The following is a 72089-nucleotide window of genomic DNA, read 5'->3' as shown; positions in this document are numbered from 1 at the left end:
CCCCAAATTAACACCATGGCTTTCCCTAACAACCCTTGTTATGGATCTGAAGTTAGTTTAGTTCGAACCAGCTTTGAACTTCTCGAATCTTCTTTTGAAGATTCGGACCAAACAAGAACAAACTCAGATCCATTTTAAATTAACACCAAATGACCCCTAGGCTACCCTCACCCTTGTATCATGTTTGGTTCCCTTCGAATCTGCCCTGAAATGTTCAGATTTAAGATCCGAGAACCTGAAACCCTAAAAAATACCAAACTTTTGGATTCCGTGCATATTAAATGAAGATTGAGGTTTAATCGACCTTAGTCGAAGTATTTTCAGTGGAAAATACTTCGACTAAGGTCAGTTTGATTTCAAACAAAGTCCAAATCCAAGTTGAGTTCGAGTCGGAATAAAATGGAAGATTCAAAGGTATTTTTTCTGTTTATTTTGTGTATTATACGTGTATTTTTGTGTTTGTTTTAGTCTGTGTAACTTTCCCATCTTTTATTGTCATACTGTCTCCTACCCGTCTATTTGATTTGAAATGAGAATTGTTTCTGTTGGTTGTGATTGTTTACAATGTGTGTAATCGACTCGATTAAGTTCGTCGATTAGTTATATTACGAATTTTCATTTCTAAAAATGTTGACTGAAACAGTCTGCTTCTATTGTTCAGACTAATTATTGACAAATGTTGTAAATAGTCAATTGATTAGTACTCGTCAATTAAATCAATGTTTGTTTGTGAATCAATGAATTCAAATGTATGCTGTATTGTTGTTTTCTAAACAGGACATTGTCAGTATATTGACAATGCTCCTGTATTGGTTTGCTTTTAATTCAGTTTTGAATTCCAGTTGAAATAATCCTGCATGTTCTGTATAATGTTAAGGTTGTTTTTACTCAGTATTCAGTTGAGAATTCCCTGTTTAAATTCAGTTTTTGTCAATCAGTTATTAGAAATGTAATATACTGTCTCAAAATCATAGGATTGGTTATAGCTGTAAATCAGAAGGATAGTTAAGTCTATACAGATTGTAGAATCTGTTTTACAGTGGGTTCTGATTTTTCAAGTAATAACAGTAGGTCAGGGGCATTTCTGGGAATGAAACATGTAAAAACAGGGTGTTAGTGCTAGTGTATTATAATGTAATGTTAATGGCTATATTTAAGTAATAAAGGGGGAACAAGGGATAATGGGGCTGCTGAAAATCATGTTAGGATCACATAAAGTATTAAAAAGAAGTTTCAATGGAAACTTTCTGGTTGTTAAAGGGATAAAGGGTCCCTCCAATACTAATTAGTATAGAACCAGCCCTGTATAAATACAGGAGCTGGACAGACCTTAAGGGGGCAGTCTTTCTGAGTTTGGACAGACATAGAGAGAATTTTTAAGAGAGACTTTAAGAGAATTTTAGAGAAAAAAAAAATCTGGAAAGGCAGATTGAGAAAGAAAAACAGAAATCTGAGAAAGATAGAAAGAAAGGAAACAGAAAATAGAGCAATCACATACACACTCACACATAGATACAGTAGCAGAAACAGAAAATCAAAAAAAAAAATAGGAATTTGAAACTGAAAAGAAATTGAAATCTAAAATGTTGTTCTTTTGTTGAATCTGCTCAACTTTATGTGATTCCACTGTTCAGTTAAAAACTGAAGTGTCTTTTAAAAAAAAAACTGTATTGTGCATCTGACTTCCTCGGGTCGTATTATCGCTCAAATCTGTGGAAATACTGCTATTCTGTTGAATTTGTTACGACTGCAACTGCTGAAACTTACTTCTTCTACCTCCATTTCCAGGTACATATCCTCTTAAATTCTATGTTGGAAAGATTTTCAGCATGATAAATCAATGAAGCTTGAATTGCATTTCTATTTTTCCATTTATCTAAGTTTGTTATTATAAATTTCAGTTTTTTTTGTTTCATGTTGTTTCATATAGAAGTATGCTTGACATGTTAATTGTCAGCTGATTATTCTCTTTTGAAAATTATATAAGTGTTGTAATAATATTACTTATTCTAGAATTTCATTATAGTTAAGATTGAATTGTTAAGATAGAGAACATGGCATAAAGTTGGCTATTAGTTAAATCATATGACGTTGTTAGTCAGGTATAGAGTATTCTAAAAATGCATGGTTAATGTATTTCGATTGTTTGGTTATGGATTAAGGTTAAATATTGTTAGTTGAATAAAGAGTAAAAACCATGTTGCTAGTTTATTCTAATATCTAATTTAGTTATGGATTGAATGATGTGAGTTGTACGTTCATATATGGCATGACAATAGGTATATATAGGATCATTAATGGATGATGAGTTGATGTATCTCATTATGATGTTAAAATGCTAGAAATGTTTCAGACATACAACTATGTTGCATGAAAGGCGATATTGTTAATCGATTTATAATTCCCTTTCTTATCAATTTGATACCTATTTACCGTCGTAAATAAATTAATCTAATTTCGCCTATTAAATTAAAACAAGTGTAAGAGAATGAGATGAGAGGTATAAGCATGAATCGCAACATTTTATATTAAGGGTGAGTAGAAATAGAATTTTCATTAAATAAACAATGAAAAATTCTTTAAAAATATCCCTTCCATTTATAAAACATTTTTTTTTGTGTAGTTGCTCATGTAATTCATTCTTGGGGTATATACATATATATATATATATGTCATATTTATGAGAAAGTGGTATTTTTTCACACTTCGTTATTTTGCTCCTAAAATTTGAATAGTCTTGAATGATCATGTTATATGCGGAAATTATAATCAACGAGCAACATTCAATAAATTGTGAATTCTTTTTCAAGAATTAAAGGATATCTTAAAGGAAGATTTCTCATAATATGATAAACATTTTGTGGAAATTCCATAATATCATTACAGTATTTTGCGCAATTAGGGATACGTTCGCGTACCCTGATTATATTTAAAAGCTAAATTCGGATTATGCGTACGCGCAATTTCGAACGAATATTTAATAAAAGGATTTTTCCAAAGGCGTTAAATCAATTTCATAAAAAACCGAGATGTACGGTTCACTATTCAAAAAAAAAAAACAAGTACTCTTGATTCGACACAATTTCGAAAAATGATTGCTCAATAAATATATTATCAAAAGTTATTGTGTACACGTACGCGTGACACAATTCCGCAATTTTTTTAATAACACGAATATACGTACGCGTAATTCGATTCAAAGAAGGGTTCTTAACCACAATAAGTAAAAGCGGTAGAAAAATCATGTAACAAAAAGTATTTAATAAAAATCAAGATAATTAAGCCAATAATAAAAACAGTTAAGCGACCGTGCTAGAACCACGGAATTCGGAAATGCCTAACACCTTCTTCCGAATTAACAGAATTCCTTACTCAGGATTTCTGGTTCGCAGAATAATAAACAGAGTCATATTCTCCTCGATTCAGGGATTAAAATTGGTGACTTGGGACGCCTTAAAATTCCCAGGTGTCGACTCTTAAATAATTAAATAAATCCCGTTTCGACTGTCCTTCAATTGGAGAAAACTCCCCACGCGCCCCGCGGGCGCGGCGAAAAGGAGGTGCGACAAAAGGCGTTTTAAAAAGTTGTTGAAATCTTGCCAACCTAAAGAAAGGAATGGCGATGTATGGTTTGAAGTCAGGAGCCCGCCTGAAGAGAGGAATGGCGATTATTTTCTAAGTTGTTGTTGAAATCAGGAGTCCGCCTGGAGAACAGAGACATACTTTTCAAGTTTGACGTCAGGAGCTCGCCTGAAGAGAGGAAAGGCAGTTTATTTTCAAAGTTGTTGTTGAAGTTAGGAGTCCGCCTGGAGAATAGAGACATTCAATTTTAAATTTAGCAATCAGGAGTCCGCCTGGAGAATAGAGACATTCAATTTTAAATTTAGCAATCAGGAGTCCGCCTGGAGAACAGAGACATACTTTTCAAGTTTGACGTCAGGAGCCCGCCCATATAGTTTAAATTTCAAAAATCAGGAGTTCGCCTGGAGAATTGAGACATTCAATTTTAAATTTAGCAATCAGGAGTCCGCCTGGAGAACAGAGACATACTTTTCAAGTTTGACGTCAGGAGCCCGCCCATACAGTTTAAATTTCAAAAGTCAGGAGTCCGCCTGGAGAATAGAGACATTCAATTTTAAATTTAGCAATCAGGAGTCCGCCTGGAGAACAGAGACATACTTTTCAAGTCTGATGTCAGGAGTCCGCCTGAAGAACGGAGACACACAGTTCAAGTATTGGTTGAAGTCAGGAGCCCCCCTGAATAACAGAATGGTGATTTATTGGTTGAAGTCAGGAGCCCGCCTGAAGAGAGGAAAGGCGTTTTTAAAAGTTGTTGAAATCTTGCCAACCTAAAGAAAGGAATGGCGATGTATTGGTTGAAGTCAGGAGCCCGCCTGAAGAGAGGAATGGCGATTTATTTTCAAAGTTGTTGTTGAAGTCAGGAGCTCGCCTGAAGAGAGGAAAGGCGTTTATTTTAAAAGTTGTGTATTTGAAGTCAGGAGCCCGCCTGAAGAGAGGAATGACGCTTATTTTTAAAAGTTGTTGTTGATGTGGGGAGCCCGCCCATAGAACAGAGGCATACATTTCAGTCTTTACATTTCAAGAGTTGAAGTTGGGAGCCCGCCCAGATAACAGAGGCATACATTCAGTCTTTAATTTCAAGTATTGAAGTTGGGAGCCCGCCCATAGAACAAGAGGCATACATTTCAAGATCAAGTCAGAGGACAATAAAACAGAGGGTTACAATAGGAATCCCCAGCAGGAGACAATAAAATTCCCCGACACTGGGAAACAGAAGGTTGCAACAAGAGGTCACAGTACAAACTCAAGTACATGTGTCAAAGGAAGAAAAGCACCGGAAGAAATGCAAGCAGACAAGGAAGCAAGACAACAAAAACAAATTGTACTCTAGCCTAGCTTCTTGTTTTCTTTTAAGCATGGTGTAACAAGGAGATCGGTAAGCAGTGGTAATAGCATGCAACAACAGTAACAATGCAGTCCCACGGTAGTCCCAGCTACCAAAATTTCCCGAACTACATTGACCTGATTCCTGTTTAGCCCAGGATATGTAGGAAACCTTTGAAGCAAAGGTTCGGTCAAATCTTTTTCAAAAAAATGCTTCAACGGAGTACTCGGATGGGCAAAAATCGCTCGCTTTATCTTTGCACGAAAACCCTTCGTGTCTCCGGGCAAAGAGGGGCAGCTGTAAGCACGTGATTTTTGCCCAATATGAGAATTACTCCCAAAAAATCCAAAAATAAAATGATTTTTCTTTGGTGTGCAATTTTGTGATATTTTGAATAATTATTTGTATTTGTCTGTGCGTGTTTATTTGCTAAATTAATAAAAAATACAAAAATATGTCGCATTTTGCATGTAGGATTTAATTCTAAAATTGTTAGTAATTAAATTTGTTTTACAAAAATTAAAAATTACAAAAATAGGCATCGTTTGCATTTTTAGCATTTAATGTCCAAATATACAATTTTATGCTTAATTATTACTTAATTGTGCGTTAATTGTTATTGGGAGTTAATTTGCGCTTTTATAACTTAATTTAATTCTTAATAATAGTTTAAGTATTTTTATAAATTAGTTTTAGAAGAAAATACACAGACAGATAATAAGAACGAGAGAGAAACGAATCTGAAAATAAGAGAGAAAAAAAAGGGCTGAACATTTAAGAGAGAAAATTCCGAAAAATATTTAAACTTTCAAAAAACAAAAAAACTAAAAAAATATTCTGCTTTCTTTCATTGTTTGAAATCAGAATTAATTGTTGTTTCATCAAAGCTTGAAGCTTTTGTTTTTGGGATTACTGCTCTACTGGTTTGCAAACTCTTTTCCTGGGTTGGTACTGTTGCTGGGTTGTTGCTGCTGTGCTATACTGTTATTACTGTTGCTGATTCTCATCTTCATTTTTTTTTGCTTCCAATATCAGGTACACAACTGAAAAGCTGGTTATTGTAATCCGAAATATGAAGCATGAATACATATGAAGAATGAAATTCTGAAGTTTTAATTTCGTTTTTCTTTGTTTCCTTTTGTTGATTATATTTAAGTTATTCCATGTATTACTAAATAATAACTGGAATAAAAAAAAAACTTAAGTTAGTCTTTAATGAATCAGTTCGGCAAAACATGTTAATTCACTAGTTATGAAGGTTTCAAGATTATCAACAGTAGGTTAATCATGAATAATTAGCTAAATTTAGCTAAGACATGAATTTAAATTAAAACTTCGTAAATTAGGCATTAAGGCATGACTTGAGTTCAAGCAAGACTAGAAGAACATTTAAGTCTAACAAACTTTCTAATAAGCTTTAGTAATTATGGTTAAATCAAGTTTCAAATGGTTGTGAATAATTAATCTCAATAATTTTTTTTTAACAATGCTGAGTTTTAATCTAGCTATATTTGATTCTTTTGGATATTAGTTGTTGAGCTTTTATTTTATTTATAATTTCGAAATTAAGAATAAAATTCCTTTTTCATCAATATTTGTATTAATCAAGCAATTAGCATGTCATGTTTTCTTAATAATAATAATAAATAAATAAAAAACGTAATTAATTAGGATTTTCTTTATTCATTTTAGAGACTAATTTTAAATAGCAAAATGTAGTCGCTTTAAGATTTGTCCATTTAAAATAAATGAGACGAGCCTCGCTAAATAAAACACACAAATTGCGGGGGCCTCGATAAAAATTCAATTGATTACTTAAACTTCGGGATGGGCCATTTAGCAAATTTCACGGCCTTCCCCAAAGTAATAAAGCCCTAATCGCTTTAGGCGCGATATAATAATAATACATTCTTAAACACGGGTACACATTTATGCGACCCAAATCCAAATCCCAAAACATTGAATAAAAATATGTTCCGGATCGTGGATGCATTTTATGTAACGCAATCCAAAGACATGTTTTTAAACGATGTTCACACTCTTTAAAATATAATAATAACAATAAAAGCGGTTAAAAGTTAAAATTGCACTATAGTTTTTTTGAACATGTATTAAAATCAGATATTTTAGCCATTACAACAGTTGAGCGACCGTGCTAGAACCACGGAACTCGGGAATGCCTAACACCTTCTCCCGGATTAACAGAATTCCTTATCCGGATTTCTGGTGCGCAGACTGTAATACAGAGTCATTCTTTTCCTCGATCGGGATTAAAATTGGTGACTTGGGACACCCTAAATCTCCCAAGTGGTGACTCTGAAATAAATAAATAAATCCCGTTTCGATTGTCCTTTAATCGGAAAAAACTCCCTTGTACCCTCGCGGGGGCGGAAAAAGGAGGTGTGACACTACTGACAAGGTGGACTCCCAAGAAATGATATCCGCCTCTCAAATTCTATAAACTATTGTAGAAATAGTGGAAGGGGATGAAGGAATTGAGGTATCCAATCAGCGCATCGTTTTAGAGGACGTGAGTGTGAATGAGGAGTTGGGTTCCCGTCTCTTGAGGGGTTGCATGTGTCAGAAGCTTCTAGGTTCAAAGTTCTAAAGAGTTGTATCTGATTCAGGTAATCTTCAGTCTTCTCCTTTTGATTCCGAAGCCTTGGGTACTGAGATGACAGGGATCAGAGTAATATACTTAAACTAGGCTCTACATTTTTTGAAAAAGAGCTTGCTTGTTACAACACATATTCATGTACGTTAAATCACGTCGTAAGTTAGTTGATGTAAATATGAGAAGATATTATCATTAAGATTATAGGAAGTTAATCTAATTGGTATTAAATGAAATAAGGGTGTATAAGAGTGGTTAACAAGTATTAAAAGTTAAAAGTAAAACGAATCAAGGATGTCGTGATCCATATTTTCGGGTAAAAATAGAGATTCTTAATATGATAAAGAGGTCATGTTTTAAGGTATTTGAATCATATAATATCTGTATCATAAGGCTTGAAGTCAAGCGAGGTATGAAACAAAAGTCGACAAAAGTTGTCGCAACTTACATTCATAATTTCACTTAAACTTTAGGTCTAATTTACTAAGATTTTCTCTCAATATACTTGGAATTATGGGGTGATCCACCCACTAAATTTATTATCTACGAGTCTAGTTTCCAACACATTAAACCGTTCATTGATACAACATCGGAGTAGAGAGATATTTGCATTTTTGTGAGACTGCGTATGTAGCTCTCTATGGGAACCACATAGGAGGTTGAGATATATTGATATATATGAGACGCCTAAAGCCCATTTTAACTCAATATGTTTCACTCATCAAGTTTGTTTCTAAGCCAAGACCCAAACAAAGGGAAAATAACACAAATCAAGTGTTGGGAATCCCGTGGCGCTAGTGAGTATCCTGTTCTTCTTGTTGTTGTTACTTTTTGTGTGGTTCTAGCTCATATGGGAGGTTTTTTTAAGTGGTTTAAGTTCTGTAAAATACTCTCCCAAGTTTTTAATATCAACCTTAGGTGGTTTCAAGTCTTCGAATGTGATTCTAGTGTCGAAAAACTCGAATAGATTGCTAGTTTCGCTTCCTTGATCTTGTGCATTGGAAGAATATTTCGTGGTGAAGTAAGGTCAAACTGGAGTTTTTATATTTGTTTAAAGTTAAGTAACCTCTTACTCTACATGTATTTAAATTTATCCAAGTTGCTTCTAAGTCGTTGAAGCTAGGACATGTGAGATATCTATTGGAAAGCTTGTTAGTAATGTTGTTGATTGGTGGAATGTTTGGAAGGCTTAATATGATTATTATTGATGTTGTTTGGGATGTTTGGTGATTGTTTTAACTTGTTTTAAGTCATATAAATAGAGGAAATATTTTCCATTTCATCGTAAGATAGGTTGCGGTTGATATATACTAGTTATGACGTTTAAACAATAACGATAGTAAAATTTCTCTTATTATAGACAAAGGAGTCATGAGATTTGCATAGTTTGAGGTTGGGAATTATATACAAGGTATGTGAGGTTATCCCTTTCCTTCTTCTGCACGACTCCAATTGTACATAATGTAATGAACGAGCTTCCAAAGATACTCCATTCTTAGAAGCTAACAGTACTTACATTGTTTCCCTTCTTATGGAATGATTTATGTTGATGTTGCTTCTCTTATTCTTATGTTATCAATGGTTTTGGTACTTCCTAATTCTTATAAGATTCATGATGAAGATTTAATCCTAATAACATGTATGGAGGTTACCAACCTTACGTCACTCTGAAAGGTTCAGAATTTGATTCCAATGAGTCCAACTTAAATTATATATGTACCTATTTTCCTCTACCGAGTCGCGCTATAATCGGCCGAGAATGGCACATATTATGCAACCACTGATCATTTGGGTTTTACCGAGCTCTACGTGGCCGGGTATGATTTTACCGAGCCTTATGATGGCGGGGTACATTTTTACTAAGCCTATTACGAGCGAGTACGAAATGATAAAGATGATGATGCCACAGAGGCATATGTTTTTAAAAGTATACACATACACATAGTGATGTAAACAGGGATAGAGAATATACAACCTATAACATCTGAGTGTTTTTGAGGGCGACATAAAATGCATGATAGACACACACACACACTATATATATAGAGTGTATGTTTGTGTGTGTATCATGCATTTTATGTCAGTCGCCCTCAAAGACACTCAGATGTTACAGGTTGTATATTCTCTATCCTTATTTACATAACTATTCTTATTTATGCTTTCCTGCCTTACATACTCAGTACTTTATTCGTACTAGCATCCCTTTTATTTGTGGACACTGCATGTTGTGCTGCAGGTCTTGATCATTAGGTAGACAAAGCTCCCCCACCATAGTAGGCTGCCCAGTTCAGCGGTTATTGGCGAGATCCCTTCTTCGGAATTGCCATGGTCTTATTATGCATTTTAGTTATAGATATTATGGGTATGTCGAGGCCCTATTTCGACAATATTGCAGTACTTATGTTCCATTAGAGGCTCATAGACAAGTGTCGTCTCATGTATAGTTTGGATAGCCCTGTTGGTTGATTTTATTTGTATAGTCTCTCATGGCAGCTACCTTATATATAGATTCATGATAGCCTTGTTGTCCTAGTTATATATGTTCATGCCATTATCTATTATTGTTAGTTATTTATGATTCATGTCTACCATTTATGTTGATCTCGTCGGCCCTTATAGATAATAAGAAAGTTTAGATAAAATGTACGTTGGTGCTCGGTAGGTATGGCCCGGGTGCCAGTCATGGCCCTCTAGTTTGGTTCGTGATAAAATTGGTACAGAGTAAGTCTGTCCTAGGGGTTGTCCGTGCTAGTAGAGTCTTGATTATAGATGTGTAGTGCACCACATTTATAGTCAGGAGGCTATATGACATCTAGGGTTGTTACCTTCCTTCTGAATCTAGATCATGCATAGAGTTGAGTCGTAAGTGTTCATCTCAAATATTCACCTTGTTTTCTTTTAGCGATGCCTTTGACTAGGAAGCAAGCGATTAGTAGACCGCTTGATACAGCTGCGAGAAATGGTACTAGTCAGGTGCCTCCATCCAGAGCAGGCCAAATTGAGGCTCAAAGCGAGATGTCGTCTCATACCTCATCTACTCAGTCTCCTCCAGAGCATATTATGAGGGACCCAACACCTCTAGTTCCTCCATCTGGCATTACAGACCAGGATATGCGCAGTGTAGTGTAGTTGTTAACTACATTGGTAGCTGAGCAGACTTAGAGACAGAATACCAGTGTTGCTGACAAATCGGTTAGTGCGAGAGTTTGTGATATTATTAATTTAGAACCTCCAGTGTTTATCGGATTAGACCCTAAGGAAGACCCGCAAATTTTAATTGATTAGGTTCATTAGACACTGGGGGTTATACACGCCAGTGATACTGAGGTAGTAGAGTTGACTTCTTATTGGTTACGAGAGTTAGTAGTTTTCTGGTATGACAATTTAGAGAGATCTATGGATCCGAACGCTCCTCCAACTATGTGGAAGGAATTGTTTGAGGCCTTTGTCCATCATTACTTTCTAGTTGAGATACAATGAGCTAGAGTTGATAAGTTTTTGAAATATCGACAAGGTAATATGAGTGTGCGAGAGTATAGTATGCAGTTTGATTCTTTAGCGAGGTATGCTCCCCATATGGTGGTCGAGATAGAACGATTTGGGATCACATCTGATAAATGAGTGCACGTAGCCTCCTTGGTGGAGGGCATGGATATTTCTCGTATTCAGGCTTATGCCCAGACATTAGAGGATTGTTAGTGCCAGCAAAGGGCAGATAGAGAGCAAGATATGGGTCAGCATAAGAGGCAAGATTCGCAGGGTATTCTGGTGACTTCAGGGGTAGTTTTAGGCCCCAGTCTTCAGGGAGTTTGGCGCCACCTGTAGCTAGTGCTCCTCCATAGTTTTAGAGGCCTCGTTATGATTAATCTATCTATTCTCGTACAGGTCAGAGTTTGCGGACATCAGGCTTGCAATATCATAGAAATACTAGTTACACGAGACCCCCAGCACCCCATTGTGATCAGTGAGGCAAGTCCCACTTTAGACTATGCCGTCGAGTTTCCGATGCATGCTATTTTTTGGACAGCCTGGGTATGTGATGCGAGATTATCCTAACAAAGGAGGTGGTGGTATGGCTCAGCCGATTAGATCTATGTCTGCTTCTTCCTCATCAGTTTGACCTCCAGTATGGGATTTTAGTAGTCGACATGTCGTGGTAGAGGTAGAGTTGCATGAGTTCGAGCGATACTTGAAATCGAACCTATGATCTAGCAAGTCGACACGATCTTGAGTCGTCTTCGGATGTTGTTACAGGTATATTGTCTATGTTTTCTTATGATGTATATGCACTGATTGATTTCGGATCTACATTATTATATGTTACACCCTTTGTTGCTAATAGGTTTGGCGTTGGACCTAAATTGATAAGTAAACCACTTGCGGTATCCACTCTGATAGGAGATTTTGTGATTGCTAGAAGGGTATATAGAGGTTACAAAGTGATGATTTGTAGTCATCAAACCTCAGCAAATCTATTTGAGTTAGAAAATGGTTAATTTTGATGTGATAATAGTATTGGACTGGTTGGCATCATGTTATGCAAACCTTGATTGTCGTACCAAGATGGTTTGGTTTCAGTTTCCTAGTGAACCCATAATTGAATGGAAGGGGAACATTGCTACACCAAATGGTAGGTTTATTTCCTAAGTCAAGGAAGATAATCTCGAAATGTTACATTTATCATCTCATGTGTTAGAGATATGGAGGCAAAGTCGCATACTCTACAATCAGCTCCCATGTCAATGAATTCCTAGATATTTTCCCTGATGAACTCCCATGCCTTCCTCCTTAAAGAGAGATTGAGTTTAGCATTGATGTGTATTGAGTTTAGCATTGATGTGTTTCCTAACATTCAGCCAATCTCTATCCCTCCGTATAGGGTGGCCCCGACAGAGTTGCGAGAGTCAAAAGCGCAGTTGAAGGACTTGCTGGATAAGGGCTTCATTAGGTCTAGCACTTCACCTTGGGGTGTGTCAGTTTTGTTCATGCCAAAGAAACATGGGTCGTTAAGGATGTGTATCGATTATCGACAGTTGAATAAGGTTACTATAAAGAACAAGTATCCACTTCCAAGGATTGATAACCTATTTGACCAACTCCAGGGTGCCAAATGTTTCTCCAAGATTGACTTACATTTAGGGTATCATCAAGTGAGGGTTAAGGAGAAGGATATTTCGAAGACGACCTTCCGAATAAAATATAGGCACTTTGAGTTCTTGGTGATGTCGTTCGGGCTAACAAATTCCCCAACAACTTTTATGGATCTCATGAATAGTGTATTCAGACTTTATCTTGATGTGTTCGTGATCATATTAATTGATGACATCCTACTGTATTCTCGTTCGAAGGTGGAACATGCAGGCCACTTTCGAATAGTATTACAGACCCTTTAGGATCGTAAGTTATATGGTACACTCTCCAAATGTGAATTCTGACTGAACTCAATAGCATTTCTTGTCTATGTATATCTGATGAGGGTATTAATGTCGACACTCAGAAGATCGATGCAGTGAAGAATTGGCCGAGACCTACAACGCTTTCAGAAGTACGCATCTTCCTGGGTCTAGAAGGATATTATAGGTGGTTTATAAAAGGGTTTTCCTCTATATCAGCACTATTGACTAAGTTAACACGGAAAGCTAACAAGTTCTAGTGGTTGATGTTTGTGAACGTAGTTTCAGGAGCTGAAGAATCGATTGACCGTGCCAGTGCTCACTCTCCCAGAAGGAACAAAGGTTATGTGGTATATTGTGATGCCTCAGGTATAGGTTTTGGGTGCATATTGATGCAACGTGGGAAGGTGATTGCTTATGCACTAAGACAATTGAAGAAACATGAAAAGAATTACCCGACTCATGATTTGGAATTGGCTGTAGTGATATATGCTTTGAAGATATAGAGGCACCTATATGACATTCATGTTAACATCTATACAGATCACAAGAGTTTACAATACATTTTCAAGCAGAATGATTTGAATTTAAGGCAGCGTAGGTGGCTTGAATTACTGAAAGACTATGATGTCGACATATTGTACCATCCCGATAAAGCCAATGTTGTGGCAGGCGCTCTCAGTTGTAAGTCAATGGGAAACTTATTATACATTGAGGCAGTCAGATGAGGGTTGACTAAAGAGCTTTATTAGCTGGCCAATATAAGTACAGGATTGTTAGACTCTGATGACGGAGGTGTTCCTGTACAGAATACATTAGAATCGTCTTTGGTAGCCGAGGTAAAAGCACGACAATATGAAGACCCTACCTTAGTGCGATTAAGAAAGGGCATTCAATTGCATAAGATTATGGCTTTCGAGATCGAAGAAGATGGGGAACTAAGATACTAGGGCCGATTATGTGTGCCTAATATGGCAGGGCTGCGAGAGAAGATTACGATTGTGATTCATCAGTCCCGATATTCCATCCATCCCGACAATGTATCATGAAATTAAGGAGCTATATTGGTGGGGCAACATGAAGAAGGTTATTGTAGAATTTGTAGCCCAGTGTCCTAATTATCAACAAGCAAAGATCGAGCATCAAAAACCCGATGGATTGATTCAAAATATAGAGATTCCGACCTGAAAATGGGAGGCGATCAATATGGACTTCATTTTTGGATCACCTCGCTCTTATCATAAGTTTGACAGATCTAGGTGATAGTTGATCGACTTTCAAGATCTGCTCATTTTCTTCTAGTTAAGACAACTTACACGGCTGAAGATTAAGCAAGGCTATATATCAAGGATATTGTTAGGCTTCATGGTGTGCTGATATCTATTATATCAGATTGAGGATCTTAGTTTACGACTAACTTTTGGAGGTCGTCTTAGAAGGGTTTAGACACACAAGTGAATCTTAGCACTGCATTCCATCCATAGACTGACGTACAGGCTGAACGTACCATTCAGACACTCAAAGATATTCTACGAGCATGTGTTCTAGATTTCAGGGGTAATTGGATGACCATATGCTACTCATAGAATTATCCTATAATAATAGCTACCATTCCAGTATTAAAATGTCCCCGTACGAGGCGTTGTACAGGAGGAGATGCAGATCACTAGTTGGATGGTTCGAAATCAGTGAAACAGAACTATATGGGCTAGATTTGATTCACCAAGCCATTGAGAAGGTGAAAGTGATACAAGAACGACTGAGGAGAGCGCAAAGCAGGAAAAAGTCTTATTCTGATGCCTGACGTTGTGATTCGGAGTTTGAGGTTGGTGATTGAGTTTTCTTGAGGATCTTACTGATGAAGGTGTTATGCATTTTGGGAAGAAAGGTAAGCCAAGTCCGCGGTATATTGGGCCGTACAACATTCTTTGAAGAAGTGGACAGATTGCTTATGAGTTAGAATTGCTAGGGAAGTAGGCTCTACATCTTCTGAAAAAGAGCCTGCTTGTTACAACTCATATTTGCGTTTGTTAAATCACATCGTAAGTTAGTTGATGTAAATCTGAGAAGATATTATCATTGATATGATAAGAAGTTAATCCTATCGTTCTTAAATGATACAAGGGTGTATATAGTGGTTAACAAGTATTAGAAGTTAGAAGTAAAATGAATCGAGGATGTTGTAACCCGTATTTTTGGGTAAAACTAGAGGTGATTAATATGCTAAGGAGGTCGTGTTTTAGGGTATTTGAATCATATAATATTCATATCATAAGTCTTGAAGTCAAGCAAGATATGAAACAAAAGTCGACAAAAGTTGTCGCAACTTACATTCATAATTTTACTTAAACTTTAGGTCTAATGTTACTAAGCTTTTATCTTAATGTACTTGGAATCATGGGGTGATACATATGCAATATTTCATATCTATGAGTCTAGTTTCCAAATCATTAAACCATTCATCGATACAACGTCGGAGTAGAGAGATATTTGCATTTTTGCGAGACTGCACAATCAGCTCTCTATGAGACCCACATAGGTGGTTGAGATATATTGATATATATGAGACGCCTAAAGCCCAATTATCTGATTCCTTTTCACTCTATCCAGACCCGAAACACCTAAAAACTTTCTCTCAAAGTTCTCTCATGATCCAATTCCCAAACAAAGGGCAAACAACACAAATCAAGTGTCGGGAATCCCCTAGCGCTAGTGAGTATCTTGTTCTTCTTGTTGTTGCTGATTTTTGTGTGGTTCCAGCTCATGTGGGAGGTTGTTTTATGTGGTTTATGTTCTGTAAAATAATTTTAAAGTTTTTAATATCAACCCTAGGTGATTTCAAGTCTTCCAAAGTGATTCTAGTGCCGAAAAATCCAAATTGATTGCTAGTTTCGCTTCCTTGTTCTTGTGGCTGAATTGAAAGGATATTTCATGGTGAAGTAAGGTCAAGTTAGAATTGTTCTATTTATTTAAAGGTAAGGAACCTATTACTCTATGTGTATTTAAGTTTATCCAAGTTGCGGCTAAGTCGTTGAAACTATGACTTATGAGATATCTATTGAAAAGCTTGTTAGTAATATTGTTGATTTGTAGACTATTTAGGAGGCTTAATATGATTATTATTGATAATGTTTGGGCTATTTGGTGATTATTGTAACTTGTGAGAATTCATATAAATAGGGGAGTTGCTGTCTGTTTCATTGTAAGATTGGTTGTGATTGATAAATACTAGTTATGACGCTTAAACGATACGATAGTATCATTTCTCTTATTGTAGACTATGGAGCCATGAGATTTGCATAGCTTGAGGTTGGGCAGTATATACAAGGTATGTGAGGCTATACCTTTCCTTCTTTTGCAAGACTCCTATTGTAAATAACGTAATGAACAAGCTTCCAAAGATACTCAACTCTTAGAAGCTAGCAGTACTTACATTGTTTCCCTTCTTATGGAGCGATTGAGGTTGATGTTGCTTCTCTTATTCTTATGTTATCAATGTTGTTGGTACTTCCTAATTCTTATAAGATTCATGATGAAGAGTTAGTTCTAATAACATGTACGGAGGTTACCGACTTTACGTCACACCGAAATGTTCAGAATGTGATTCCAATGAGTCTAGCATGTATTGTATATATATTACTCTACCGAGCTATACTATTGTCGGTCGGGTACGACACCTATTCTTCAACCACTTATCATTTGGGTTTTACCGATCTCTATGTGGCCAGGTAAGATTCTACCGAGCCTTATGATGGCCAGGTATGTTTTTACTGAGCCTATTACGACCAGGTATATATATATATATATATATATATATATATATATATGATGACGATGATGCCCACAAAGGCATATATTTTTATCATGCATTTCATACCAGTCGCTCTCATAGGGATTTAGATGTTAGAGGTTGTATACTCGCCATCCCTGTTTACATCACAATTCTTATTTATGCTTTCCTGCCTTACATACTCAGTACTTTATTCGTAGTGACATCCCTTTTAATTTTGGACAATGCACGTCGTGTTTCTGGTCCTGATAGACAGGTAGACGAAGCTCCCCCACCATAGTAGGCTGCCAGCTCAGCAGTTATTGGGGATATCCCTTCTTCGGACTTGCTGTGGTCTTGGTATGCATTCTTGTTATAGACAATATGGGTATATCAGAGCCCTACTTCAACAATGTTACAGTTCTTATGTTCCATTAGAGAAGCATATATAGGTGTCATCTCATGTATAGTTTGGATAGCCTTGTCAGTTGATTTTTGTTGTATAATTCTCATGGAAGCTTGTTAGCTCAGACCTTATAGATAGCTTCATGATAGTCTTGTCGGCCTATATTATATATGTTCATGCCATTATCTGTCATTGTTGGCTGTTTGTAATTTATGTTTATCGTTTATGTTGATCTCGTCACTCCTTATAGATAATAAGAAAGGTTAAATAAAATGTACGTTGGTGCTTAGTAGGTATGGCCCAGGTCCAGTCATGACCCTCCAGTTTGGGTCGTGATACTACTATTGTAGCAATGTTGGTTGGGGAATCTTTTACTAATGGTGTTGGTGGTATGACCCAAGGGGAACCACTAGGACAAGGGGAAGAAAAGGATGATGAGGGCCAGGTGCTTCAAAGGGAACAAGTACTGGTTAGTACTACAAGGGAGCCTACATAGGGACCTGGTTCCTTTTCCCAAAAGGAATTTTCTGCTCCTGCTTAGGATGAAACTCCTAGTTCTACAAGACATTTGATCACCCTATTACAGTTTCATTGGATGTTTTTTTACCCAGAAATGAAGTTAGCGTTTGGGGGTGAATCTGGTGATAGTGAGGATGACCTTGATAATCTTCCTATAACACAGTTTATAACTGCTAGGAGTGGTAAAAAGCCACAAAGGATTATGTTCCAAAGCACCCCACTACTAGGCAACAAACAAGGTTGTATTTTATAATGCATTGAAGGTGACTAAGGAAAAAAAGGAAGAGAAGGAGGCTTGTTAAAATTTGTCTGAATGATGATGAGGATGTGCCTCTGGCTGATGCAGTGTAGGTGGACGATGATGATACCCTTAAGGAATCTGCTCCTCTCGTTACGAATATTTCAAAGAAAACAATCTCTGTAAAGCAAAAAAAGGACAAAGATGATCAAAGAGGAGTAGAGAAGGAGGGAGTAGAGAAGGAGAGAGTAGATAAGGAGAGATTAGAGAAGAAGAGGCCTCTCAGAAAGAAGCAGAGTACTAGCGAGGAACTTGGTTCTTCAAAACAGCCAATGGTAGAATTATCTAAATTAGAGAGGAGGGAAAATTTGAAGAAGCAAAAGGTCCCGTGGGGTCACGCGTTTGATTCTGAGATCTTTGACCAACCATGCATGGGGCAATTGGTAAAAAATGTTGAATTCTATAAATGGACCCATCTCTTCAACATCAACAGTCCAAAGGTCTATGAAGAAGAGGTTAGAAGCTTTTATGCTGACATGTTTGTAGTGGATGGGGACACCATTTGTTTGAAAGTGAGTAGAAAATATTTTGTGATGGATGAGGCTCTGCTGGGTGAGATTCTTGATATTCCTACTGTTGGGCTGTCAATTGTTGAGGGAACCTATTCCCCTGAATTTAGGAAGTTGATCATCAAGCTGCAAGTTGTTCAGACTGGAGAAAGAGTGCACAAGAAGGCACTTCTGTCAGAGTACCAACTGTTGTTTGAGTTGGTGAACAAAATGCTGCTACCTAAGGCTGAGAGGAGGTCTATTGCCTCCATAGCAAACCTGGTCCTTCTGAAAGCACTGGAATCTTGCTCTTCCAACAATCTGCATCGGATTATGATTGAGCATATAAAGAAGGTGGCAGATTTCAAAGATGGTAATCATGGTCTCCCCTATAGGTTTCTCCTCACTAAGGTCCTTGAACTCTTTGAGGTCCCCTTGAGAAAAACATCAGTGGGTACTCTCAAGCAAATGCTCACAATGAATACCTTGGAGTAGTGTGAGTGTGTTGTCAAGAAGGGAGGTATAGGAAGAAAATCCACTATCTTTCAGCTAATCGATGCTCAGGAGGCTGCAAATGAAGATATTATGCGTCTGAATGCAAAAAACGCCATCCTAGAGTCTCAACTTACTCATGCAAGCAAGGAACCTGGTTCCTCTAGTGCTTAAGGAGAAGATGTTTCATGTCTGATGGGTGAGAATGCTGAGCTTAGGAAACAAGTGGAGCACCTGATCACTGATCAAAAGGGCTGCGAACAATCGAATAGATAGCTTCATATAGTCTTTTGCTCCATAATCCTTCCTACTCCCCATCTAGTGTCCCTTGTTTTGCACCCTTCCTAGTCCCCTCCTACTCTTGTCTTGTTTGTTGCTTCTACTTATTGATTGTGGTACTTTTTGTTTTTGTTTAAATTGTAATATTTATATAATTATGGTACTACTACTCCTCTGTTTTTGTTATCCCTTATAATTAATGAGCATGGCTGCATCTTTTATGCAATGTTTATACTCTTGTGTTCTAGTTTTAGTTATCTTGCGTGCACACAAGTACCATGAGTTAACGTTGCTGGACTTCTTTTTGCATATGCATGTCTAATTGATTTAATGATGCCAAAAGAGGGAACAAAATTGAAGGTAGGGAAAGGTGAGATGTCTAGTTCGTAGGAGGAACAGTGTGAAAATCTGGTTCTTATAAGGAAATATCAATTTTATATTTGTTATCATCAAAAAGGGGGAAATTGATAAGTTATGCAATTTTGTTTTGATTATTTGTCTTTCATGAGAGAACCGGATAAGGAACCTAATACAATTAGTTCCTTCGTTCATTATAACTAATCAAATGTCTGATTTAATTCTCAAGAAAATCAGATAAGGAACAACTGAGGAAACAAATGGAATTAGTTCCTCTGGTCATCGTACAAGTCAACTCTCCAGTTGTTAAAGTTGTTGCATTGTACTAATAATAGTACATCAACATTGTTAAAGCTTGCTAGAGACCGGACACTTCCTTGCATCATCTCTTATGACCTCACACATATATTATCAACATGATGAAATATTTTGAAGCAACTCTTGCAAACCTAAAATATTCATCCTCTGTAGTATTGATGGTACGCTAGAAATACGAGTTTTTGGCTACTTCGCACCTTTTATTTGCTACACTTTAATTGTATTTGAACTAAAATATGAATGATTTATACTAATTATGTGTTCTCGAATGTGTAGGTAGTGATACCAAGATAAGGTATATTTTTGGAGCTAAAATAATTATTAAAGGACTTTGAAGTCTGAGTAAAAGTTCAAGGGTTAAATTAGGATTGCATTCGGAGGTCGAAAACTGAGTATGTACAAGGAAATGAAAGAAAAAAAGTTACATAGAGATGAAATAGTGCTTCCATGTTAGGTAGGCCAATGTAAGTCACCTGGTGACTATGCAATTCAATGTTGTAGCAGTAGGCAACAAAACCAAAGCCTTTGATGATAAGGCTTAATATCACATGCCTAATGATGTGAATGACTAGGAGTTGGACAAAATTCCATCAAGCAATAACTTTGCCAATTTTTTTGAAGAATCCTACTAACGCGACGCATTGTGCGACGCTCACCGCATAATGTCTGTACAAAATATTCTTGCATCTTCAAGTGTTGAGTTCTCTGACCAATCCCACTACCACCCCGTGTGGCGTGTCTCCCCATGCGGCGTGCCAATGTATTTTTTACAGAGTCCCAATCCTATTTCGTGAAGGAAAAGGTGTTTTCGTTTGGGCCTAACCCTACTTGGTATAAATACATGGAAAAATATTTTTTAGATGAACTTTTGTCGAACTTTTGACCTAGGGAGAGCACAGAGCTGCCATGGAGGCCGGGTTTCATCTTTTCTTCCACCAAACTTATTATTTTTATGTTTCTTTGTATGATTTGTTGTTTTGATACCATGTTTATGTGGAGCTAAACTTCACATTCTAGGGTTATGGTTCCTTCATGACTTTTGTTATTCGAATATTGATTTTGATTTCTTGATTTATCATATTGGTTTATTTATTCAATCATACGCTTAATTATTTGATTGCTTGATCACCAATTGAATACTATTAAACAAATCTAGAATTGAACTCGAAAGCTGGAATTCTAGATTGCATATAGGATTGAGTAGAGCAAGTTCATGAACCCGGGCATCGGGGAACTGATTCATAGTTAGGATAAACATATATCTAATTGACTTGCTTGATTGATTTACAGGAATTATAAATGTGTTCTTATTGATTCTAACTCCATAGACATATAGGCGTTACGTTAGCTTAAATAGGCAAGTAAGAACTCGACAGATTCTTATGAGCAATATTAACCCTCTTAACCAACAAACTAGATAAAATTAGTTAGTCAATTCAATTAAGGAATACAATGAGAATGTTAGATAGTACATAACCCTAGATTGTTTTCATCACATTGATAATTTAAAAATCTTCTCTTCCTATGTTTAAACTCCATTAGTTATTTTCTTTTTAGTTTAATTACTTAGACTAGTTAGTTAATAAATTGATCGTTCTTCTCACGTTTATGGAATATTTGTGATAATTGAGTATTGTTTCTAAAATTGAGGTTGGTGTTGTGGGACCGTATGACATAAGGCTTGTTCTTGTTCATTCTATATCCCCGTTGTTATATGTTCATTGTTATCTAGTAAGAGAGAGTGTTAATGCATGAAAGGTGACGCCTTACTATATTTGAGTGTTAATGCACGGAGGGTGATGCTGTGCCATATTGTTAGAGTTAATACACGAAGGGTGATGCCGTGCAATATTTTAAGAGTTAATGTACGAAGGGTGATACCGTGCCGTATCTATTGATTTATGATGAAAGTAAGAGTAAAAGCACAAAGTGTGATGTCGTGCCGTTATTATTGTTTCATTGTGAGGTTGAGAGTAAAAGCACAAAGGGTGATGCCGTGTAGTTTTATTCATTGTGTTCATTTGTTTTACTGGTTAAAGGCATATTGATTGTTCTGGTTATCATTTCCTGCTGTATTTATCGTATATTTGTACCCCTTTCGTATGTCCCCTCCCAATATTACATGTTTAGCCTTTATTTGTTATTATCTTGTACGTATATTGTTATCTGTACAAGTTATTCATGTGGGTGTCCTATCATAACCTCATCACTACCTCGTCAAGGTTAGGCTCGACACTTACGGAGTACATTGGATCGGTTGTACTCATACTACACTCTGCACTTCTTAAGCAAATTTTGGTACTGGTCCCAGCTGTCCGTAAGGCATTTCAGCTTGGAACTGCTTTTGGACACTCGAGGTAGATCTGCTGGCGTCCGTAGACCTTGAAGTCCCCTTCCATTTCCCCTTATCTACTGCTCTTTTCATTTGAAACAGTTGTACTTATTTCAGACTCTGTTTGTAGAAATTAAAGAAGCTCTTGAATTGTGACTCCAGATCCGGGTTGTACTAAATAGTTTTGGTTGTTATGGTATTCCGTACTCAATTTTTAGTTTTATTTTGGCTTATTTGATTTTACATATTGAAATTGGTTAAAATTGGCTTCAAGATCCTCTAATGTTGGCTTTCATAGCAAGTGAAATGTTAGGCTCCATCACAGTCGCGAATTTCGGGTCGTGACATGTTGGTATCAGAGCACTAGGTGGCCTAGGTCTCATAAGTCACGAGCATGCTTAGTAGAGTCTGGAGGATTGGTGCAGAGATGTCTGTACTTATCTTCCAGAGGCTATGAAGTTTAGTAACAAATTTCACTTCTATTCTTCTGTGTCATGCGACTTTATTATCTCATTGCTAATTGAACTCTTCTACTCTTGTTCTCTCGCAGATGGCGAGAACACGTACTGCATCTTCAGTTGGACAGACGTCGGAGCCCCCAATGGCATCTCCTACGAGGGTCAGAGGTCGATGTCAAGGTCGCACCAGAGGTCGAGGACGAGCTCAGCCCAGAGCTCAAGCAACATCACCAACATAGGAGCCTCAAGTGAAGTTTGTTGAGGAGGTTCCAGCTCAGACTGTACATGTTGGACCAGCTCAGGTCCCAGAGAGGTTCATTGCCATACTAGTGCTTCAGGATGCTCTAGTCCGTTTGGTGGGCCTTATGGAGAGTGTGGCCCAGGCCGGTACATTCCCTATGGCGCCAGCCAACTCTCAGGCTGGAGGAGGAGCACAGACTCCCGCTACTCACACTCTGGAGTATATGTCCCCCTAGTATCAGACCCCAGCAATCCCACCAGTTGGGGTAGTTCAGCTGGTTATTGCGGCACAGGCCGGTGACGGACCCGCCATGTCTTTTGAGGGATTATTGAGATTGGACAAATTTACAAAGATATTTCCAGTTCACTTCAGTGGTGCACCTTTGATTTTGCCCAAACTCACACCACAAGTATAGGTTGTGAGGTGGTCGAAGCAATAATAAAAACCCAACGCAAGTCGGGGTCAAATCTACAGGGAGGTAGATTTTGAATTAGGTATACACCTAGTGTGACTGTATGATATGCTCCAAATTACACTTCCACATTTTCAATTGTTGTTTCTACTTCTACTCTTAAGCTATTGATTGTAATTGCAGAGCTAAGAGACAATATTTTTGGTTTTGGTTGTTTTTTAAGTTATGAAAGATCTAGGGTTGCGACTTCCGCCTAGTTGGTTACCTAACATATTTAGAGCTTTAGGGCATGTTTGGTTGATCGGGATACAATATAGCAATCACACTCAATTACTCACTCTATACCTCTCGGTAGTTTGAGTGATTTTGCCCGATTTGGCTTTCTCAAGTCCAAACGGGTATTTCACAAAGAAAGTGATAAATGCTCTAGTCGGGTCTTATTATCTCTAGGTTTGACCCTTCAATTAGGACTATCAATTTCTTGAGTTCACCCTAATTCCTAGTTAGCCAAGTTTTCCTAGACTTAGTCTCCCTTTCTCATGTAAAAACTAAGTCAAATAGGCATGAATCAATGTTTGCAACCATCAATTCTCAAATTCAAGCAAGATCTAGGCTAAATATCATAAACCCAATCATAAATAATCCCTAAATCAATTACCCGTTAAATACCCATACTAGGGTTGGGTCACAACCCTAGCTAAGAGTTTAGCTACTTATGGAAAATGAAGAAATTAAAGAAGAAACTAAGATAGAATTCATAATACTTGATTAAGGAAAGAAAATCTAATATTTAAAAGCTAATCTAGTACAATGTTACCCAATACAGTAAATAAAAATGGCTCAAGGGCTCCCAATTTACAAACTTGACCTAAAAATGATAAAAAGTTCTATTTATTATATTTGACAAAATTGCCCTTGCGAAGGTTGTTCGGCCCCACAATTCTGTGTGGTGTCCACACAATTCTGTGTATGGTCCGCAGGTTGAGATTGACTGGTCAATTGGGCATTCTTTGGTCGCATAAAACTAGGATGTGGTCGCACTTCATTTAATTGTGCGGACCTCACATTTTTGAGTGCGGACGCACACTTGAACTATGGATCTCTGATTCTTGTTTTATGCGGCCGCACAATAAGTGTGCGGTCCTCACTTTGTGAGGAAATTCCATCAGTGTTCCTTCAGAGTTTGCGGCCACACACAATATTTTGCGGTCGCACTGTGGGCCTTTTTGCCTTGTTTTGGTCCTTGTCCAATTTTACTCCTTTTTTTGAGTTTATTTTCACTTCTTTGGCTTGTTTCCCAATATTCCTGCAAGAAAGCACATTTCATTAGTTCTCGAGAATACCTTTAAGCATTTTTGAGCTAAAATGCAAGTAAAAGAGAGAAAATAAGCAGTCAAAGTTCCTACTTATCAACTCCCCCAAACTTAAGCTTTTTCTTGTCCTCAAGAAATTTAGGTAATTCCCACCTCTACAAGATAATAACTATTTAGCTGGCCTAAGGTGAACCAATCACACATCAATTGGGACCAACAATTACCCACAACACGTATGAGAGGGTTTTTCTCGGGGGAATGAGAGGGACTTAGAGTCGCTCTTTCTTAGTCATGATACTCATTTTCTCCTTCTTTGTTTACTCCATGCCTTTCATCTTTGTTTTTCTTTGAATCCCTTCAACTCTTTACTTTATTCACTTTCTTTTTGGCATTTTTCTTTTTGTTTTCTCTTTTTTTTTCTTTTCTTTGCCTTCCCTTTTCTTCATTTCTTTCCTCTTCTTTGTACCTTTATATCACTTTCAAACTCCTTGTCTCTCTCCCAAACTTATGCTTTAGCCAATTGTTTCTCAAGAATGCTAAGGAAAGATCAGGTGCCAAGAGAGGATCATTATAAAATGGATAAAGGCTTGTAACGTGGTTATTGAATGAAAAAGGGCTTAGGCTCAAATGGGTTGACTAGGGATATCACATTGGTAAGCTATGGAAGATTTCAAATTGGATCAAGGAGAGCCTACAATCATTTCTCAAGCCAAGCTACACTTAGAATTTCGCCTAGAAAAACATTCGGGGCAAGTTCTAGACTATTAGCACGGGTACTTGGATTTGTAATTCAATACCTCACCTCTCACACTACTGGATTGCTAAAGAGAATGGAGTCGAGATCCCATAATAACCCTAGTTAAGATTGATAATCACAAATGGCTCGATTGAACCACTCGATGACTGCTTAAGTCAACACAAGAGTCAAAAGGTCACAACTAGAGCTATTTTCTACCAACAACTTGTTTTTAACCACAAGGTCATAGGTAAATTTGTTGGTACCAAGTGAAACATGCTCGAGAACCTTTTATTCATTACTATTATTTTTTACCTAAACATAAAAGAAAACAGACTCAATCCCTTAAGAAGATTGTCATGCCATCCATCGTTGGGAAGAGCCACCCGGTTCACAGAAAACCCACCTTTGGAAAGAATAGTGACATTAATAAAACTAAAGGCTTATTGTTCACTCAATCGTAAAAAGAATATACTAGAGTAAATAAGAAGTTATACTACTAAGAAAGACAAACTAAAGAAGCTATGAAATAAACTACGGAAAGTAAGACAAATAAATATACAAACCGAAGGGAAATGAATATATACATAAGGGCAATGAATATATACATCAAATGAAATGGAAGAATATAAACATAACCAAAAAGAAAATAAAGATAAAATAAAAAAAGTATAAGAGTTATTACAGGACAATGTTAATGTCAAATCAATCAAAATAGACCACCCCCTGAATAAAAATAAGCATTGTCCCCAAATCCGGAAGAGGTATGGCTCATCCTAATAATAGTCAAGGCAATCCCGTTTTAGCTTCTTCCTTTGGTTTGAAGAGAACTCATTCGGTACAATGCCGCTTACAAGATAATTGGCTAAGTCGGCAAACCATGACATACCGGTCATTAAAATGGCTAGAAAATGCTCGCCGGGGAAGGAATCATTGATCTCAAGGCCGTCATATGGCCTCCCCTCCTCCTCCAATCGAGACAAGTGGTCCGCCACTTGGTTTTCACTAGCCTTGCGGTCTTGAATCTCTAGATCAAACTCTTGCAATAGAAGCACCCACCACATTAACCTAGCCTTAGAATCTTTCTTGCTCATCAAATATCGAAGCGCCGTATGGTTGGTGTGAACAATCACCTTTGTACCTATCAAGTAAGGGAGGAACTTCTCCATAGTAAAGACAATAACAAGTAACTCTTTTTTGGTCACTGTGTAATTGACTTGGGCATCATTCATGGCCTTGCTTGCATAGTATACCGAATGGAAAATTTTGTTGATACGTTGCCCAACACCACTCTAACCGCCACATCACTAGCTTCACACATGAGCTCAGAAGATAAGCTCCAATCCAGTGCAGTGATACTAGGAGTAGTAGTCGACTTGAACTTAAGAAATTCGAATGCCTTCATACAATCTTCGTTGAAATGGAACTTGGTCCTTTTCCAAAAGTTACCACTTTGGAAAAATCATTGATGAATCGGCAGTAGAACCCTGCATGATCCAAGAAACTCCTCACTCCCTTCACGGATGTAGCATCAGGGAGTTTGGAGATCACCTCAATTTTGGCCTTGTAGACCTCAATACCATGCTTTGACCTTTTGTGGCCAAGGACAATGCCTTCCTCGACCATGAAGTGACATTTCTCCCAATTCAACACCAAATTTGTCTCCTTACATCTAGCCACGACCGTATCTAAATTGTTCAAGAAATCATCAAAAGAATTCCCAACCACAGAGAAATCATCCTTGAAAACCTCAAGAATATCTTCCACTATGTCGGTGAAAATAGCCATCATACACCGTTTAAAAGTCGCCGGTGCATTACACAAACCAAATGGCATCTACGGGAATGCAAAAGTACCATATGGACAAGTGAAGGTAGTCTTTTCCTGATCCTCCGGAGCAATGAGAATTTGATTGTAGCCGGAATACCCATCGAGGAAACAATAGAAAGCACGTCTGGCCAACCTATGAAGCATTAGATCAAGGAAGAGAAAAGAAAAATGATCTTTCTTGTAACTTTGTTAAGCTTGCTATACACACCCTCCATCCGGTAAGCATCCTTGTAAGAATCAATTCGTTCTTGTCATTGGTAACCATAGTCATGCCCCCTTTCTTAAGGACACATTGCACCGGAGAAGTCCATGAACTATCAGAAATGGGGTAAACAACCTCGTCATCCAACCACTTTATGATCTCCTTCTTGACCACCTCTTGCATTGCTTCATTTAGCATCCTTTCATATTCAACGGAGGGTTTGACACCCTCCTCCAAAATAATCTTGTGCATGTAAAAGGCGGGGCTTATGCCCCGGATATCCACCAATATCCATATGATTTCTCTTTTCCTCCTTTGTAGCACCTCCATACGATTGATCTTTTCCTCCTTTGTAGCCCTTGCAATGTGGACTCTACCTACAGGTTAGTCAAACAAGAAGAAAGAATAACCGGTAAAGCAGAAAAATGGCCAAGGAATTCATACCTGAGATGTGGAGGCAATGACTTTAACTCCAAAGTGGGAGGCTCCTAGATTGAGGGCTTTGTTGGAGGAGTCTTCCGATTTTCAAGATCCAAGGATAGCTTGCGGGGCTCATAAGTGTTCGACCCCATTCCTTGCAATGAATTCACACACTCCACATAGCCTTCTTTGTCTTCATCATCATCAAGGTTGAGAAAAATAACTTCCAAATTATCCTCAACATTTACTGTGGCACTAGCATCATCAATAATCACATCGGTCACCAAATCATGGATGATCCACCATTTGCAACCTCATGGATGTGGGTCTTGGTTGCCCAATCCCTAAAGTTTTGAATACCTAGTAGAGCATTAAGTTGATACTCGCCCCTATATCAGATAGAGTTTTGGCAAAATCGGCTCTCCCAATAGCGCAAGGGATTGTGAAAGCACCCAAATCTTCCAATTTCAGAGCCATTGATTGCACAATAGCACTCACTTGATGTGTCATCTTGATGGTCTCACAATTCATTGATCTTTTGTTTGTCACCAAGTCTTTCATGAACTTGGCATAACCCGACATTTTCTCTAAAGCCTCAACCAATGGTACATTGATAGACAAACTCTTCATCATGTCAATAAACCTTTTGAATTGGTTCTCTCTATTTTGCTTGGCAAGCCTTTGAGGGTATGGAGGAGGAGGCCTTGGCATTGGTGCCTTAGCCTTTGACTCTATCGGTTCCGCATGTCATTTATGTGTTCCCTAGATGGGTTTTCTTCTTCTTGCATCTCCTCCACATTTTTATCAATATCAATTCTCACTTCTTCATTAGCTTGAACCACATTGCTTAGAATTTCATCTTATTGAACCACTACATCATCATCCATAACTCTTCTTTGATTTGAGGTGGTTGCATCTCCACCTTTTCCACTTCTTATAGTCAAGGCCATAGCATGTCCTGTGTTGTTCCTGCCCTTTGGGTTCACCATCGTATCACTTGGTAGTGCCTCCTTAGGACGAGTGTTCAAAGCTTGCGAAATTTGACCTAATTGAACTTCCAAATTGTGAATAGAAGTGTTGTGAGAGGCTAGTTGAGCACCAGAGTCGGCATTCTTCTCCATCATCAATTTAAACATGTTCTCAATTCTACCCGTCTAGTTGTTGGAAGAGCTCGGACTTGAGAAGGATAGGGAGGTGGATTGCTTGGTTTTTGAAATATCGGGGGCCTTTGAAAACCCGACCCCTAATTTCCTTGGTTATTATTGTTCTAACCCCCTTGGTTGTTGCCTCACCAATTGCTTTGATTGTTACCACCCCAATTGCCTTGATTATTGCCTCCCCAAGTGCCTGGGTTACCTTGATTATTCCAATTGCCTTGATTATTGTTACCACCACTCCAATTGCCTTGCTGGCCTTGGTTGTTCCAATTTCCTTGATTACCTTGTGACTGACATTGTTGTTGATTTTGTCCTTGAGCATTATTTCTTTGGCCTTGATAACTGTTGACATATTGCACTTCTTCTTCTTGCTCATTGAACGAATCACCTTGGTCATACCCACTATCATCTTGCATAAATTGTTCCGGACGGCTTTGCATTTGTTGACCTTTTTGCCATCTCTTGTTCATCATCATATTCACACCTTCCATCGCATTCACTTGTTTCGGCCCTTGAACTTGTTAAAGCTGGGCTTTGGCCAATTGATTCATTGTGGTTGTCAACTCGGTAATGGTCTGCCCATGATCATGTAGTTCCTTGTGTAGGTGAATGGCATTTGGGTCACCTTGAGGAACATTGGCTCTACCTTGCCATGATGATGAGGTATCCGCTATCTCATCCAAATTTCACAAGCTTCGGTATAAGGCGTGTTCATGAAGTTCCCACTGGCGAGTTGATTTACCACACATTGATTTGTTGTGTTGATCCCCCTATAGAAGGTTTGTTGGATCATGGCCTTGGTCATATTATTGTTCGGGCTCTCTTTAACCATTGTACTATATCTTTCCCAAATCTCGTGCAATGGCTCATTGGTCTCTTGCTTGAACTCAAGAATCTCATCTTGAAGTGTAGTCATATGCCCCAGAGAGAAGAATTTGGCAATGAACTTTTCCACTAACTCATCCCATGTATGGATGGAATGATTGGGCAATCTCTCTAGCCAGTCCAATGCCTTTCCCCATAGAGAAAAGGGAAATAGCCTCAACTGCAGCGCATCCTCGGAGACGTTGGTTTGCATGCTCCCCCAACAAGTGTCGATGAACCCTTTGAGATGCTTGTAGGCATTTTGACTCAGAGCCCCGATGAAGAATCCCCATTGCTCAAGTAGTGTAAGCATCACATTGGTTATTTGGAAGTTGCCCGTCCTAATGCGGGGCAGGACTATAATACTTGCATAAACCTCGTTCGGCAACACCCGGTGTGGAACCTCTCTTGGAGGAGGTGGGGGTGAACGGAAACGTTGTCTTGAGGCGGGCGGCCTTGTCTATTTCCTTGAGGCTCAAGAGGAACCTCATCAACTTGGTCATCATCCCCGTCATCCCCCAATGGCACATTTCCAAGAGGATCATTGTTGTTGAGAGCCATTCTCGTACCTATAATCAATTCAAAAACAAAATTAGTAACTCGGAAGGAAAAGAAGACAAATCACACAAAAACCTAGATATATTGATAAATCCCTTTAACTCCCCGACAACAATGCCAAAATTGATGTCGCCTAAACTCACACCACAAATATAGGTTGTGAGGCGGTCGAGGTAATAATAAAAACCTAACGCAAGTCGGGGTCGAATCCATACGGAGTTAGATTTTGGATTAGGTATACACCTAGTGTGACTGTATGATATACTCCAAATTACACTTCCACATTTTCAATTGTTGTTGCTACTTCTACTCTTAAGTTATTGATTGTAATTGCAAAGCTAAGAGACAATTTTTTTGGTTTTGGTTATTTTTCCAGTTATGAAAGATCTAGGGTTGCGACTTCCGCCTAATTGGTTACCTAACGGATTTAGAGCTTTAGGGCATGTTTGGTTGATCGGGATACAATATAGCAATCACACTCAATTACTCACCCTGTACCTCTCGGTATCGATTTGGCTTTCTCAAGTGCAGACGGGTATTTCACAAAGCAAGTGATAAATGCTCTAGTAGGGTCTTAATATCTCTAGGTTTTACCCTTTAATTTTGGCTATCAATTTCTTGAGTTCACCCCAATTCCTAGTTAGCCAAGTTTTCCTAGAATTAGTCTCTCTTTCTCAAGTAGAGACTAAGTCAAATAGGCATGAATCAATGTTTGCAACCATCAATTCTCAAATTCAAGCAAGAACTAGGCTAGATATCATAAACCCAATCATAAATAAGCCTTAAATTAATTACCCATTAAGTACCCACACTAGGGTTGGGTCACAACCCTAGCTAAGGATTTAGCTACTCATGGAAAATGAAGAAATTAAAGAAGAAACTAAGATATAATTCATAATACTTGATTAAGAAAAGAAAATCTAATATTTAAAAGCTAATATAGTACAATGTTACCCAATACAGTAAATAAAAACAACCCAGGTTCTCCCAACTTACAAAACTTGACCTAGAAATGATAAAAAGTTATATTTATTATATTTGACAAAATTGCCCTTGCGAAGGTTGTCCGGCCGCACAATTCTGTGTGGTGTCCGCACAATTCTGTGTATGGTCCGCAGGTTGAGATTGACTGGTCAATTGGGCTTTCTTTGGTCGCATAAAACTAGGATGTGGCCGCACTTCATTTAATTGTGCGGACCTCACATTTTTGAGTTCGGACGCACACTTGAACTATGGATCTCTGATTCTTGTTTTATGCGGCCGCACAATAAGTGTGCGGTCCTCACTTTGTGAGGAAATTCCATCAGAGCTCCTTCAGAGTTTGCGGCCACACACAATATTTTGCGGTCGCACTGTGGGCCTTTTTGCCTTGTTTTGGTCCTTGTCCAATTTTACTCCTTTTTTTGAATTTATTTTCACTTCTTTGGCTTGTTTCCCAATATTCCTGCAAGAAAGCACATTTCATTAGTTCTCGATAATACCTTTAAGTATTTTTGAGCTAAAATGCAAGTAAAAGAGAGCAAATAAGCAGTCAAAGTTCCTACTTATCAACTCCCCTGAACTTAAACTTTTTCTTGTCCTCAAGCAATTTAGGTAATTCCCACCTCTACAAGATAATAACTATTTCAGCTGGCCTAAGGTGAACCAATCACACATCAATTGGGACCAATAATTACCCACAACACGTATGAATTATCAACAATGAATGATTTGACTTTTTGAGTACATTGTTCTAATATGATACTAGAGTATCAAGAGTTTACTTATTCATCAAGGAAGCTCACTCCTTTATGTAGGTCATTGTGTATCCCAAAATCCTCCTTTTCTACTCTCCATTAGCATAACTCACTTTGGAATGTAACACTCAAATCAAGGATTGTGAAAAGTTCGCTCATCTCTCTCAAAAGAATGTCACAAGTACGACTCTAAGTACCATATGCTTGCCCCTCATGTAAATCACCACTAACGTAAGCTCACTCAACTTGAAATCATGTAGGGCTTTTTCGGGATGTAATGAAGGCTTTTGGATCAAGGTAGAACTTGATGGGGTAGATTCATCTTTCTTTAAGCACTTCATTTTCTCTTTTTAGCTCATACTTTGTCAACTCTTTGAGTCAATTTCTTTTTCCTCGGGGGAATGAGAGGGACTTAGAGTCGCTCTTTCTTAGTCATGATACTCATTTTCTCCTACTTTGTTTACTCCATGCCTTTCATCTTTGTTTTTCTTTGAATCCCTTCAACTCTTTGCTTTATTCACTTTCTTTTTGGCATTTTGTTTTGTTCTTTCTTTCTTTTTTTTCTTTGCCTTCCCTTTTTCTTCATTTCTTTCCTCTTCTTTGTACCTTTATATCACTTTCAAATTCCTTGTCTCTCCCCCAAACTTATGCTTTAGCCAATTGTTTCTCAAGAATGCTAAGGAAAGATCGGGTGCCAAGAGAGGGTCATTATAAAATGGATAAAGGCTTGTAACATGGTTATTGAATGAAAAAGGGCTTAGGCTCAAATGGGTTGACTAGGGATATCACATTGGTAAGCTATGGAAGATTTCAAATTGGATCAAGTAGAGCCTACAATCATTTCACAAGCCAAGCTACACTTAGAATTTCGCCTAGAAAAACATTCGGGGCAAGTTCTAGACTATTAACATGGGTATTTGGATTTGTAATTCAATACCTCACCTCTCACGCTGCTAGATTGCTAAAGACAATGGAGTCGAGGTCCCATAACAACCCTAGTTAAGATTGAGAATCACAAATGGCTCGATTGAACCACTCGATGACTGCTTAAGTCAACACAAGAGTCAAAAGGTCACAACTAGAGCTATTTTCTACCAACAACTTGTTTTTAACCACAAGGTCATAGGTAAATTTGTTGGTACCAAGTGAAACATGCTCGAGAACCTTTTATTCATTACTACTATTTTTTACCTAAACATAAAAGAAAACAGACTCAATCCCTTAAGAAGGTTGTCACGCCATCCATTGTTGGGAATAGCCACCCGGTTCACAGAAAATCCACCTTTGGAAAGAATCGTGGCATTAATAAAACTAAAGGCTTATTGTTCACTCAATCATAAAAAGAATATACTAGAGTAAATAAGAAGTTATACTACTAAGAAAGACAAACTAAAGAAGCTATGAAATAAACTACGGAAAGTAAGACAGATGAATATACAAATCGAAGGGAAATGAATATATACATAAGGGCAATGAATATATACATCAAATGAAATGGAAGAATATATACATAACCAAAAAGAAAATAAAGATAAAATAAAAAGAGTATAAGAGTTATTACAGGACAATGTTAATGTCAAATAAATCAAAATAGACCACCCCCCTGAATAAAAATAAGCATTGTCCCCAAATCCGGAAGAGGTATGGCTCATCCTAATAATAGTCAAGGCAATCCCGTTTTAGCTTCTTCCTTTGGTTTGAAGAGAACTCATTCGGTATAATGCTGCTCAAAAGATAATTGGCTAAGTCGGCAAACCATGCCATACCGGTCATTAAAATGGCTAGAAATTGCTCGTCGGGGAAGGAATCATTGATATCAAGGCCGTCATGTGGCCTCCCCTCCTCCTCTAATCGAGACAAGTGGTCCGCCACTTGGTTTTCACTACCCTTGCGGTCTTGAATCTCTAGATCAAACTCTTGAAATAGAAGCGCCCACCACTTTAACCTAGCCTTAGAATCTTTCTTGCTCATCAAATATCGAAGCGCCGTATGGTCGGTGTGAACAATCACCTTTGTACCTATCAAGTACGGGCGGAACTTCTCCATAGTAAAGACAATAACAAGTAACTCTTTTTCGGTCACTATGTAATTGACTTGGGCATCATTCATGGCCTTGCTTGCATAGTATACTGAATGGAAAATTTTGTTGATACGTTGCCCAACACCGCTCTAACCGCCACATCACTAGCTTTAAACATGAGCTCAGAAGATACGCTCCAATCCGGTGCGGTGATAATAGGAGTAGTAGTCGACTTGAACTTAAGAAATTCAAATGCCTTCATAAAATCTTCGTTGAAATGGAACTTGGCATCCTTTTCCAAAAGTTACCACTTTGGAAAAATCATTGATGAATTGGCAATAGAACCCCGCATGATCCAAGAAACTCCTCACTCCCTTCACGGATGTAGCGTCAGAGAGTTTGGAGATCACCTCAATTTTGGCCTTGTAGACCTCAATACCATGCTTTGACCTTTTGTGGCCGAGGACATTGTATTCCTCGACCATGAAGTGACATTTCTCCCAATTCAACACTAAATTTGTCTCCTTACATCTAGCCAAGACCGTATCTAAATTGTTTAAGAAATCATCAAAAGAATTCCCAACCACAGAGAAATCATCCTTGAAGACCTCAAGAATATCTTCCACTATGTCGGTGAAAATAGCCATCATACACCGTTTAAAAGTCCCCGGTGCATTACACAAACCAAATGGCATCTACGGGAATGCGAAAGTACCATATGGACAAGTGAAGGTAGTCTTTTTCTGATCCTCCGGAGCAATAAGAATTTGATTGTAGCCGGAATACCCATCGAGGAAACAATAGAAAGCACGTCTGGCCAACCTATCAAGCATTTGATCAAGGAAGAGAAGAGAAAAATGATCTTTCTTGTAACTTTGTTGAGCTTGCGATAGTCCATACACACCCTCCATCCGGTAAGCATCCTTGTAAGAATCAATTCATTCTTGTCATTGGTAACCATAGTCATGCCCCCTTTCTTTGGGACACATTGCACCGGAGAAGTCCATGAACAATCAGAAATGGGGTAAACAACCCCGTCATCCAACCACTTTACGATCTCCTTCTTGACCACCTCTTGCATTGCTTCATTTAGCATCCTTTGATATTCAATGGAGGGTTTGGCACCCTCCTCCAAATAATCTTGTGCATGCAAAAGGCGGGGCTTATGTCCCGGATATCCACCAATATCCATATGATTGCTCTTTTCCTCCTTTGTAGCACCTCCATACGATTGATCTTTTCCTCCTTTGTAGCCCTTGCAATGTGGACTCTACCTACAGGTTAGTCAAACAAGAAGAAAGAATAACCGGTAAAGCAGAAAAATGGCCAAGGAATTCATACCTGAGATGTGGAGGCAATGACTTTAACTCCAAAGTGGGAGGCTCCTAGATTGAGGGCTTTGTTGGAGGAGTCTTCCGATTTTCAAGATCCAAGAATAGCTTGCGGGGCTCATAAGTGTACGACCCCATTCCTTACAATGCATTCACACACTCCACATAGCCTTCTTTGTCCTCATCATCATCAAGGTTGAGCAAAATAACTTCCAAATTATCCTCAACATTTACTGTGGCACTAGCATCATCAATAATCACATCGGTCACCAAATCATGGATGATCCACCATTTGCAACCTCATGGATGTGGGTCTTGGTTTCCCAATCCCTAAAGTTTTGAATACCTAGTAGAGCATTAAGTTGATACTCGCCCCTATATCACATAGAGTTTTGGCAAAATTGGCGCTCCCAATAGCGCAAGGGATTGTGAAAGCACCCAAATCTTCCAATTTCAGAGCCATTGATTGCACAATAGTACTCACTTGATGTGTCATCTTGATGGTCTCACAATTCATTGATCTTTTGTTTGTCACCAAGTCTTTCATGAACTTGGCATAACCCGACATTTGCTCTAAAGCCTCAACCAATGGTACATTGATAGACAAACTCTTCATCATGTCAATAAACCTTTTGAATTGGTTCTCTCTATTTTGCTTGGCAAGCCTTTGAGGGTATGAAGGAGGAGGCCTTGGCATTGGTGCCTTAGCCTTTGGCATTACCGGTTCCGACATGTCAAATACGTGTTCCCTAGATGGGTTTTCTTCTTCTCGCATCTCCTCCACATTTTTATCAATATCAATTCTCACTTCTTCATTAGCTTGAGCCACATTGCTTAGAATTTCATATTATTGAACCACTACATCATCATCTATAACTCTTCTTTGATTTGAGGTGGTTGCATCTCCACCTTTTCCACTTCTTGCAGTCAGGGCCATAGCATGTCCCGTGTTGTTCCTGCCCTTTGGGTTCACCATCGTATCACTTGTTAGTGCCTCCTTAGGATGAGTGTTCAAATCTTGCGAGATTTGTCCTAATTGAACTTCCAAATTGTGAATAGAAGTGTTGTGAGAGGCTAGTTGAGCACCAGAGTTAGCATTCTTCTCCATCATCTATTTAAACATGTTCTCAATTCTACCCATCTCGTTGTTGGAAGAGCTCGGACTTGAGAAGGATAGGGAGGTGGATTGCTTGGTTTTTGAAATATCGGGGGCCTTTGAAAACCCGACCCCCAATTTCCTTGGTTATTATTGTTCTAACCCCCTTGGTTGTTGCCTCACCAATTGCTTTGATTGTTACCACCCCAATTGCCTTGATTATTGACCCCCAAGTGCCTTGGTTACCTTGATTATTCCAATTGCCTTGATTATTGTTACCACCACTCCAATTGCCTTGCTGGCCTTGGTTGTTCCAATTTCCTTGATTTCCTTGTGACTGGCATTGTTGTTGATTTTGTCCTTGAGCATTATTTCTTTGGCCTTGATAACTGTTGACATATTACACTTCTTCTTCTTGCTCATTGAATGAATCACCTTGGTCATACCCACTATCATCTTGCATGAATTGTTCCGGACGACTTTTCATTTGTTGACCTTTTTGCCATCTCTTGTTCATCATCATATTCATGCCTTCCATCGCATTCACTTGTTTCGCCCCTTGAAATTTTTGAAGCTGGGCTTTGGCCAATTGATTCATTGTGGTTGTCAACTCGGTAATGGTCTGCCCATGATTATGTAGTTCCTTGTGTAGGTGAATGGCATTTGGGTCACCTTGAGGAACATTGGCTCTACTTTGCCATGACGATGAGGTATCCACTATCTCATCCAAATTTCACAAGCTTCGGTATAAGGCGTGTTCATGAAGTTCCCACTGGCGAGTTGATTTACCACACATTGATTTGTTGTGTTGATTCCCTCTATAGAAGGTTTGTTGGATCATGGCCTTGGTCATATTATTGTTCGGGCTCTCTTTAACCATTGTACTATATCTTTCCCAAATCTCATGCAATGGCTCATTGGCCTCTTGCTTGAACTCAAGAATCTCATCTTGAAGTGTAGTCATATGCCCCAGAGAGAAGAATTTGGCAATGAGCTTTTCCGCTAGTTCATCCCATGTATGGATGGAATGATTGGGCAATCTCTCTAACCAGTCCAATGCCTTTCCCCATAGAGAAAAGGGAAATAGCCTCAACCGCAACGCATCCTTGGAGTCATTGGTTTGCATGCTCCCCCAACAAGTGTCGATGAACCCTTTGAGATGCTTGTAAGCATTTTGACTCAGAGCCCCGATGAAGAATCCCCATTGCTCAAGTAGTGTAAGCATCACATTGGTTATTTGGAAGTTGCCCGTCCTAATGCGGGGCAGGACTATAACACTTGCATAACCCTCGTTCGGCAACACCCGGTGTGGCACCTCTCTTGGAGGAGGTGGGGGGTGAACGGAAACGTTGTCTTGAGGCGGGCGGCCTTGTCTATTTCCTTGAGGCTCAAGAGGAACCTCATCAACTTGGTCATCATCCCCGTCATCCCCCAATGGCACATTTCCAAGAGGATCATTGTTGTTGAGAGCCATTCTCGTACCTATAATTAATTCAAAAACAAAATTAGTGACTCGGAAGGAAAAGAAGACAAATCACACAAAAACCTAGATATATTGATAAATCCCTTTAACTCCCCGACAACGATGCCAAAATTGATGTCGCCTAAACTCACACCACAAATATAGGTTGTGAGGCGGTCGAGGTAATAATAAAAACCTAACGCAAGTCGGGGTTGAATCCATACGGAGTTAGATTTTGGATTAGGTATACACCTAGTGTGACTGTATGATGTACCCCAAATTACACTTCCACATTTTCAATTGTTGTTGCTACTTCTACTCTTAGGTTATTGATTGTAATTGCAAAGCTAAGAGACAATATTTTTCGTTTTGGTTGTTTTTCAAGTTATGAAAGATCTAGGGTTGCGACTTCCGCCTAATTGGTTACCTAACGGATTTAGAGCTTTAGGGCATGTTTGGTTGATCGGGATACAATATAGCAATCACACTCAATTACTCACTCTATACCTCTCGGTATCGATTTGGCTTTCTCAAGTCCAGACGGGTATTTCACAAAGCAAGTGATAAATGCTTTAGTAGGGTCTTACTATCTCTAGGTTTGACCCTTTAATTTTGGCTATCAATTTCTTGAGTTCATCCCAATTCCTAGTTAGCCAAGTTTTCCTAGACTTAGTCTCTCTTTCTCAAGTAGAGACTAAGTCAAATAGGAATGAATCAATGTTTGCAACCATCAATTCTCAAATTCAAGCAAGAACTAGGCTAGATATCATAAACCCAATCATAAATAAGCCTTAAATCAATTACCATTAAGTACCCACACTAGGGTTGGGTCACAATCCTAGCTAATGATTTAGCTACTCATGAAAAATGAAGAAATTAAAGAAGAAACTAAGATATAATTCATAATACTTGATTAAGAAAATAAAATTTAATATTTAAAAGCTAATATATTACAATGTTACCCAATACAGTAAATAAAAACAACCCAGGTTCTCCCAACTTACAAAACTTGGCCTAAAAATGATAAAAAGTTCTATTTATACTAAGCTAAAAATTTCTGACAAAATTGCCCCTGCGGAGGTTGTGCTGCCGCACAATTCTGTATGCGGTCCGCATGTTAAGATTGACTGGTCAATTGGTCTTTCTTTGGTCGCATAAATCTGGGATGTGGCTTCACTTCATTTAATTGTGCGGATCGCACATTTCTATGTGCAGCGGTACACTTGAACTTGGACTAGAGCTGGCTTTCATTATGCGGACCGCACATTTATGAGTGCGGCCGCACTTTGGCCTCCTGCGGCTGCACAATAATAGTGCAGTCCGCACATCTTGGATATTCCAAAAATATGGCTCTCTGATTCTTATTTTCTGCGGTCGCACAATAAGTGTGCGATCCGCACTTTGTGAGGAAATTTCATCAGTGCTCCTTCAGAGTTTGTGGCCATACACAATATTGTGTGGTCCGCACTGTGGGCCTTTTTGCCTTGTTTGGTCCTTGTCCAATTTTTCTCCTTTTTTTGAGTTGAGTTTCACTTCTTTGGTTCGTTTCCCAATATTCCTGCAAGAAAGCACATTTCATTAGTTCTCGGGAATATCTTTAAGCATTTTTGAGCTAAAATGCAAGTAAAAGAGAGCAAATAAGCTGTCAAAGTCCCTACTTATCAACCTTTTGAGGACCCATGAGATTATCTTGACCGCTGCCATGAGGTGCTGCGGAACATGGGTATAGTTGAGACCAATGAGGTCACTTGCTCTTACTTGGGACTAGTTCTCTCAGCTATTTCTTGAGAAGTTCCTTCTTGTCACATTGAGAGAGGATTACCACAGTCACTTTGAGCGTCTCTAACAGGGAAATATGTCAGTCACTCAATATGAGATCCGTTTTGTGGATTTGGCCCGTCATGCTATTCTTATGCTTCCTACCGAGAGAGAGAGAGAGAGAGAGAGAGAGAGAGAGAGAGAGAGAGAGAGAGAGAGAAAGAGAGAGAGGGTTAGGAGGTTTATTGAGGGGCTCGCTCATCCTATCAAGCTATAGATGGCCAAGGAGATGGGGGTGAGATTTCTTTTCAGATGGCTGATAATGTCGCCAGGCGTGTCGATATGGTTCTTGCACAGGCGAGATGTTAGGGGTCTGACTAGAAGCCTCGTCATTTTGGTGGGTTCAGTGGTGCCTCGTCCAGAGGCAGGGGTACTTTTGGTAGAGTCCATCCTCGCAGGCCATTTCATTCAGCACTCCAGGCATCCCACAATACTTTAGGTGGTTGTGGCCCTCATATATCTTATTCCGACCAGCTAGCCTACAATGTACCACCAGCTTCTATTAGTGCACCTCTGCTCCAGAGCTTTCAGGGTGGTTACTTAGTTCAACAGGGTCAGTTTCAGGATCAACAGTCACAGCAGCCGAGGTCCTGTTATACTTGTGGTGATCCGAGGCACATTGCTAGATTTTGCCCTCGGGCATCGAGCAACTCACAGTATCAGGGTTCTTGTGCCATGGTCCCAACACCGATGCTACACCGCCTGCTCAGCCATGGTCCCGACACCGGGTTCTTGTCCCATTGCCACCTAGTTTGTCAGAAGTCCATCCGGTGTTCCATGTTTCCATGCCCCGGAAGTATCACGGTGATCCATCCCCCGGAAGTATCACGGTGATCCATCCCATATGCTAGATTTTAGCTCGGACTAGTTTGACAAGGATTTAACTTATGAAAAGGAGCCGGTGGCTATTCTATCCCAGCAGGTTTGTTAGTTGAGATCTAAGAGTTATCCTTCAGTTCGAATATAGTGGAGAGGTTAGCCCGTCGAGGCAGCTACTTAGGAGTTCGAGCCAGATATGTGGCGTAGATATCCACACATTTTCACCAGTCCAGGTACTTTTCTATGTCCGTTTGAGGACAAACGGTTGTTCTAGTGGTGGAGAATGTGATGACCCGATAGGTCATCTAGAGTTTAGAACCTAATTCTGTGTTTCGAAGCCTCAAATACCTTATTTTAGCCTTCCTAGATTTGCATGCACAGTTCAGGTGTTTTTCCAGAAGTCTTTTAAGTTAAAAACTGATAAAATATGAAATTTTGCCTTAGAAGTTTATTTGAGTTGACTTCGGTCAATATTTTGAGTGAACGGACCTGGATCCGTATTTTAACGGTTCCAGTGGGTCATTATCATGATTTGGGACTTGGGCGTATACCCGAAATCGAATTCAGAGGCCCCTAACTCTAGTTTTCGTATTTTGTTGAAAAATTAAAGTTTGAAGGCTTAATGAATCTAAAAGTTTGACCAATGTTTGTCTTTATTGATATTAGGTCCGTATTTTAGTTCCAAAACCCGGTATAGGTCCATTACTATATTTATGACTTGCTTGTCGAATTTGGTGAGAAACAGAGTTAGTTTGACGTGATTCAGACGTCTGGTTGTTAAATTCGAAGTTCATGAGTTTTCTTGAAAATTTTATTTGATTTAGTGTCTGATTCATAGTTCTAGGTGTAATTTTGGCAATTTAATCGCGCGCGCAAGTTCGTATGATATTTTTGGACTTGTGTGCATGGTTGGTTTGGAGCCCCGAGGGCTCGAGTGAGTTTCAGATAGGCTACGGAGTAGTTTGGACTTAGAAAACATAGCTTGTGTGCTTTAGTTCTGGTGCAGGCCTCTGATCTAGCAATTGCGAGGAACTCAGGTTCCTATCTTGGTCGCAATTACGAAGAAAGTCTTCGCATTTGCGAAGATGGCCGGCCCAACACTGGATCACACTTGCGATCAAAAGGTCGCATTTGCGGATGGCCACTGTTCGCAATTACGAACAAATCATCGCAATTGTGATGATAGTAGAAAATGTGGGACTTTGCATTTGCGAAGAAAAAGCTCGCATTTACGGGGTTCGCAATTCACAATTGCGACATTTGCAACTTGTCAAATATGAGTTAGACGGGATTCTCTCTCATTCTTCAAATTTTCAAACCTAGAGAACCCTAGAGGCGATTTTCCCAAGAGCCTTCTTCCCCAATTCATTGGTAAGTGATTCTAACCTATTTTGTTTCTATCTTCCATTACATTTCATAAGATTTCAACCTAAAATCTAGTATTTTCATGGTGAAAATTGAGGATTTGGGTAGAATTAGGAATTTTTGTAAAATTGAGATTTAGACCTCAAATTGAGGTTGGATTTTAAAACAAATTACATATTCGGGCTCGGGGGTGAATGGGTAATTAGGTTTTGATTCGAATTTTGGATTTGGATCAAGCGACCCTGGGAGTTCACTTTTGTTGACTTTCTCAATAATGACCTAAATTGAACCTTTTTCATTCAATACTAGAAACACATGGTTTTCCCACAGCGAAATCAATGGGAAACTGGTGGGAAAATCGTATTTTCCCACCGCACTCCCACTGAAACAGATCACTAGGAAAACGCTTGGTGGGAAATATCTTCCTAGAGAAGATGTGGGAAATTTTCCCACGGTTTTCTCAGCGAAGAATTAATAGGAAAAATAATGAAGTTTCCCACCAACAATCAGTGGGAAATATTATTAGTAATTTTTATTAATTTTAATACATTAGCCAGGGAGATGGTGGGAAAAACGCATGGGGATCTAAAAATAAAGTATGAACTTTTCCACTACTAACCGTGGGAAACATGCAAATTCTGAAAAAATAAAGTATGAACTTTCCCACAATTATCCGTGTGAATTATGTAAATTTTGAAAATAAAAGTATGAACTTTCCCATCGATATCAATGAGAAAAATGCAAAATCTGAAAATAAAGTATGAACTTTCCCACCGATATCACTGGGAAATATGCAAGTTCTGTAACTAAAGTGACGAACCTTCCCACAAATTCAGTGGGAAGTCCGTGGGAAATCTGGAAATTTGTTTTGTGCACAATGCTGCTTTTTATATTGCACCACCTGTCAAACAAAAAAATACAACCACCAATAACCTAAATACAATTAAACATTCACACAAAATTCAGCATCTTCCGATCCATTTCATTATAAACCAACCAAAATTGAAAATACTAGAAACCAATAATGCAACTAAATATTCAAATAAGAAATTCAACATTCAATCTTATCCAATTGATACATAATATCCAACATCCTAGTCCCATTCAAAATCAAATTAATAAAAGAAACTACTCCTTAGTCTTGTTAGAGCGCGATGAAGAGAGTGGTAGAGGAAATGCACCAGATGCTAAGAGGGGGTTTAGCTGGGCCTTCTGGCTTTCAACGTCACTAGTGACATGTGTAAATGCAGAATCCTTTTGCCTCATTTATTCCTCCCTCCGCCTCTCCTCTTCCTCCCCCGCTATCTTCTTCCTCCCTTCGCTTTGCCTCCTCCTCCCACACAGCTCTTTCCTGTGCATACAACTCAGTGATCTCTGCTATTCTTCTATTCAATAGCTAAAACTCATCCTATTGAGGACCTTGAGGAAGATGAGCCACCAGAAGACCGACGACAAGAACTAACCTCTGATCCAAGGCCGTAAACTCTTCCCTTATGTACGCCACCAGCCGCCTTAATCCACAAGTCCATATAATTCTCATGGGATGGTTGGATTGGCTTTCCTTGATCATCAGTTGGTTGGCTTTGAATGAACTCCTCCAAGTATTGTTTGAAAGTATTCTGCAAAAAAGTTACAACTATTATATGAACAAATTTAATTAATGAAAAATATTAAAAAGTAACTTGAAATCTTACATAGGTTGTCTCGGCTCATGGCTCGATCCAAGTTGTCTTTGTTCCATCCTTTAGCTTCTTCATATGTGTATACTAAAATACCTCATCCTGAGTAGCTGGTCTTTTTAAAGACTTTTCCTGATAAATATATTTATCAGTTACAACTCGCGAATCAATCCGGAAGCACTGATTAGGTGTCCTACAATTTGTTACAAGAATAACTATTGAAGCAGAATTTGACATCCATGTCACTGAATGTAGATTTACATTTTAGCATAAATAAATATTCCCAAGAAAACAAACACAGAACACATATGTATTTGAAGAATAGGAATATCCAAAAGTTGGTGATGCTTTTAGCTATCTTTGTTTCATTTTGGGCTGTAAAGAAGGTGATTTACCTGTATAATTGGAAGACTGGTTTTTGTCCTCATGTTTACTGACCCCAAGTTGGAAATGATAGCAATGAAGTATTGTTACTGTTTGGCTTGTCACACCTCCTTTTTCCTACACCTCGAGAAATGGTATAAGGGAGTTTTTTTCAATTTAAGTGACAATCGAAACGAGATTATTATTTTAAGATCAGAGTCGCCACTTGGGATAATTTATGGTGTCCCAAGTCACCTGTTCAAATCCCGAATCGAGGAAAAGATTGACTCTGTATTACAGTACGCGAACCAAAAATCTGTGTAAGGAATTTTGTTAACCCGGGAGAAGGTGTTAGGCATTCCCGAGGTTCGTGGCTCTAGCACGGTCATTCAACTGTTATAATTAGCCTATTATCTGATTTTAATTCATGTTTTAGCCTATGGTTCAATTTCAACTTCACCGCTTTTATTTAAATATTTGGAAGATTCAACATCATCTAAAACACATCTTGAACCACGTCACATAAATGCACCCGCGGTCCACGACACATTTTATTTAACGTTGCTGATTTGGATTTGGGTCACATAAATGCACACCCGAGTTTAAGAACGTAATTTATTAAAATAACGCGCCTAAAGCAGCTACGCATTTGCAACTTTGTGAGGGCCATGAAAAATTCGCTAAGTGGCACACCTCGGTTTCTAAGGACTTATTAATTAAACTAAGGCCATGCAACTTAAGGTTCTGTTCGGCATGGCATGCCTCCAATCTATCTGTCTAAGATTGATCAAAATATTGAAGGCCATAAGTTATACATTTTTGTCCAATAGGGCGTGCCTCAACCCATTTTAAAGGGTCTAGTTAGTTAACTAAAGGTCTAAGGTTATTGAATTCCCTCTAGGCAAATAAATAACTCAACCTTTAAGGATCAACAAAATGGAACAATGTTTCGTTAACATGAGCCTAATCAAAAGCAGGCTCAAATCACATTTGTCATTTTTGCACGTTGGAAACAAAGTCTAAGCTTGAACGAAATTGGCAGCGCATCGAAAGGGCACTGGGCCAACGCTAAGGGCCCAGCTGCAAGTTTCAACGCCAAATCACACACAAGAACTCATAATCGTACACAATTTATTGAATACCAATTAGCTAAAACTATATTGAGCACATGATTAAAGTAACATTTTTGCTTCCTTAATTATACAAACATAGAGCAACTAAAATTGCATTTTCTGGTCATGGCGGTACCTTGGACCCACGTTGACCTTGGACTCACAAGGCCACAGCACAAGGAAAATAAACATTGGACCCAAACGAGCCCAAGTCAGATTTCGAGTTCAATTGCTGGAGTCTTAAGACTCGATATCGAGTCCTCTTAGACACAAACAACATATGTTTAACTCTTTCTTCATAACAATAAACCAGGCCTCAACTTGCAAGATTTGAAGTCTCATTTCACAAGATATCAACATTAAACTTATTGATGCCTCAATTTAATCAACACTAATAGGCAAATCCACTACTCTCAACATGAGTTTATGTCCATATTTCAAAGTGTAGCTAATTCTGAGCAAGACAATACACATCACAATAGACTACATATCCTGCACTAGTCATGATGTTTGATTCTACACAAAGTTGTTATCACGTAATGTAAAATCAAAATGTATAGCCAAAAGTAGAAAAAAACTGAACAACATGCCTTCAATCCAACTCATGAAACCTGACTCTAAAACAACTGAAAACCAATGCATGCCAAACGAGGTTCAATTACAATTTTTAATGTAAACATCAAAATTCAAAGGGTAACTCTACTTTAAACATGCTACACCCACGAAATTAAACCAAACAAATCTAGTGGAACAAAAATAAGGACAAAAGACAACTAGTAAGAAAAGATGGCCTTCATTTCTTCACGATCATATCAACCATCTTACATGGCTAGAATTGGAGATATATACTTGCAAATTGAAAGGAAAAAGAAGTGAGGAAGCAGTAGAAAAGTAGCAAAACAGTGCCCAGCAGTAACAATGGAACAGTAATCTCAAAACAACTCAAAACCAGCTTTAAAACCCAGAATCAGACCATTTTCGACCCAGATAAGTATTTATGACTTTTCAGAAATTATAGATAAATGAAAGGAGCTGAGAAAAACAGAAATCAGGACTTAATTTTGGACCAGCTTTACTAAGAGAAGCAGGGAATTCAATGTTCTTCTTTTGAGCTAGCCGTTTTAGATTTTAGGGAATTTTCTCTTCCAAAAGTCTCCCTTCAATGCCAAGAAAAGGTGCCTTTAAAAGCAAGGCATTAGGGCAGCCTCAAAGGAATTCAGATTTGCACTTTAAACCTTTTGATATTTTCCTCTTTGCTCAAATACCCTTAGCTTAAAACTCAGATTTTCAGATTAGCCCCCACCCCAGCTTCCTAGAAGTTTCTTTAGGCTGTTACAAATGATTCCCTTACCTACTATTCCTATTTTACCCCTTAAACACCATGTTATTACCCCTGAAATCAGACAGATATGGGTCATGGGTTGAATTGACCCAGTAGTTAAGTCAAATCGTGGGCTCAATGCTGACCCAATGGCCTAAATAAACCCTTTGGGGAAATTCTGATTTTGGCTTCATAGCCCAAGCAAAATCAGTCAACAAATTGAGGGCAGTCACTTAAATGATTTTGAAACCAAACTTACACTAGTTGAACACAAGTAAGCAGGAAATTGACTAAGTTATCAAAATAAACCTAATTAAATTAACTAAGCGAGAGACAAAATCAGAACTTCAGTCATGCTGTTACCAAGAAAAACTGAACCTACCAAGAAAATTAGGGGACAAGATTTTGAAAAATAAAATTAAAAGGGAATAAAAGAATACTATATATTCTTGCCCAAAAGGTTTTGGTCGAGTTTCGATTGAATTGACCAAAGAAGAAGAAAGAGAGATGAAGAGGAACGAAACTGAAATAATGCCAGAAATGAATAAGGAAGGAAAACTCACCGACCAAAACTCGAACTCGTGACCGATATTTCGACTTAAACCCCCGATGAACGTCAATTGCTCGTTCTTTGTCGAATAACATTATTTTATGGTAAAACTGGCCCTGAACACTTGTGAAGACTGGAGAAACACCCTTGCATGAACTACCTCGGCCATGACTTCTAGGGCTTGAACCCTAGATTTGAAATTCGAGAAGCACCGGACAGATTCGAGGGAAACCAATGGTGGATTAGGTGTAGGGGGGCATGGGGGTTATGGGGTGTTATTTTGAGGATGATTGGATGAGTTGGAGTTTTGGTCGTTTTCTTCGATCCAAGATTCGAGAGGCTAGGCTGGGATTCGAGAGTGGGTATTTGGAGATTTGGAAAGAGGAGAAAGAGGGGAATCTATGGTGTTAATTTGGTATTGATCGGAGCAACGCCGCCGGCGGAGACGATTTCCGGTGGGCGGCTCACGGCGGAGACGGTGAGGGCTTTTTGAGGGTGTGCAAGAGATGACTAGGTGGGTGAGGGGGGGGGGGCTGTTAGGACATATATATATGTCAGGTGTCTCTCACTTCTAAGCCGTTAGATCAGGCAAACCTCAACGGCTCAGATCTATCTTGCACTAAATGGCGTCGTTTTGTTTAGTGGGGGGAGGGGGGGGGGACCGGATAAGGACGGGTCTGGGCCGGGTTTTGACTGGGTTTCAGGGGGAACGTTTGGTCCTGGGGTTTGGAAATCAAATGAAGCCCAATTTAGCCTCTATTTCCTTTTATTTGTTTTCCTTGCTTTTTTCCGTTTTTTTTCAAATTTCTTTTAGTTTCTTCTTTTCTTCTTTTTTTTTGAATTAAAATTAAAATAAACCTAAATTAATCACTAATCAAATTATCCTATTACGTTAATTAACTCTAAATAACATTTACCACAAGTAATTAAAAACCAAATTCAAGGAAAAACTACCAAAATTCGAGATTAAAATTAAAAGTGTAAAATAATCTCTTTTTGTGATTTTTCCATTTTTATGAAACAACTAATTTGTCAATTAATCCTAAAATGCAAAATTAAATCCTAAATGCAAATGCAACATATTTTTGTACTTTTCATTAATTGAATAAGATAAATATGCACAGACAAATGTAAAAATTTAACATAAATTGCCATGAAAATCCACAAAATTGCAAACACTGAAAGAAATTATTTTGTGTTGAATTTATGGGTGTAATTCATACAGGGCAAAAATCACGTGCTCACAACTTCCCCTCTTTCCCAGAAACACAAAGAGTTTTCGTGCAAAGATAAAGTGAGCGGATACGAGCGATTTTTGCCTGTTTGAATACTCCGTGGGAAGCATTTTTTGAAAGATTTGACTGCACCCTACTTCCAAGGTTGCCTACATATCCTTGGCTGAAAAGGAATCAGGTCAGTGTAGTTCAGGAATGTCTGGTAGCTGGGACTACCATGAAGCTGTGATTTCACTGTTGTTGCTACTGCTACTGCTTACTGCATCCCCTTATTACACCATGATAAAATAAATAAAAAGAAACTAGACTAGACTATGATCTATGCATTATAAAATCCTATCTATATCTTCAAACTTGCTCTTGTGGTTCTTGTTGCCTTGCTGACTTGTATTCTCCCAATGAAATTCCTTTGTTGCCGCCTTGAATTGTACTCTGAGATGTTTTTCCTTTTCCCCAGGTGGATGCCTGACTGCTGAACTTAAATGTATTCCCTGCTCTCCAGGCGAGCTCCTGACTGCTAGACTTGAAATGTATTCCCTATTCTCCAGGCGGACTCCTGACTGCTAACTTGAAATGTATTCCCTGCTCTCTAGGCGGGCTCCTGACTTCTGAACTTGAAATGTATTCACTGCTCTCCAGGAGGGCTCCTGACTTCTGAACTTGAAATGTATTCCCTGCTCTCCAGGCGGGCTCCTGACTTCTGTACTTGAAATGTATTCCCTGCTCTCCAGGCGGGCTCCTGACTGCTGACTTGAATGTATTCCCTACTCTTCAGGCGGGCTCCTAACTTTAACAAAATTACAAAAACAGAGGAAATTTTTCTGCCCCAGTTTGGGTATCTGGGAACATTACCAAATATCAATAAGAACTTGAAAACTAAAAACTTGAATTGTACTCCCTTGTTCTCCAGGCGGGCTCCTGACTGCTGAACTTGAATGTATTCCCTGCTCTCCTGGCGGGCTCCTGACATGCTGAACTTGAATGTATTCCCTGCTCTCCAGGCGAGCTCCTGACTTCTGAACTTGAAATGTACTCCCTGCTCTCCAGGCGGGCTCCTGACTTCAACAAAATGACAAAAATAGAGGAAATGTTTCTGCCCCAGTTTGGTGGCTGGGCACATATGTGAGTGTAAAACTAATCATATTACCAAGTATTACTAAGAATTTGAAAGCTAGGTCTTATTATCCATGGGGGGGGGGGCTGACAATTCTTACCTAAACGACAATTTTAAATCTAAGTTATATCTTCTAAAGGTGCGACTTCTGCTAAATATTGTTATCTAAGAGGGTCTTTAAACTACTCTTCATTATCCAGGAGAGCCCTAAAAATCAAAGGTCAAATTTTATCTTAAGAGTGACAACTTTTATGGCTGAATTATACTACCCTACAGCAGAATTTACGCTAAATGTTGTTATCTAATCGAAATCTTAAAGCTAACTCCCATTATTCAGGAGGGTCCTGGAAACTCCTAATTTAATCTTATCTCGAACATGCAAAATTCTAAACCTGCTTATATTCCTTTGGGATACATTTCTGCTAGATTACGCTATTTCTAAACTTTACACTAGGTCCCATTTTCCAGGAGGGTCCTGAAAATAAAAAATCAAACCGGTTTGGTGACTGCCTTTCTCCACGGAGGGTTCTTTGAAACAACCAAAATTTCCTGCCCCTCTTTTAATCAAAGAAAAATCTTGTCAGTTTAAGATGTGGTGGTTTGTTGATGGCATTCTTGCTGAAGGTCTCTCCGTTGCATTGTTTGTTTTGACTGGCTTCCCGTACTGGCCCTGAACCGCTTGACTTTTCGACTGACTTTCAAAACCCCATGACTTTGGATGACCCGAGTGTTCTGTACCCGAACCGTTGTTTCACACCTCTGACCCCTTTACCTGAACCTCTACATCTCCCATGAAATTACTAAATCATTCTGCCGGTGAAACTTTGCTGGCACTTTATCCCACTTCACATCATGCTATTTTTTGTATGCTCTGGCCGTTGTGCTTTGCAATCTTGAGGCTGGTAGTGAGCTTTGAAATTCCTTCTTATTTGCTTAAACAAGACTAACATTGGGAACATCTTAGAGAAATATACCCAAAAGAAATGAAATGCAATGACTTAGAGAGTTAAGGATAAGAAACCCAAAACTGGAAGACTATCTGAAGGGGAAAAAGAAAAAAGACTTATCTGAGTGGAATGACTGGCACCAATGATCATGACATGCATTTCGGATTAGTCCGCCCAATCTGTCCAACCAAATCAGCTTCCAGTCGCCATACTTTGCTGCCTCAGAGTTTCCATAACCTGATTTCTTTACCAAAACCTTGACCTTGTTCAGCCTGCGGTGCCCTGAGGGATTTTCACCAACAAGCCTCTCTCATTTTTTGATTTCTCTCAGCTCCCGTCGCCTTATAGTGCCCGTGAGGGTTTTTACCAATAAGACTCTCTCATTTTTATTTCTCTCAGCTCTCGTCGCCTTACGGTGACCGCGAGGGTTTTCACTAATAAGACTCTCTCATTTTTGATTTCTTTTCCCTATTTGGACCAGAGTGTTGCCCCTGATATGAATCACCTCTACCTGCTTGACTTAGCATTTCTCGAAGACTGATCGGAAGGTTTTTCTTTGGACCGTAATGTGGCTTTTGGATGGGTTTAGAAAGAAAGGGTATAAAAAGCTCAAAACAATTCGAATGGGTTCAAAATTACAACTTTCAGAATCAGATTTCTAATAACAACCACAACTTCTGACCCAGTTTCTTGTTTGGGGACTTTTGGATTTTTACTTTGATGGGACCGAACCATGAGACTGCCTACGTATCCTTAAAAGGAATCAGGTCGAACGTAGTTCATGTCATACAAATTACTTCGTTGTTGTGATTTTCTCTTCTCTTTTCTTTTTTCATTCTTTTCTTTCTCCTTCATTCTTTTCTTTCTCTTTTCATTCTTTTCTTTCTCTTTTCATTTTTCTTTCTCTTTTCATTCTTTTCTCTTTTTCTTACTTATCTTTTAAGCTTGTATTTCCGATATTTGCTACTGATTCCGAAAGAGGGGCATGAAAAAAAGGGGGTGATAAGGGATAAAGTATTTAGATAGCAGAACAAAATGCCTTCGTCATTTCAATATTCAAAACATGCCAAATACAAACAAGTGCAATCAAACAAAGAAATCATACATAGTATCTCTTGACCACATCGGTTTGATGGCCACTTCTACGCACTTGCCTTCTATATCTATTAAATACAAAGCACCATTTGATAACACTCTAGTTACGATGAATGGCCCCTGCCAGTTTGGAGCGAACTTGCTTTTGGCCTCAGCCTGATGAGGAAGGATACATTTCAATACTAACTGACCCACCTCAAACTTTCGTGGGCGCACCTTCTTGTTATATACTCTTGCCATTCTTTGTTAATACAACTGGCCATGACACACTGCTGCCAGTCTCTTCTCATCGATCAAACTTAATTGCTCCAGACGGGTTTTGACCCACTCATCATCATCAATTTCAGTCTCCGCGACAATTCGAAGGGATGTATTTTCCACTTCTGCGGGTATTACTGCTTCAGTGCCATACACCAAAAAATAGGAGTCGCCCCTATTGAAGCTCAAACAGTAGTGCGATAACCCAGCAATGCAAACAGAGCTTTTCATGACACTATCTATAACCCTCTACCATTTTTTGAAGTATCTTCTTTATGTTCTTGTTGGCTGCCTCGACTGCTCCATTCGCCTTGGGGCGATATGGGGTGGAATTGCGATGCGTAATCTTGAACTGCTGACATACCTCTTTCATCAGATGACTATTGAAATTAGTCCCATTGTCTGTAATGATCACCATTGGTATCCCAAACCGGCAAATGATATTTGAGTGCACAAAATCAACCACCGCCTTCTTGGTTAGCGACTTGAATGTTTTAGCCTCTACCCACTTGGTGAAATAATTGATGGCCACCTGAATAAACCTGTGCCCGTTGGACGCTGCTGGCTCAATTGGTCCAATGACATCCATTCCCCAAGCAACAAAAGTCCATGGTGCAGACATTGTGTGTAATTCAGATGGTTCCGTAGCTTGTACTAGATATACTCCCATCCGGATGTATTCCTTGATATCGTGGAACCACAGTTCTCCATCGAGTTCTTCTTCCACCACGTTACAATAAGCATGTTGATCGCGGTCCTGAATATGCAACGGGTCTATATAAGCCTTATCTGGATGATGTAATATTGATGCCAAAGTAGCCAAAGCATCAGCGACCTCATTATGAATCCTCAGAATATGCCTGCACTCTATTGATTGGAAACGTTGACAAAGATCATGCAAATATTGCCGGTACAGTATGAGTTTTAAATCCCTAGTTTCCTATTCTCTTTGAATCTAGTGCACCAGAAGGTCCGAGTCACCCAAGACCAAAACTTCCTGGACACCCATATCCACAACCATCCTCAAACCCAAAATGCATGCCTCATACTCAGCCATGTTGTTAGTACAGTAGAACCGAAGCTGAGCCGTAACAGGGTAGTGATGCCCCGTTTCAGAAACAAGTACCGCTCCTACTCCAACGCCTTTCATGTTAGCAGCCCCATCAAAGAAACGTTTCCACCCTGGCTTTTTAATCTGTTCCAATTCATCAATGTGCATTACCTCTTCATCAGGGAAGTAAGTCTTCAAAGGCTCATATTCTTCGTCTACTGGGTTCTCAGCCAAATGATCAGCCAATGCCTAGGCTTTTATTGCAGTCCTAGTCACATAGACGATGTCAAATTCTGTGAGCAAGATTTGCCACTTTGCGAGCCTCCCTGTAGGCATAGGCTTCTAAAAGATATACTTTAGCGGATCCAAGCGAGAGATGAGGTAAGTAGTATAAGATGACAAATAATGTTTCAGCTTCTAGGCTACCCAAGTTAGGGCACAACACGTCCTTTCAAGATGAATGTACTTAACCTCGTAAGATGTGAACTTCTTACTGATATAATAAATGGCCTGATCCTTCCTGCCAGTGATGTCATGCTGTCCCAACACACATCCAAATGAATTGTCCAAGACCGTCAAATACAGAATCAAAGTTCTCCCTGGTTCTGGCGGGACCACCACAGGTGGGTTTGACAAGTACCCCTTTATCTTATCAAATGCTTCCTGACATTCATCTGTCTACTTGACCACAACATCTTTCTTTAGCAGCTTGAAGATAGGCTCACAAGTTGTCGTGAGCTGAGCAATAAACCGGAATCAATCTCCCCAATAGACTCATTACCTCAGTCTTATTCTTTGGGGTTGGCAATTCCTGGATAGCTTTGATCTTTGACGGGTCTAATTCAATACCTCGGCGGCTGACTATGAATCCCAACAACTTTCCAGACAGAACACCGAATGCGCATTTTGCGGGATTGAGCTTGAGATTGTACCTGCGAAGCCTTTGGAAGAACTTTCTTAGATCATTGACATGGTTAGACTGCTTTCTAGACTTGACAATTACATCATCCACATAAACCTCGATCTCCCTGTGTATCATGTCGTGGAATATGGTCGTCTTTTCCCTCATGTAGGTTGCCCCAGCATTTTTCAAATCGAATGGCATGACCCGATAATAATACGTTCCCCATGGCATGATGAATGCTGTCTTTTCTGCGTCTTCCTCATCCATTAAGATCTGGTGGTAACCCGCATAACAATCCATAAAAGAACCAATCTCATGTTTGGCACAATTATTGATCAATATATGGATGTTCAGCAGTGGGAAGTTATCCTTGGGACTTGCCTTGTTGAGATCTCGATAATCAACACACAGCCTGGTCTTGCCATCCTTCTTCGACACAGGCACAACATTGGCTAACTAGGTGGGATACCGGGTGACCCGAATAACCTTGGCCTCAACCTGTTTGGTGACCTCTTCCTTAATCTTCACACTCATATCAACTTTAAACTTCCTCAGCTTCTGCTTGACAGGGGGAAATGCTGGGTCAGTGGGCAATTTGTGAACCACCAAGTCAGTGCTTAGACCCGGCATATCGTCATAGGACAATGCAAAAACATCTTTATACTCGAACAGTGCTTTAATTATCTCCTCTCTGAGTTGTGGTTCAAGATGGACACTTATTTTAGTTTCCCAGACATTATCTCGGTCCCCTAAATTGATTGCTTTTGTATCACTCAGGTTAGGCTTGGGTTTTTCTTCAAAATGGATTAATTCTTTACTAATCTCTTCAAAAGCCTTATCCTCATCATATTCCGATTCATCCTCACACTCTATTTCTTGAATTACTATTTTGGAATTAGATTAGCTTTTGAGACTGGGCCGGAGATTCCTCATGCATGTCATATCATTGAAACCAACATAAAAAGAACTATACAAGGAGGAAAAGAAAAACAAAAATAAAACTATCAGGAAGGGAGAAAAAGGGAAATTGCATTTCATTGAAATTAGAGATAACAAGGCTTATACATCCAAATGGACGGAACATAGAATCTGAACTACAACCCTGGGATAATCCAGATAAACTGAAAGAAAATCAAAGCAAACTACCAAAACTCCTTCCTTGTGGGGAGAGGAGTAGCTTCCCAATTGTTAATCTTTGCAGTGGGCCCAACAAATTGCACATCCTCCTTGCTAGAACCTTCTCCAGCTTCCACCATGTTCACTTCGTCGAATATCCTCTCGAACTTTTCCATCAAATCTCGATCCATATCAACCAACGAACTGGGAGCCATCGTCACTAGGCGCTTTCTGGTACTCGGCCTGACAAATAATCTGGAAAGACGCGGGATTAGGTTTGGAAGGGCCCATGCTCTCTATTTCATTTTTCTGGCTCTTCTTACGTCTGCGACTGTGGGTTTGAACCCCAGACCAAATGTATCCAAGTTTTTAGGAAGAGAAACCGGCTGTACGATACCTTGCAGAGATGCACCCAAACCCTTGCCCGGTACAAAACCATTTTTCAACATTTCAATGGCTACCATGACTGATGCAGCAGCTACCCTTGGAGTCGGCACGCACTTCCCTTCAGGAATTTTCTCTACCGATACCATGTCAAAAACGTGATAAACCCATGGCCTCTTGTTGTCTTCAAACTCTATGAACGGAACAATGGCATCACTGGGAACACACAAATTATCTTCTCCATGCACAACAATTTCCTGTCTATCCTATTCAAACTTAACCATTTGATGCAGAGTGGACGAGACCGCTTTAGCAGCATGAATCCAGGGTCGACCTAACAACAGATTGTAAGAAACAACCACATCGAGCACCTGAAATTCCATAGTAAATTCAACTGGCCCTATTATAAGCTCGAGCACTATGTCCCCGACTGAATCTTTCCCTCCACTGTCGAATCCCCGAACGCAGATACTGTTCTTGTGAATTCTTTCATCATCCACCTTCAACTTGTTTAGAGTGGAAAGAGGGCAAATATTTGCACTGGAACCATTGTCAACCAGTACCCGAGTATCCACGGAATCTTCACATTTCACCGTCAGATAGAGGGCTCTATTGTGCTCAGTACCCTCTACGGGCAACTCATCATTAGAAAAAATGACTTTGTTTACCTCAAATATCTTGTTAGCTATCTTTTCCAAGTGGTTTACTGAGATTTTGTCAGAAACGTGGGCTTCGTTGAAGATCTTCATCAAAGCCCGACGGTGCTCGTCTGAATGGATCAATAATTATAATAGCGATATCTGAGCCAGTGTCTTCCTTAACTGCTCCACAATGGAATAGTCCTGCACTTTCATCATTCTCAGGAATTTCTCTGCTTCTTCCTCGGTCACAGCTTTCTTCACCAACACTGGGTTATCTTTGGAGATCTTAGCTTTTCTCAACTCTTCGGGGGCAAATCATCTCCCTGATCGAGTCAAACCATGGGTCTCACACACGTTTTCTTTAACCTCTTTCCCCTTGTAAGTCACTGTCACTCGTTCATAATTACATGGGACTGCCTTGATGTTGACTATCGGTAATTGAGTTACCGGTTTGATAATGATAGGATTTGTGCGGGCGCCCTTCACAATTACCACAGGCTTGTTCGTCACTCCTGGCACAACCACTTTTGCTCTTTCATGTTTTCCTGCAACGTCACTTGAGGACCCCTTCTTGACTTCCACAGATGGTTCATTATTTGACACGTTCAACTTGATCACAGACTTCTCACTTGTTGACTTTTCAAACGGCTTGGCTTCACTAGCCCGAATCATCATGATGGTTTGCGAAGGCTTCTTAGGCTCCCCTCCCTTATGCACTATCTCAATCATATTTATCTCACGATGGGCCGACAATGGGTTCTGGTTGATATTGGGTGCCTCCGGGGCTTGGACCTCAATCCGATTAGTATCAATGAGCTCCTGAATAGCTATTTTCAATTTCCAGCATTTCTCTGTGTCATGACCCGAGGTCCCTGAACAATACTCACAACTCACTGAACGGTCAAGATTTCTGGGAGGGGGATTTGGCAGTTTAGCCTCAATCGGATTCAACATACCCAACTGTCTCAATCTGTAGAATAGACTAGTATATGATTCTCTCAATGGAGTGAAAGTCTTCTGTTTCTGCAACCTCTCATTCTTAAAGGCTTGATTGGGCCGAAAACCTGTTCCAGGGGGGATTTCTGTAGGCTCTTGGGGGTGGATAGGTATTTTGTGGAGCTGGAGCACGCCATTGTGCGTGAACGGGAGGTTGGGTATAGGTTTGTGCATGATGGATGGAAAACTGGGGATCTAGCGGTGGGTAGTAGTGTTGTGGTGGGCTATATGGAGTGTGGGGGTAAGTTTGGTGATCGGGCCGAGGCGGGTTATAGTAACGTGGAAGGTTCCTGGATCCGACCCAAGCTCCCGACTCAATTATCGCAATGTCCTCTTTCTTCTTCTTCCCGAGTACACCTCCAGTACTGTTTTGAATGGCCTGGGTGGTCGCTTTGATTGCCGAATAACTCATGATCTTGTTGGACTTGAGTCCCTCCTCAACCATGCCTCCCATTTTTACAACCTCATTAAAGGACTTGCCCACTGCTGATACCAAGTGACCAAAATAAGTGGGTTCCAAAGCCTGCAAGAAACAATCAACCATCTCACTTTCTTTCATCGGAGGGTCAACCCTCGCTGCTTGCTCTCTCTACCGGAATCCATATTCCCTGAAACTCTCACCTAACTTCTTCTCAATCTTTGTTAATGACAGATAGTCTGGGATAATTTTAAGATTGTACTGAAAATGGCAGGCAAAGGCTTGGGACAAATCGTCCCATGTGTACCACCTATTGTGATCTTGTCTGGTATACCATTCTAATGCTGATCCACTCAAACTTTGGCTGAAATATGTCATCAACAATTCATCTCTTCCGCCTACTCCTCTCATCTTGCCATAAAATCCTCTTAAGTGTGCTACTGGATCGCCATGCCCGTCATACAGATCAAACTTAGGCATCTTGAACCCTGCTGGTAACTGAACATTTGGGAACAGATATAAATCTTTATAGGCCACACTTACCAGACCCCCAACCCCCTCATATCTCTGAATGATTGTTCTAAGCTTTTGACCTTTCTGATCATCTCCTCATGTTCGGGATTTTTGGGTGGCTTCTCGGTCTCTTCCGTGAGATCAAGATGAGGGGTGTAAGAACATGGTTCCGGGACTTTGAAGGTGGGTTCAGGGGGATAATACTGGTTGTCGTGAGTTTGAAATAGAGGTTCACTGAAAGATCAGTGTAATGCAGCAGGTGGAGGTGCCACAAAAACGGGAGTGACTAGTAGAGGAGGATATGTGACTTGTTTGGGTGGTGGAGCTTGGAAAGTATGGGAAGTGGTGCCATAGCATTGTTGGTAGAGGGGAAAGGCTGGAGATGAGTTCGCAGTGGGAGGCTCCTGAGGTTGGGCAGATGGTAGGATATAAGTAGGGTTGGCGGGATAAACCGGTGGTGGATGACCCTTTGTCTAGGCCTGGTGCATTTCAGCCATTTGCTGCTTTAACTTATACATCTCTTCCTTCATTGCATTAGCATCCAATTCTTCCACCTCTTTTGACGGATCAACAATACTTGCCTCCAATTCTTGGTTGGACATATTCTGCCTGTCTTTTGATCGGGTGTTGTATGAGTGAGTTGTCAGAATGCCAGACAACTAACCACCTGCCCAGACTCAATATATCAACAACAACCTTTTTAGTGATTAGGGCTTTAGCAAATTGGTAACCGCACATTTTGGGGAATGAATGCACCCAAGCAGTTAACCGTTTCTATTATGCATTGATCGACTGCTTGCGTCATCCCGACTTTTTTTTTCCTTCTCTTTTTTTTTATTTTCATGTTTTCACTCTTGCCCTTGCTTTCTCTTTGTTTTTATTTTCTCATTTCCCTCTTGTTTTGTTATTGCTTCTTTCTCTTGATTTTCTTATTCTTCTTCTTTTTCCTTTTTTTCCTCTCTTGTTTTTCCTCTCTCTTTTCGTTTTTCTTCTTTTTCTCTTTTCTTTATTTTTTTTCTTTTAGTTATGGTCGAATCCTATGGAGAATGCCTACGTATCATGACCCTGCATGAATCAGATCGAGTGTAGTTCTGGGAGATAAGTGTGAATGTAAATAACAAAACATTTTCTGGGATTTTCAATTTTCATAAAAGCAAATGCTTTGATTACAAAGACTCTAAACTAATAGACTCCAAGAGAAACTAACAGACGCGGATAAAGAGACGAAATGCAGACTCCAAAAATAAACTATCATACTCCAACAAAAGAAAATACAAACTCTAGCAAAAAGAAAATACAAACTCAACACAACTGACAGACTCTAACGAAAAAGGAAATACAGACTCAAATGAGAAATCATGAATACTTCAATGCTCCTGGTGCTTGCGGGATATCATTCGGTCTCGCCGCGGGCCTATATTCAAGATCCCTTTGAAGTCGGTCCAAGTCACTCATTATCTGCTTAACAAATATCATTACTGCCGCGAAGAAGGTGGTGCGAGTCATATCCTCACAGACTTGGCACTTCATAACAATGTAATCGGTGATGTTTCTAATTCTCTCTCTTATGACACCCTTTTCTTGTAACAAACGCCCGATTTGCTCGGCCCTGGCCTCCAAAGTTTGCTCGGACACTTGATTCTGCTCCTGAAGTTGTTGCAAATCTATTTCTAATTATGCCAATGCTGTATAACAGTGCTCTCTTTCTACCTTGAAGTCTTTAGCCTATTTGATCATTTTGTTTTCCGTGGCGATAACCCTTTTCTTTAATCCCGCGACCTCATTGTCGTACTTTTCTTTCAACTGCTTAACCAGGCATGCTCGTTCATCCGCGTTTTTAGCCAATTGCTTTCGAACTATGGCTAGCTCACTTTCTGTTTTGTTCAAATCAAAACTATAGTCACTCACTTTCTACCTCAGGTTATTTATGAGTTTTTCATCTTTGGCACTTCGGGCGGGATTCTCTACCTTTATTTTCATTTTTTGAATTTGGGCTCGAAAGGCCTCATTTTCTTTGGCTAGATTTTTCTTTTCACCTTCGTCTACCGCTTCTTGCAAGCTATTCTCGAATTGAAGTTCTTTAACTTGTTTTTCCAACCTTCCTATTGTGGCCCTGTACTCATTCTCCTTATCCAACCAAGCCCATTGTTCTTGTGACGCCTCGACGAATTCCTGAAGATGGGGTCTTTTGGCTGGCCTCCCAAACTCAATTTCTCTCCTATACCAAACAAGGTATCCTGGTGAAACCTCACCTTTGGATCGATCACGTACACATGTATTGCCTGTTAAGCATTGACATTCGCTTTAAATTTGGCGGACTGCTGCTTCATGAAACTGACCGCTAAGTCCGATCTCGACTACTTGGGCACTAAGATCTTCATCTCTCGGAACTATCTGGCATCTTCCCAGCTGCCTTCAAACCCGATATGGGGCATAAGGCTGGATACTCCTGAGTCCCATCAGGAGGAAATGAGGCCCAGTGGTTGGCATGTATATGATCTCATCCACAGGAAGTCATCCAAATGTCCACTCTATTTGGTTTGCAGTGATGGAACGGAGGCATGCTATCCACTCTATAACCCCTTCTGGCAGGGTGATCCCATCAACCCTCGTATAAAATTCCTTTATACATGTTTTCTATGTCGACCCATAACTCATAAATTGAGGTCGATGGTGTAAGTGTTCGATCATCCACATATGCAACAACACATTGCACCATTCGAAAAAGTCTCCTCCGGCTTTGTAGGCTGTGAGAGCACGAAAGATTTCAGCTACGATCATGAGTGCGAGGGTGTTGTTGGCCTGAGTGAGCAAAGTGCTGACAACCCCGGTTACTCGTATGTCAATGTTCCCATCTTTTCTAGGAAACACCAAAAGTCCCAAAAAGACCACCATAAATGCAAAACACCTGTGTTCTTCCCACTTAAGGCAGTTTTCTTTGCTGCAGATTTTGTTTTCCAGCTTGTTGAACCCCCTATATGACCATATCTGTTGTATATAAACTGAAAAGTACAGAAACCAGCCGCCAAATCTGGGTTGTGGACCCCCCTGCTTATTTTCAAAGTATCTAAGAACCTGTGTACGGCTACGGCCCTTGGAGCAATCAGGTACTGGTGTCTCAGAGTCACTTTGAGACCCCCAATATATCCGACTATTTCCTCCAATATTGGGGTAAGTTCAAAATCTGAGAAATGAAATACGTTGTGGGCCGGGTCCCAGAATGTAACCAACGCCTTTATGATGTCTCCCCTAGGATTAATCTTCAGCAACCCAGTGAGGCCTCCCAGGTATAGATTTACCGTGTCTTGTCCCGATTTACCCAGATCATACCACCATATATGCAACTCCAAAGGGATCTTGTTCAAGACTGTTATTGGCAAATTCTGGCTCGTGCTCATTCTGCACATTTATTAGGGTGATTAAGCAAAATAATGACTCAATTGACTCCAAAACAAAACTGACACTTTTTTTTCTTCAGATTTTCATTTCGAAAGTAAAAACCCGGCTTTGTAAATACGGCCTTTCAGCACTTCTGGAGGAAGATTTTAAGGTCGTGCTTGACAACCGGATAAAAATTGAAAAAGAGAACGAAGGCGGCTGTTCTTGCAAAAACAGCCTTCCGGCGTCCTTTTGGGGACAATCGACTATTTTGACAAAAATGGCATTACCTTAACCATTAATAAAAACAAAATTTTGTTTTTTTTTTCGTTTTCTCTTCGGGCTATTTTTGCAAAAAGGAAGTTAGACTCGATGGGGGTTGCCTACGTATCTCACACCCTATGAGAATCAAACTGGCGTAGTTCGGGAAAATTTGTCAAAATAAAACCAATTATTTTTCCTTTCTAAAACACAAAAGATTTTTTTTTCTTTTTTTCTTTGAAAACTACAAAATTCTCTTCTTTTCTTTTCTTCAAAATTTTGGTAGAGTTTCGGTATTTTTGGGACATTGGTTTTTCAGAACAGGCCCTTATCCCTCTCAACCATCTAAGTTTTCCTTGTAAGCCGGTCAACATGCAAATCTGAAACAAATGAATGCGCAAGTAGCAAGTAAGATGCATCATAATGGTCTTTTATATTTCGGGTACACCTGTCCTAGACAAACCCAGCACCTGTGTTGTGTCTCCAAAGTCAAATGCACATGATGCAAACAAACGTTCCAACTAGGGATCCGGCATGAGGCTGAGTTATTCTAGGTTCAAAACTTGAGTATTTGTTCTAGATTGTGTACTCGAGCGGACAACTCGAGCCTAGAACGGGCTACGTACCGGGAACCAAAAGGCCATCCAGCTTAGTAACTTGTCCGAGCCTCTTTCTTATTTTCAAGGTATGACACTAACAGAATAGGGAGTCTCGACCAGCGAGCACATCCCCGAAGATGAGAAGAGAAGGGTTTCGTAGTAGTTTATATACAGTTCAGATAATATCAAAGCGGTAAAAGCAACATTTAGCACATTAGGCCCAAACATGCGAATAAAATCAGATAATAAATAAAGTCAAATACAACAATTATTCTAAGCTCGAATTCTGAACCCTGAACCAGAGATTCTGGGTTTGATCCCCAGCAGAGTCGCCAGAGCTGTCACACCTCCTTTTTCCTACACCGCGAGAAAGGTTATAAGGGAGTGTTTTTCCAATTTAAGTGACAATCGAAACGAAATTATTATTTTAAGATCTGAGTCGCCACTTGGGATAATTTATGGTGTTCCAAGTCACCGGTTAAAATCTCGAATCGAGGAAAAGATTGACTTTGTATTACAGTCCGCGAACCAGAAATCCATGTAAAGAATTATGTTAACCCGGGAGAAGGTGTTAGGCATTCCCGAGTTCCGTGGCTCAAGCACGGTCGCTCAACTATTATAATTGGCCTATTATCTGATTTTAATACTTGTTTTAGCCTATGGTTCAATTTCAACTTCACCCCATTTATTTAAATATTTGGAAGATTCAACGTCATCTAAAACACATCTTGAACCATGTCACATAAATGCACCCGCGGTCCACGACACATTTTATTTAACGTTGTTGAGATTTGGATTTGGGTCACATAAATGCACACCCGAGTTTAAGAATGTAATTTATTAAAATAACACGCTTAAAGCAGCTACGCGTTTGTAACTTTGCGAGGGCCACGAAAAATTTGCTAAGTGGCATGCCTCGGTTTCTAAGGACTTATTAATTAAACTAAGGCCATGCAACTTAAGGTTCTGTTCGGCATGGCACGCCTCCAATCTATCTGTCTAAGATTGATCAAAATATTGAAGGCCATAAGTTATACATTTTAGGCTAATAGGGCATGCCTCAGCCCATTTTAAAGGGTCTAGTTAGTTAACTAAAGGTCTAAGGTGATTTGAATTCCCTCTAGGCAAACAAATAACTCAACCTTTAAGGATCAACAAAATGGAACAATGTTTCGTTAACATGAAGCCTAATCAAAAGCAGGCCCAAATCACATTTGTCATTTTTGCACGTTGGAAACAAAGTCTAAGCTTGAACGAAATTGGCAGCGCATCGAAAGGGCACTGGGCCAACGCTAAGGGCCCTGCTGCAAGTTTCAAAGCCAAATCACACACAAGAACTCAGAATCGTACACAATTTATTGAATACCAATTAGCTAAAACTATATTGAGCACATGATTAAAGTAACATTTTTGCTTCCTTGATTATCCAAACATAGAGCAACTAAAATTGCATTTTATGGTTATGTCGGCACCTTGGACCCACATTGGCCATGTACTCACAAGGCCACAACACAAGGAAAATAAACATTGGGCCTAAACGAGCCCAAGTCAGATTTCGAGGTCAATTGTTGGAAGCTTAAGACTCGATATCGAGTCCTCTTAGAAGCAAACAACATATGTTTAACTCTTTCTTCATAACAATAAACCAGGCCTCAACTTGCAAAATTTGAAGTCTCATTTCACAAGATATCAACCTTAAACTTATTGATGCCTCAATTTAATCAACACTAATAGGCAAATCCACTACTCTCAACATGAGTTTACGTCCATATTTCAAAGTGCAGCTAATTCTGAGCAAGACAATACATCACAATAGACTACATATCCTGAACTAGTCATGATGTTTGATTCTACACAAAGTTGTTATCACGTAATGTAAAATAGAAATGTATATCCAAAACTAGAAAAAAAACTGAACATGCCTTCAATCCAACTCATGAAACCTGACTCTAAAACAACTGAAAACCAATGCATGCCAAACGAGGTTCAATTACAATTTTTAATATAAACCTCAAAATTCAAATTGTAACTCTACTTTAAACATGCTACACCTAGGAAATTAAACCAAACAAATCTAGTGGAACAAAAATAAGGACAAAAGACAACTAGTAAGAAAAGTGGCCTTCATTTCTTCACGATCATATCAACCATCTTACATGGCTAGAATCAGAGATATATACCTGCAAATTGAAAGGAAAAATAAGTGAGGAAGCAATAGAAAAGCAGCAAAACAGTGCCCATCAATAACAATGGAACAGTAATCTCACAGCAACTCAAAACCAGCTTTAAAACCCAGAATCAGACCATCTTCGACCCAGACAAGTATTTGTGACTTTTCATAAATTATAGATAAACGAAAGGAGCTGAGAAAAACAAAAATCAGGACTCAATTTTGGACCAATTTTACTAAGATCAGGGAATTCAATGTTCTTCTTTTGAGCTAGCCGTTTTAGGTTTTAGGGAATTTTCTCTTACAAAAGTCTCCCTTCAATGCCAAGAAAAGGTGTTTTTAAAGGCAAGGCATTAGGGCAGCCTCAAAGGAATTCAGATTTGCACTTTAAACCTTTTGATATTTTCCTTTTTGCTCAAATACCCTTAGCTTAAAACTCAGATTTTCAGATTAGCCCCCACCCCAGCTTCTTAGAAGTTTCCTTAGGCTGTTACAAATGATTCCCTTACCTACAATTCCTATTTTACCCCTTAAGCACCATGTTATTACCCCTGAAATCAGACAGATATGGGTCATAGGTTGAATTGACCCAGTAGTTAAGTCAAATCGTGGGCTCACTGCTGACCCAGTGGACTAAATAAACCCCTCGGGGAAATTCTGATTTTGGCTTCATAGCCCAAGCAAAATCAGTCAACAAATTGAGGGCAGTCACTTAAATGATTTTGAAACCAAACTTACACTAGTTGAACACAAGTAAGCACGAAATTGACTAAGTTATCAAAATAAACCAAATTAAATTAACTAAGCGAGAGACGAAATCAGAACTTCAGTCATGTTGTTACCAAGAAAAACTGAACCTACCAAGAAAATTAGGGGACAAGATTTTGAAAAATAAAATTAAAAGGGAATAAAAGAACACTATATATTCTCGCCCAAAAAGTTTTGGTCGAGTTTCGATTGAATTGACCAAAGAAGAAGAAAGATAGATGAAGAGGAACGAAACTGAAATAATGCCAGAAATGAATAAGGAAGGAAAACTCACCTACCAAAACTCGAATTCGTGACCGATATTTCGACTTAAACCCCCGATGAACGTCACCTGCTCGTTCTTTGTCGAATAACGTTATTTTATGGTAAAACCGGCCCTGAACACTTGTGAAGACTGGAGAAACACCCTTGCATGAACGATCTCAGCCATGACTTCTAGGGCTTGAACCCTAGATTTGAAATTCGAGAAGCACCAGACAAATTCGAGGGAAACCAACGATGGATTAGGTGTAAGGGGGGCGTGGGGGTTATGGGGTGTTATTTTGGGGATGATTGGATGAGTTGGAGTTTTGGTCGTTTTCTTCGATCCAAGATTCGAGAGGCTGGGCTGGGATTCAAGAGTGGGGATTTGGAGATTTGGAAAGAGGAGAAAGAGGGGAATCTATGGTGTTAATTTGGTATTGATCGGAGCAACGTCGCCGACGGAGACGATTTCCGGCGGGCGGCTCACGGCGGAGACGGTGAGGGCTTTTTAAGGGTGTGAAAGAGATGACTAGATGGGTGGGGGGCTGTTAGGACATATATATATATATGTCGGGTGTCCCTCACTTCTAAGCCGCTAGATCAGGCAAACCTCGACGGCTCAGATCTATCTTGCACTAAACGGCGTCGTTTTGTTTAGTGGGGGGGGGGAACCAGATAGGGACAGGTCTGGGCCGGGTTTTGACTGGGTTTCAGGGGGAACGTTTGGGCCTGGGGTTTGGAAATCAAATGCAGCCCAATTCAGCCTCTATTTCCTTTTATTTGTTTTCCTTTCTTTTTTCCTTTTTTTCAAATTTCTATTAGTTTCTTTTTTTTTTGAATTAAAATTAAAATAAACCTAAATTAATCACTAATAAAATTATCCTATTACGTTAATTAACTCTAAATAACATTTACCACAAGTAATTAAAAATCAGATTCAAGGAAAAACTACCAAAATTCGAAATTAAAATTAAAAGTGCAAAATAAACTATTTTTGTGATTTTTTCATTTTTATGCAACAACTAATTTGTCAATTAATCCTAAAATGCAAAATTAAATCCTAAATGCAAATGCAACATATTTTTGTACTTTTCATTAATTGAATAAAATAAATATGCACAGACAAATGCAAACATTTAACATAAAATGCCACGAAAATCTACAAAATTGCAAACACTGAAAGAAATTATTTTGTGTTGAATTTATGGGAGTAATTCATACAGGGCAAAAATCACGTGCTTACATGGCTGATATATAATGTGTAAGAATATTGTACCAGCTTATACTAACTAGTTGCTACATGTTAGCTGACTTTAAAGAATAGTGAGCAATGGACAGTTTTACACTCAAGAACAATATAAAACCTACAAGTAAGATTCAAATCTACAGAATATTATTAGCTTCTTTCTAGATGGATGTATCTTTCTATTTTATGTGGAAGCATCTCTGGTCATAATTGAAAGGGGGAGCTAATGAAAAGGGTAAAAACATCGAGCAATTGTAAAGAGGCCGAAATAATCCCTGAATTCCCTAACGGTCTCACACCAACGGAACTCAATTTGTTAGGACTGCCCATAAACATAAAATAATCTAAATTGAGTAGACACATACAACACAAAGGAAATATGGAGAAGAAAGAATCTCTGGTCATTTCTTACACTTGAAATCACAACTTTTTATAGTAATATTGCCTTCATTCTACATAATTATTTTCAAGTGAATGCTTTGAATGAACTTTCAAATTCTCTGCCGGGGTATCCACCTACCTATGAGAAAGATCACAATTTCTGAGCAAATAATCATAATTTCAACTGTAGTGGACAATAGAAGCAGACCATTGGGCGCAAAACATTTTCTGCACCCATCTCCTCCTAACTAAGTTCCAACAAATAAAGAATGGAGTATTGCTTTGTCACAGGAAAAAACACCACAAATACTTGAACAAGATAAAGATAAACTTTGAAATGAAAATGGATAAACAAAAACTTATTTTAACATGCATAGATGGAGAAGTAGAACTAATGGCAGCAGAAGATGACTCTGCACTAGATGCCCTCTTAGCACTAGCTTGTCACACCTCCTTTTTCGCTCGCGCCGCCCAAAGGGGCACGAAAGGGAGTTTTTCCAATTAAAGGACAATCGAAACGGGATTTTATTTAAAGATTCAGAGTCACCACTTGGGAGATTTATGGTGTCCCAGGTCACTGGTTGAATCCCAAATGGAGGAAAATATTGACTTTGTTTAACAGTCTACGCACCATAAATCCGGATAAGGAATTCTGTTAACCCGGGAGAAGGTGTTAGGCACTCCCAAGTTCCATGGTTCTAGCACGGTTGCTCAATTGTCGTATTCAGCTTATTTATCTGATTTTATACATGTTGAATTTATGCGCAAATTTTAGCTCTTTAACGCTTTTATTATTATTATTATTATTATTATTATTATTATTATTATTATTATTATTATTTTACAATGAATTGCAACGTTGTGAAAATGTATCTCGAACCACGTCACAATCAATGCACCCGTGGTCGTCGACACACTTCGACTTCGTTGAGATTTGGATTTGGGTCACATCAATGTACACGTGTTTAAGAAAGTAAATTATTAAAAGGCTCAGCTAAAGCGACTAGCACATTATTATTTTTGAGAAGGCCGTGAAATCTTGCTAAAACGGCCTATCCGAAGTCTAATTAATTATTAATCATTTATTGAGGGCCCCACAGCTTGCGTTTTATTTGGCGAGGCTCGTCTCATTTATTTTTAAAGGTCAACCCTAAAGTAACTATGATTTTACTATATTATTTGTCTCAAAAAAAGTAAATAAATCCTAATTAGTTCATATTAAAATTCGAGTTTCAAGTTCAAGTCCATATCTAAACAAAAAAAAACGCCTTTCAATCTGGAACCGCTACCTAACTTAAAACTCACACTGGGCCGCTTGACTACTAACGAGCCAATTGCCAAAAGGCCCAGGCCATATAATGTATGCTTTGGACAAAAGTCCCACTTTTCCTGATTGCGTTTACCAAACAACATTTCAACATTGTACATTTATTCAGATTAAACACTTCATTCATGTCCACTTATCAAACAGCCGCTTCATTAAATGGTGAGCCGATGCTGATATCAATTATTCATCTACACTATTAAACCTATGTTGAAATAAGGAACTCAACAGGATGGAAGAAATGACATTAATAGCTAATCCGTGGGTACTAACTGACGCAGTCTAAAACATTTTTAAAATACGTGTTTATCTTAAAATCAAACGGGACCGGGCCATAACAAGTTTGAACAGTCCAAAGATTCAACGGAATACGTACATAGGCCTATTGAGATTCTTCGTTATACTATCATCATCATCTAAACCAAACTAAATTGCTAAACATATGGAAATACATTTAATTAGTCTAACAACATGTGATTTAACAGTCCACATTAGTTCGAGTATGTTCCAATTCACATGAAATAAATACAATTGGAATGAGCCTAAACAAATACAAACTTCCTATCATTTGCCCTATTGCTACATCTTGACCATAGATACTATGAAGCAGCCAAACTTGCATTTCTCAGTTCATTTCAACTTCCGCTTCAAATTTAAGCTTACATCAACATATGGTTTCAGAAGTGTGCACTTGGAAATGTTTACAATGGGACAAAAGGAAGATCAGCAGCAGCAAAACAGCAACAGCAGTATAACAGAATAGCTCAGTGACAGCTTTTAAAACCAACAGTGGAGTCCCAAGAATACTCAATGAAACAGCACCAACACAAAATAATGCAGACCGGAAAATAACAACAAAGATGCAAGGAACAGTCCTGATTTTTCAACAGTGGAAGAAAGACTTCACTTTTCAGTTTTGTTTTATCTCTCAACCCTCTCTTTTAACTTTCTCCAATTACTGAACTTTTAGGTGTTTAAAATTCAGCCTATTCAACTCTAAAATTACTGAATTTTGACGATAAAATCCAGCAAGTTTTTAACTTGAACTATGAATGTTTTCTCTTTCTTCAAAGTTCAGTTTTCATTCACTCTTCTTTTTAGTTCTCTTCCTGCAATTCTCACTCTCTCCTTTTAAAATCAGTCCCCAACACCCTTTTTATACAAATCTGCCCTTCCTTTTAACTTACTGCCCGACCCTTTTCCTTATTCAAATCAGAATTTTCCACTATAATTCCACTAAGGAAAGCTTTTCCTTAAATTTAGCCCCCCACTCCCTTTGGTTCCCCATTAATATATTAATTAATACCCCACTAACAAATCACTATTACTAAAATATAAACCTAACTGTTTCATTCCCAAATAAGCCCTGAAAACCCCTTAATATTACTGCCTCCTAATACAACTATTCAACTGTATTAAAATCTTAATTCTGAAATTTGTTTAACTAACAATTAACCCAAAACTGATTTGATTACAGCTATAACCAATTCAGCTAGTACTTTAAGGCAGAAAATACATCAAATATAAAGGTTCCAGGGATTCAGAACAATGCTCCTAATCAAAATAGAATCTGAATTAATCGGATAACTAATTTGAAAACTATAAACAACAGAATGCCGAATGATTCAAACTATACGAACGACCTAATCAACGAAACTTAATTAGTCGATTACATATTACAACTGACACTGAGCAAATCAGCAACAAAGAAATAGGCAATTCGGGTAATTTCAGTGTTATTGATAGAATCATGGATTAACTGGAAACTAACTAATCGACACAACTTATTAATCGATTACACACATAATAATTACAGCAAATATAAGCAAATGACATATTTGGACCAAATAAAAAGGTCTATTGGAGATGAGAAGATGAATTGAAAAAGTATGGAAAATCAATAAAACTAAACTAAATAGATACATAGATGGAAAATCATAAATACAGAATAAAGGAAAAAGAAAAATACCTCAGAACCTCAGAACTATACGGACCCAGGCTCGAACTCGGATTTGGACACTTTGAGGTCGAACAGACCTTAGTCGAAGTGTTCTCAACCGAGAACACCTCGATTAAGGTCTATTAGACCCCAACCCTTCGTTTAATTGGACAGGCCCCAAGGTTCTGGATTTCTAGGGTTCATACAATTGATTTAGGGCTTGAAGGTTTCTGGTTAGATTCGAACCAAACCAAGCTTAGTTTGGTTATGAGTGAGGTTAGGGGAGTAACTGGGGTGAATTAGGGACTGGTTGGGGTAGATCTAAGTTGGCTCGAATCTTCAAATGAAGATTCAAGAAGTTACAGGAAGATTCGAGATGAGCAACCAACAGATCCATAATGAGGGTGGTTAGGGGGTGCCTTGGGGTGAGTTTGGGGTTGGTTGGTGTAGGTTTCCGTTTGGCTCGAATCTTCAAATGAATATTCGAGAAGATGGGGGAAGATTCGAACCAAATGAGTAGCATATTTGGAACGGGGGTGGTCAGATGGTCTTATGGTGTTAAGGTGGTGGCCGGCGGCGTTGTTGCCGCCGGGTTTCAGGCGAAGGGGAGCTAGGGCGGCTAGGGTTTGGGGTCCATCTCTGAAAGAGACAATGAACAGGAAAACGAGGGGGGGTTCTTGGTTTGGGGGGCTGGGGTAGAAGATTAAGTTTATATAGGGGAGGGGTGGATGGATCCTAGCCATTGGATCAGGTGAGATTGATGGCCAGGATCTCTTCACTTAAGGGAACAGTGCCGTTTTGATTTAGTGGGGATTGGGTCGGTCTTAGATGGGAGTGGGTCGGGTCATAAGGTAAGGCCTGGGAGCCATTAGATCAAAAGAAATGAATGGTCCCGATCAAATACAACCATACGGCGTCGTTTCGTTTAATGAAAGAACTGAACTGGACCGTCAGATCTATTTGATCAACGGTCTAGATGGAAAGTGTCAACACGGCGTCGTTTTCAATTATGCAGGGGTTGAACTGGATTGGACCGGGTCTTTTGAATGTTTGGGCCTGATTTTTGGTCAAAATTTTGGCCCAGATCCGATTTGCCTTATATTTTCAACTCTTTTCATTTTCTTCTTTTAATTAACAACTTAACAAAAATTCTAAAAATAAAAATGTAAAACCAAAATTAAACTACAAAATATTAACTCTCAACAACAATTATCACACAAGTTAAAACATTTAAAAAAAAATCACACGATGGCACACTTTAAATGCATATTTTTCTTCTTTTAAAAACCAAATTATGGTTTAATTAATTACTAATCGCACACTCAAATCTTAAATATGCATGAAACATATATATTTTTTTTATTTTTGTATTTTTCAATTAACTACAACAAGGTAAACATTTACGGATAAAAACACAAATAATTATCCAAAAATGCCAAGCAAATCCTAAAAATTGCACACCAAGAGAACTTTGTTTTATTTTTGATTTCTTTTGGAGTAGTTTTCGTGAAGCAAAAATCACGTGCTCACAGCTGCCCCTCTTTGTCCGAAAACACTAAGGGTTTTCGTGCAAAGATAAAGTGAGCGGATACGAGCGATTTTTGCCCGTTGGAATACTCCGTATGAAACATTTTTTGAAAAAACGATTTAACCGAACCTTTGCTTCAAAGGTTTCCTACATATCCCTGGCTAGAAGGGAATCAGGTTAATGTAGTTCGGGAAATTTTTGGCAGATGGGACTACCATGGAACTACAATTTTGTTGTTACTGCTGCAGCATGCTGTTACTACTGCTCACCGATCTCCTTATTACACCGTGTCAAAAGAAAACAAGAAGTTAGACTAAACTAGGAATTGCAAAATCTTATCTATCTTCCACTAGCTCTGGTTGCTTTTGCTTTCTTGTCGGCTTGTGTTTCCTCGGGTGCCTTTCTTTCGAAAACTGCTGGGGATGACACTGGCCTTTTTGCTTTTCTGAACACAAGTTTTATTATTCCGCTCTGTCTGCTGGGGACACTACTTCCTACATTAAAGCTTGTTATGCTGAGGATTTTTGTTGTACCCCTCCTCATTAC

At 39.1% G+C, this 72089-nt stretch overlaps 2 protein-coding genes across 2 annotated transcripts; both read right to left on the bottom strand.

Moving 5' to 3' along the window:
• Positions 1 to 26732: 26732 nt before the first annotated feature.
• On the bottom strand, positions 26733 to 28494 carry LOC138886168 (uncharacterized). The gene is made up of 3 exons (XM_070167205.1): positions 28167 to 28494; positions 27370 to 27740; positions 26733 to 27167 (listed from the first exon to the last, which is right to left on the bottom strand). The coding sequence occupies exons 1-3, from the start codon at positions 28492 to 28494 to the stop codon at positions 26733 to 26735; spliced, it is 1134 nt and encodes a 377-aa protein (XP_070023306.1).
• A 5257-nt stretch (positions 28495 to 33751) lies between these two features.
• Positions 33752 to 36557, bottom strand: LOC138886167 (uncharacterized). The gene is made up of 5 exons (XM_070167204.1): positions 36359 to 36557; positions 35934 to 36268; positions 35023 to 35388; positions 34427 to 34813; positions 33752 to 34267 (listed from the first exon to the last, which is right to left on the bottom strand). The coding sequence occupies exons 1-5, from the start codon at positions 36555 to 36557 to the stop codon at positions 33752 to 33754; spliced, it is 1803 nt and encodes a 600-aa protein (XP_070023305.1).
• Positions 36558 to 72089: the final 35532 nt, after the last annotated feature.

Source organism: Nicotiana sylvestris, chromosome 2 (assembly GCF_000393655.2).
Source record: "Nicotiana sylvestris chromosome 2, ASM39365v2, whole genome shotgun sequence".
Lineage (NCBI taxonomy): Eukaryota > Viridiplantae > Streptophyta > Magnoliopsida > Solanales > Solanaceae > Nicotiana > Nicotiana sylvestris.
This window is presented reverse-complemented; position numbering and strand designations above follow the sequence as displayed.

What these genes read in the sequence shown, in the direction of transcription:
- LOC138886168 (XM_070167205.1), bottom strand. Translation starts at nt 28,494, where the DNA reads ATGCCAAGGCCTCCTCCTCCATACCCTCAAAGGCTTGCCAAGCAAAAT. An exon ending in TCTATCTGATATAGGGGCGA is followed by an intron (nt 27,741 to 28,166) that starts GTATCAACTTAA and finishes ACTAACCTGTAG; the next exon opens with GTAGAGTCCACATTGCAAGG. An exon ending in GGATGCTTACCGGATGGAGG is followed by an intron (nt 27,168 to 27,369) that starts GTGTGTATAGCA and finishes GCATTCCCGTAG; the next exon opens with ATGCCATTTGGTTTGTGTAA.
- LOC138886167 (XM_070167204.1), bottom strand. Translation starts at nt 36,557, where the DNA reads ATGGAGAAGAATGCTAACTCTGGTGCTCAACTAGCCTCTCACAACACT. An exon ending in GGATGCTTACCGGATGGAGG is followed by an intron (nt 34,814 to 35,022) that starts GTGTGTATGGAC and finishes GCATTCCCGTAG; the next exon opens with ATGCCATTTGGTTTGTGTAA. An exon ending in TCAATGATTTTTCCAAAGTG is followed by an intron (nt 34,268 to 34,426) that starts GTAACTTTTGGA and finishes TGTGGCGGTTAG; the next exon opens with AGCGGTGTTGGGCAACGTAT.